The sequence below is a fragment of the Ranitomeya variabilis genome, chromosome 1, assembly GCF_051348905.1.
Source record: "Ranitomeya variabilis isolate aRanVar5 chromosome 1, aRanVar5.hap1, whole genome shotgun sequence".
Lineage (NCBI taxonomy): Eukaryota > Metazoa > Chordata > Amphibia > Anura > Dendrobatidae > Ranitomeya > Ranitomeya variabilis.
In genome coordinates, this window is record NC_135232.1 from 12,325,314 (window position 1) to 12,397,402 (window position 72,089).

At 46.3% G+C, this 72,089-nt stretch overlaps 1 protein-coding gene across 1 annotated transcript; it reads right to left on the reverse strand.

The window, feature by feature from the left end:
- Positions 1-12,799: 12,799 nt before the first annotated feature.
- Positions 12,800-48,981, reverse strand: LOC143793519 (uncharacterized). Its single transcript, XM_077280556.1, has 9 exons — positions 48,785-48,981; positions 26,081-26,227; positions 25,584-25,763; positions 22,831-22,954; positions 18,596-18,693; positions 18,439-18,517; positions 18,254-18,351; positions 18,000-18,114; positions 12,800-15,021 (listed from the first exon to the last, which is right to left on the reverse strand). Exons 2-9 carry the CDS (start codon positions 26,168-26,170, stop codon positions 13,532-13,534), a joined length of 2,274 nt encoding a protein of 757 aa, XP_077136671.1. The 5' UTR covers positions 26,171-26,227; positions 48,785-48,981; the 3' UTR covers positions 12,800-13,531.
- Between the last annotated feature and the right edge of the window lie 23,108 nt (positions 48,982-72,089).

Consider the following 72,089-nt stretch of genomic DNA (forward strand, 5'->3'; position numbering starts at 1 on the left):
GGTTATGGGGTTTGGGCATTGGTCTGGTATACAAAGGGGTTGTGGTGGTTGAACAATAAAGACTTGCCTTGTTTGGTCGATCTTATTTTTGAAGTGTGTGGCAAAGTCATCAGCAGAGATGTGGGAGGTTGGAGAGGGCAGTGGTGGGTGGAGGAGGGAGTTAAAAGTTTTGAAAAACTGTTTGGGGTTGTAGGATAGGGAAGATACGAGGGTTATGAAGTAGGCCTGTTTAGCAGAGGTGAGGGCGGATTTATAGCGAGAGTTGACTGTTTGAATGAAAAAAAATTATCTTCCAACGCCACTCTGCAATCATGGACGCTTGATGGAGCTTTTTAGTGATGTTATTGTGCCAGGGTTGTCTATTGATACATCGCACTCTGCCATGATCGAGAGGTGCGACCGTGTCAATAGCTGATTGGAGAGTGGCATTGTAGAAAGCAGCTGCATTGTCTGTGTCGTGGAGTGAGGATATGGATGCCAGTGGTAGGATAGAGTCAGAGAGTGTGTGGGTGTCAACGTGTGCTTATACACAACTCCCGTGCTGGCTCCATTACCGCGGTGTCAGCACTCGCTCTCCCTGGAGCTCCAGTGCTGTTGTTGTGAGATGTGACTCTGGTGCCCAATCAGCACTGGGGTCACTGTCCCTGGCTCCTGTCAAATTCAACATGAAGAGAAAGTGAGAGACCAGCTGCAGCCCCGCCTTCCTCATCATGTTCGATTTGTCCGAAGGCAGAGTGGCGCCAGTGCTGACTGGGCGCCAGGCTCACTTGTCATAATACCGCACAAAAGCTCTGAGTAGAGCGAGTGCCAACATAGCAGGAACGTGAGGGAAGTATAGGTTTTATTTTATTGGGGCAGAACATTTAGACTAAGAAGGCGTTGTCCTAGTAGTGGACAACCGGTTTCAGTGTTCAGTGCGTCTGGAGGTGAGAACTCTAGAGCTTTATTATGCCAAACTGAGCTGAACTCTATTGTTGTTCCAGAGGGGGTGTGTCACGGGGTCCTTCTCCAATATCACACAATCAACAGAGCTAGAGTATAGTAAACAATTACAAGACCTTTATTTAGGCAAAAATACGAAAGGTCCATATACGATCCACAACACAAAAGATAAAATAGTCCAGAACCCGAATGCAGTTCAGTAATAGGATAAAAGTCCAACAATCCAGCAGAGGATAGCATAGTCCATATACTCTTCCTTCTCTCTGATATGCTGTGTCCACATCATCACTCCACACAGGACTGATCTGTATGTCACCTGTTGTGAATTCCGTTCTCGAACTCCCTACTGTGGTCATGAATGGTACTTCGGCGAGTTCTGTCTGTGGACTCCCTCTGGTGGCTGTGAGTGGAGCTACTAGTGCTTGAGGTTCCTTCTCAGCTGTCCTCGTTTGTTCTAGGCTGGCTTCTCTATTTAACTCCACTCAGATCGTTACTTCAAAAACAGCTGTCGATGTCTTAGTACTGGTTCAGTTCTCTCTTGGATATTGCAGATGACCTGTCTACTCCAGCAGAAGCTAAGTCCTGCTAATTCATTTGCTGTTCATTTTGTACTTGCTATTTTCTAGTCCAGCTTGCTATCATGATATTGCTTTGCTAGCTGGAAGCTCTGGGGGTGCAGAGTGGCACCACCGCACCGTGAGTCGGTGCGGGGGTCTTTTTGCACACTCTGCGTGTTTTTTTTGTAGTTTTTTGTGTTGACCGCAAAGATCCCTTTCCTATCCTCTGACTGTTTAGTTAGTCTGGCCTCCTTTGCTAAAACCTATTTCATTCCTGTGTTTGTGATTTCCTCTTAACTCACAGTCAATACTTGTGGGGGGCTGCCTTTTCCTTTGGGGAATTTCTCGGAGGCAAGGTGAGGCTTTATTTCCTATCTTTAGGGTTAGTTAGATCTTAGGCTGTGAAGAGGCTTCTAGGCAGAGTTAGGCACGCTCCACGGCTAATTCTAGTGTGTGTGATAGGAGTAGGGTTTGCGGTCAGCAGAGTTCCCACTTCCCCAGAGCTTGTCCCGATTCCTATTGACTATCAGGTCATTCCGGGTGCACCTAACCACCAGGTCCATAAGAGTACAGCTGGCCCACAAAGTGTTAATGCATCTCAATAGAGGGATAAGAGAAGTTCTGAGACCATTTTTTTTTCTCTGCAGTGTGTTTTGTCTTTCTTTTCCCCTTAACCTCTGGGTGGTTCAGGACTCAGGTGTAGAAATGGACATTCAAGGTCTGTCTTCTAGTATGGATCAACTCACTGCAAGGGTACAAAGCATTAAAAATTATGTAGTTCAGAATCCGATGTTAGAGCCTAGAATTCCAATTCCTGATTTGTTTTCTGGGGATAGATCTAAGTTTCTGAATTTCAAAAATAATTGTAAACTGTTTCTTGCTTTGAAACCCCGCTCTTCTGGTGACTCCATTCAGCAAGTAAAAATCATTATTTCTTTGTTACGTGGCGACCCTCAAGACTGGGCATTCTCCCTTGCGCCAGGAGATCCCGCATTGCGTAATGTAGATGCGTTTTTTCTGGCGCTGGGATTGCTTTATGATGAACCGAATTCTGTGGATCAGGCAGAGAAAATTTTGCTGGCTTTGTGTCAGGGTCAGGATGAAGTGGAGAAATATTGCCAGAAGTTCAGAAAGTGGTCTGTGCTTACTCAATGGAATGAGTGTGCCCTGGCAGCAATTTTCAGAAAGGGTCTTTCTGAAGCCCTTAAGGATGTTATGGTGGGGTTCCCCACGCCTGTTGGTCTGAATGAATCAATGTCCTTGGCCATACAGATCGATCGGCGCTTACGTGAGCGCAAAACTGTGCACTATTTGGCAGTATCCTCTGAGCAGAGGCCTGAGCCTATGCAATGTGATAGGACTTTGACCAGAGCTGAACGGCAAGAACACAGACATCAGAATGGGCTGTGTTTTTACTGTGGTGACTCAACTCATGCTATCTCTGATTGTCCTAAGCGCACTAAGCGGTTCGCTAGGTCTGTCACCATTGGTACTGTACAGCCTAAATTTCTTTTGTCCGTTACTCTGATTTGCTCTTTGTCGTCCTACTGTGTTATGGCATTTGTGGATTCAGGCGCTGCCCTGAATTTGATGGACTTGGAGTTTGCCAGGCGCTGTGGTTTTTTCTTGGAGCCCTTGCAGTATCCTATTCCATTGAGGGGAATAGTCTAAATGTCTCTTCGGAGTTCAGAAGGTTTCCTTTTTGGGCTTCATTTTTTCCCCTTCTACTATCGAGATGGATCCTGTTAAAGTTCAGGCCATTTATGATTGGACTCGGCCTACATCTGTGAAGAGCCTTCAGAAATTCCTGGGCTTTGCTAATTTTTACCGTCGCTTCATCGCTAATTTTTCTAGTGTTGTTAAACCGTTGACTGATTTGACCAAGAAAGGTGCTGATGTGGTGAATTGGTCCTCTGCGGCCGTTGAGGCCTTTCAGGAGTTGAAACGTCGTTTCTCTTCGGCTCCTGTGTTGTGTCAGCCAGATGTTTCGCTCCCTTTTCAGGTCGAGGTTGATGCTTCTGAGATTGGAGCAGGGGCTGTTTTGTCTCAGAGAAGTTCTGATGGCTCTGTGATGAAGCCATGTGCTTTCTTTTCTAGAAAGTTTTTGCCTGCTGAGCGTAATTATGATGTTGGCAATCGGGAGTTGTTGGCTATGAAGTGGGCATTCGAGGAGTGGCGACATTGGCTTGAAAGAGCCAAGCATCGCGTGGTGGTCTTAACGGATCACAAGAATCTGACTTATCTCGAGTCTTCCAAGCGGTTGAATCCTAGACAGGCTCGATGGTCGCTGTTTTTCTCCCGTTTCGATTTTGTGGTTTCATACCTTCCGGGTTCTAAGAATGTGAAGGCTGATGCCCTTTCAAGGAGTTTTGTGCCTGATTCTCCTGGAGTTCCTGAGCCGGGGGGTAATTCTGTCTGCCATCTCCCCTGATTTGCGGCGGGTGCTGCAGGAGTTCCAGGCTGATAGACCTGACCGTTGTCCAGCGGAGAAACTGTTTGTCCCTGTTAGATGGACTAATAGAGTTATCTCTGAGGTTCATTGTTCAGTGTTGGCTGGTCATCCTGGGATTTTTGGTACCAGAGATTTGGTGGCTAGGTCCTTCTGGTGGCCTTCTTTGTCGCGGGATGTGCGTTCTTTTGTGCAGTCCTGTGGAACTGTGCTCGGGCTAAGCCCTGCTGTTCTCGTGCCAGTGGGTTACTTTTGCCCTTACCGGTCCCGAAAAGGCCCTGGACGCATGTTTCCATTGATTTTATTTCAGATCTCCCTGTCTCTCAAAGGATGTCGGTCATCTGGGTGGTCTGTGATCGCTTCTCTAAAATGGTCCATTTGGTACCCTTGCTGTTGTGAATTTGGTTTCTGGGCTCCCCCGGTGGTCACTGGTGGTACTGAACTTGTGTGCTTCATCGCCTCTGTTCACCTGTTTCCATCAGGATGTGGGAGTTGTCTATTTAGCCTTGCTCCTCAGTCATTTCTATGCCGGCCAACAATGTTACCAGAAGCCTTTCTGTTGCATGTTCCTGCTCCTAGACTACTATCAGCTAAGTTGGACTTGTAGTCCTAAGTTTGTTTTGCATTTTTGTTCCAGTTCTCTGTGATTGTTTATTTCTGAGGCTGGAAGCTCTTGTGAGCTGGAATTGCCACTCTGGTGTCATGAGTTGATATTAGAGTCTTAAAGTAATTCCAGGATGGTGTTTTGAAAGGGTTTTCAGCTGACTGTGAAGTTCCCTTTTCTGTCTTCCTACTATCTAGTAAGCGGACCTCAATTTGCTAAACCTATCTTCATACTTCGTATGTCAATTTCCTCTGAAATCACCGACAATATATGTGGGGGCTACTGTCTGCCTTTTGGGGAAACTTTCTCTAGAGGTAAGCCAGGTCTGTATTTTCCTCTGCTAGGGTCAGTCAGTTCTCCGGCTGGCGCTGGGCGTCTAGGGATAAAACGTAGGCACGCTACCCGGCCACTGTTATTTGTGCGGTAGGTTTAGCTCACAGTCAGCTCGAGTTCCCATCTTCCAAGAGCTAGTCCTTTTTGTATGCTTCCTATGTTCTCTTGCCATTGAGAACCATGACAGTTTGGCCGGCCAAGGGTTAAAATTTTTGGCAGAAGAAAGGAGAGAAAAGAAGTCTGCAGAGAATTTTTTTTTTTTTTTTCCTGAGTTTGCTCATTAGTTGATTCTCTAGCATCTCTGCTTACTGCAGCCTTCGTCTCTCTCTCCTTCTAATCCTTGAATGGTTCTGACTTCACCTGATGAAAATGGATTCTCAGAGTTTAGCTACAGGTCTGAACAATCTCGCTATGAAGGTTCAAAGTTTACAGGATTTTGTAATTCATGCTCCTATATCTGAACCTAGAGTACCTTTGCCTGAATTTTTCTCCGGGGATAGATCTCGCTTCCAGAATTTCAAACATAATTGTAAATTATTTTTGTCTCTGAGATCTCGCTCCGCTGGAGATCCTGCACAGCAGGTCAGGATTGTAATATCCTTGCTCCGGGGCAACCCTCAGGATTGGGCATTTGCTTTGGCACCAGGGGATCCTGCGTTGCTCAATGTGGATGCGTTTTTCCTGGCTTTGGGGTTGCTTTATGAGGAACCTCATTTAGAGATTCAGGCTGAAAAAGCCTTGATGGCCCTGTCTCAAGGGCAAGATGAGGCTGAAATATACTGCCAAAAATTTCGTAAGTGGTCTGTGCTTACTCAGTGGAATGAGTGCGCCCTGGCGGCGAATTTCAGAGAGGGTCTCTCTGATGCCATTAAAGATGTTATGGTGGGGTTCCCTGTGCCTGCAGGTCTGAATGAGTCCATGACAATGGCTATTCAGATTGATCGGCGTTTGCGGGAGCGCAAACCTGTGCACCATTTGGCGGTGTCTACTGAGAAGGCGCCAGAGATTATGCAATGTGATAGTATTCTGTCCAGAAGCGAACGACAGAATTTTAGGCGAAAAAATGGGTTATGCTTCTATTGTGGCGATTCAACTCATGTTATATCAGCATGCTCTAAACGTACTAAGAAGGTTGATAAGTCTGTTTCAATTGGTACTTTACAGTCCAAGTTTATTCTATCTGTGACCCTGATTTGCTCTTTATCGTCTATTACCGCGGACGCCTATGTCGACTCTGGCGCCGCTTTGAGTCTTATGGATTGGTCCTTTGCCAAACGCTGTGGGTTTAATTTAGAGCCTCTGGAAGTTCCTATACCTCTGAATGGTATTGACTCCACGCCATTGGCTAGTAATAAACCACAATACTGGACACAAGTAACTATGCGTAGTAATCCGGATCACCAGGAGATTATTCGCTTCCTTGTGTTGTATAATCTACATGATGTGTTGGTGCTTGGATTGCCATGGCTGCAATCTCATAACCCAGTCCTCGACTGGAAAGCAATGTCTGTGTTAAGCTGGGGATGTCAGGGGACTCATGGGGACGTACCTTTGGTTTCCATTTCGTCATCTATTCCCTCTGAGATTCCGGAATTTTTATCTGATTATCGTGACGTTTTTGAGGAGCCTAAACTTGGTTCACTACCTCCGCACAGAGATTGCGATTGTACAATAGATCTGATTCCGGGCAGTAAGTTTCCAAAGGGTCGTTTATTTAATCTATCTGTGCCTGAACACGCTGCTATGCGGGAATATATTAAGGAGTCCTTGGAAAAGGGACATATTCGTCCTTCGTCATCTCCCTTAGGAGCCGGTTTTTTCTTTGTATCTAAAAAAGATGGCTCTTTGAGGCCGTGTATTGATTATCGGCTTTTGAATAAAATCACGGTTAAATATCAGTATCCTTTGCCACTGCTTACTGATTTGTTTGCTCGAATAAAGGGGGCCAAGTGGTTCTCTAAGATTGATCTTCGTGGGGCGTATAATTTAGTGCGAATTAAGCAGGGGGATGAGTGGAAAACCGCATTTAATACGCCTGAGGGCCATTTTGAGTATTTAGTAATGCCTTTTGGTCTTTCAAATGCCCCTTCAGTCTTTCAGTCTTTTATGCATGACATTTTCCGTGAATATTTGGATAAATTTATGATTGTGTATCTGGATGATATTTTGATTTTTTCGGACGACTGGGACTCTCATGTCCAACAGGTCAGGAGGGTTTTTCAGGTTTTGCGCTCTAATTCCTTGTGTGTAAAGGGTTCTAAGTGCGTTTTTGGGGTTCAAAAGATTTCGTTTTTGGGGTACATTTTTCCCCCTCTTCCATTGAGATGGACCCTGTCAAGGTTCAGGCTATTTGTGATTGGACGCAACCCTCTTCTCTTAAGAGCCTTCAGAAGTTTTTGGGCTTTGCTAATTTTTATCGTCGATTTATAACTGGTTTTTCTGATGTTGCTAAACCGTTGACTGATTTGACTAAGAAGGGTGCTGATGTTGCTGATTGGTCCCCTGCTGCTGTGGAGGCCTTTCGGGAGCTTAAGCGCCGCTTTTCTTCCGCCCCTGTATTGCGTCAGCCTGAAGTTACTCTTCCTTTTCAGGTTGAGGTCGACGCTTCAGAAATCGGAGCTGGGGCGGTTTTGTCGCAGAGAAGTTCCGACTGCTCCGTGATGAGACCTTGCGCGTTCTTTTCTCGTAAATTTTCGCCCGCTGAGCGAAATTATGATATTGGTAATCGGGAGCTCTTGGCTATGAAGTGGGCTTTTGAGGAGTGGCGTCATTGGCTTGAGGGGGCTAGACATCAGGTGGTGGTATTGACTGACCACAAGAATTTGATTTATCTTGAGTCTGCCAGGCGCCTGAATCCTAGACAGGCGCGCTGGTCGTTATTTTTCTCTCGGTTTAATTTTGTGGTTTCTTACCTACCGGGTTCTAAAAATGTGAAGGCGGATGCCCTTTCTAGGAGTTTTGAGCCTGATTCCCCTGGTAATTCTGAACCTACAGGTATCCTTAAGGATGGAGTGATATTATCTGCTGTTTCCCCAGACTTGCGACGGGTCTTGCAGGAGTTTCAGGCGGATAGGCCTGATCGTTGCCCGCCTGGTAGAATGTTTGTTCCTGATGATTGGACCAGTAGTCATATCGGAGGTCCATTCTTCTGCGTTAGCTGGTCATCCTGGAATCTTTGGTACCAGGGATTTGGTGGCTAGGTCCTTCTGGTGGCCTTCCCTGTCGCGAGATGTGCGAGGTTTTGTGCAGTCTTGTGATGTTTGTGCTCGGGCCAAGCCTTGTTGTTCTCGGGCCAGTGGATTGTTGTTATCTTTGCCTATTCCGAAGAGGCCTTGGACTCACATCTCCATGGATTTTATTTCTGATCTCCCTGTTTCTCAGAAGATGTCTGTCATCTGGGTGGTGTGTGACCGTTTCTCTAAGATGGTCCATTTGGTTCCCTTGCCTAAATTGCCTTCCTCATCCGAGCTGGTTCCTCTGTTTTTTCAAAATGTGGTTCGCTTGCATGGTATTCCGGAGAATATCGTGTCTGACAGGGGAACCCAATTCGTGTCTAGATTTTGGCGAGCGTTCTGTGCTAGGATGGGCATTGATTTGTCTTTTTCGTCTGCTTTCCATCCTCGGACTAATGGCCAGACCGAGCGAACTAATCAGACCTTGGAGACCTATTTGAGGTGTTTTGTGTCTGCGGATCAGGATGATTGGGTTGCCTTTTTGCCCTTGGCGGAGTTTGCCCTCAATAATCGGGCTAGTTCTGCCACCTTGGTTTCTCCTTTCTTCTGTAATTCGGGGTTTCATCCTCGTTTCTCTTCCGGTCAGGTGGAGTCTTCGGATTGTCCTGGAGTGGATGCTGTGGTGGAGAGGTTGCATCAGATTTGGGGGCATGTGGTGGACAATTTGAAGTTGTCCCAGGAGAAGACTCAGCATTTTGCCAACCGCCGTCGTTGTGTTGGTCCTCGTCTTTGTGTTGGGGACTTGGTGTGGTTGTCTTCTCGTTTTGTCCCTATGAAGGTTTCTTCTCCTAAGTTTAAGCCTCGGTTCATCGGCCCGTACAAGATATTGGAGATTCTTAACCCTGTGTCCTTTCGTTTGGACCTCCCTGCATCTTTTTCTATTCATAATGTCTTCCATCGGTCATTGTTGCGCAGGTATGAGGTACCGGTTGTGCCTTCCGTTGAGCCTCCTGCTCCGGTGTTGGTTGAGGGTGAGTTGGAGTACGTTGTCGAGAAGATCTTGGACTCCCGTGTTTCCAGACGGAGACTTCAGTATCTGGTCAAATGGAAGGGCTACGGTCAGGAGGATAATTCTTGGGTGACAGCCTCTGATGTTCATGCCTCCGATTTGGTCCGTGCCTTTCATAGGGCTCATCCTGATCGCCCTGGTGGTTCTGGTGAGGGTTCGGTGCCCCCTCCTTGAGGGGGGGATACTGTTGTGAATTTGGTTTCTGGGCTTCCCCGGTGGTCACTGGTGGTACTGAACTTGTGTGCTTCATCGCCTCTGTTCACCTGTTTCCATCAGGATGTGGGAGTTGTCTATTTAGCCTTGCTCCTCAGTCATTTCTATGCCGGCCAACAATGTTACCAGAAGCCTTTCTGTTGCATGTTCCTGCTCCTAGACTACTATCAGCTAAGTTGGACTTGTAGTCCTAAGTTTGTTTTGCATTTTTGTTCCAGTTCTCTGTGATTGTTTATTTCTGAGGCTGGAAGCTCTTGTGAGCTGGAATTGCCACTCTGGTGTCATGAGTTGATATTAGAGTCTTAAAGTAATTCCAGGATGGTGTTTTGAAAGGGTTTTCAGCTGACTGTGAAGTTCCCTTTTCTGTCTTCCTACTATCTAGTAAGCGGACCTCAATTTGCTAAACCTATCTTCATACTTCGTATGTCAATTTCCTCTGAAATCACCGACAATATATGTTGGGGCTACTGTCTGCCTTTTGGGGAAACTTTCTCTAGAGGTAAGCCAGGTCTGTATTTTCCTCTGCTAGGGTCAGTCAGTTCTCCGGCTGGCGCTGGGCGTCTAGGGATAAAACGTAGGCACGCTACCCGGCCACTGTTATTTGTGCGGTAGGTTTAGCTCACAGTCAGCTCAAGTTCCCATCTTCCAAGAGCTAGTCCTTTCTGTATGCTTCCTATGTTCTCTTGCCATTGAGAACCATGACACCTTGCCTAAGTTGCCTTCCTCCTCTGATTTGGTTCCATTATTTTTCCAGCATGTGGTTCGTTTGCATGGCATTCCGGAGAACATCGTGTCGGACAGAGGTTCCCAGTTTGTTTCAAGGTTTTGGCGGTCCTTTTGTGCTAAGATGGGCATTGATTTGTCTTTTTCTTCGGCTTTCCATCCTCAGACAAATGGCCAAACCGAACAAACCAATCAGACTTTGGAAACATATCTGAGATGCTTTGCTTCTGCGGATCAGGATGATTGGGTGACCTTCTTGCCATTGGATGAGTTCGCCCTTAATAATCGGGCCAGTTCGGCTACTTTGGTTTCGCCTTTTTTTTGTAATTCTGGTTTTCATCCTCGTTTTTCTTTAGGGCAGGTTGAGCCTTCGGACTGTCCTGGTGTAGATTCTGTGGTGGACAGGTTGCAGCAAATTTGGACTCACGTAGTGGACAATTTGACATTGTCCCAGGAGAAGGCTCAACGTTTCGCTAACCGCCGTCGCTGTGTTGGTCCCCGACTTCGTGTTGGGGACTTGATTTGGTTGTCGTCTCGTTATGTTCCTATGAAGGTTTCTTCTCCTAAGTTTAAGCCTCGTTTCATTGGTCCTTATAAGATTTCTGAAATTCTTAATCCTGTGTCATTTTGTTTGGCCCTTCCAGCTTCTTTTGCCATCCATGTGTTCCATAGGTCGTTGCTGCGGAGATATGTGGCGCCTATGGTTCCCTCCGTTGATCCTCCTGCTCCGGTGTTGGTCGAGGGGGAGTTGGAGTATGTGGTGGAGAAGATTTTAGATTCTCGTATTTCGAGACGGAAACTTCAGTACCTGGTCAAATGGAAGGGCTATGGTCAGGAGGATAATTCCTGGGTTGTTGCCTCTGATGTCCATGCTGCCGATTTAGTTCGTGCCTCATTTGGCTCGTCCTGATCGGCCTGGGGGCTCTGGTGAGGGTTCGGTGACCCCTCCTCAAGGGGGGGGTACTGTTGTGAATTCCGTTCTCGAACTCCCTCCTGTGGTCATGAATGGTACTTCGGCGAGTTCTGTCTGTGGACTCCCTCTGGTGACTGTGAGTGGAGCTACTAGTGCTTGAGGTTCCTTCTCAGCTGTCCTCGTTTGTTCTAGGCTGGCTTCTCTATTTAACTCCACTCAGATCGTTACTTCATGCCAGCTGTCGATGTCTTAGTACTGGTTCAGTTCTCTCTTGGATCTTGCAGATGACCTGTCTACTCCAGTAGAAGCTAAGTCCTGCTAATTCATTTGCTGTTCATTTTGTACTTGCTATTTTCTAGTCCAGCTTGCTATCATGATATTGCTTTGCTAGCTGGAAGCTCTGGGGGTGCAGAGTGGCACCACCGCACCGTGAGTCGGTGCGGGGGTCTTTTTGCACACTCTGCGTGGTTTTTTTGTAGTTTTTTGTGTTGACCGCAAAGATCCCTTTCCTATCCTCTGACTGTTTAGTTAGTCTGGCCTCCTTTGCTAAAACCTATTTCATTCCTGTGTTTGTGATTTCCTCTTAACTCACAGTCAATATTTGTGGGGGGCTGCCTTTTCCTTTGGGGAATTTCTCTGAGGCAAGGTGAGGCTTTATTTCCTATCTTTAGGGTTAGTTAGCTCTTAGGCTGTGAAGAGGCGTCTAGGCAGAGTTGGGCACGCTCCACGGCTTATTCTAGTGTGTGTAATAGGAGTAGGGTTTGTGGTCAGCAGAGTTCCCACTTCCCCAGAGCTTGTCCCGATTCCTATTGACTATCAGGTCATTCCGGGTGCACCTAACCACCAGGTCCATAACAGTCACCTCCCTGATATTTACAAGTCCCTCTCCTCATTCACAGGTTAGGGGGGTGGGTGGCAGGGGCTCATTGTTTCAACAAGCTAGTTCATTATGTCATTAGCATATTAGCAAACAACATTATTCACTGACCCAGTGGAGAGATAACAGTACAGGACTGTGGGGGCTGATATCAGATGGCAAATAACAGCAATTCATCATTTGGCAAATAACTCATCCTAAAAAGAGAACACCATGATAATCAGTAAAATATAAATATACACAAAATGATACCCACAACATATCCAACCATCACAGGGTGGATACCCGCAACCACATGGACTATGCAATACATTGTGTTTCGTTTTCCTGATATGCCAGAAAGGCCATGTTTCTTTTGATGAACTTTGCACTAGTTTATGCCGTATCTTAAATAAACCAGAAGATTCAAATTAGAAATGTTCCTGTGTCTACTTCTGTGAGCAGCTGAGTGAGCGAGTCTACCAGAAGAGAGTGATTTTCAGGAACACTGTCACCCTCAGAAGAGCCCTACTTTGAAGATGTGTCAAATGCATGTAGCAGTAAAAGGAGATTATATTAGCACATGTGAAAACAGTGCAGGGTACATCAGTGTATAAGGTAGTGGAATACCATGGAAAATAGGAAAACATATAACATTCTTTGAACGTGTAATGCACTGACGTCGTTTTTAAAGGGTTTGTTTCTCTCAGCTCAATTCTGCATTGAGAAGTGGGCAGTGTTGCCCTATTCAACTACACTCAGCACAGCAGAACTACAAATCACAGCAATCACATAGAGGAGCACACATTACTCTGCATGTCGCTCCTGACCAGAATGCTTCAAGAGAATAACATTCAGCTGCGTTTGGTCTGTCTGAACTGACACAATCACAAAGGGATGGCACCACCGCCATGTCATAGTTCCTATTCTAGATCTTTGATATTGCCCTAGACAGCACTGATCGATCATCACTGTAGGGGGCACTGTCAATGGCTTTTATAGTAACAACATTGCAATTAGCTGCTCAGAATTAACTGGTCAATTGTAGCGATCATCGATGGAGGAGCACAGTGTTCTCCTCCCAAACTACCAGAAGATTAGGAAAGACAGTCTGTGGTCAGGTCACTTTATTGTATAAGTATGTGAATTTCCAGAAGACCTTCCCAACCATGTTGTATTAGTACATCATATGTCGAGAAGGATTCAAAAACTTGAAGCACACTTTATATCTGTTTCTTTCAATTAATTATTGCAGTTAACGTCTTAGGTTTTTTTTATACGGTTTAATGAATATTGACATAGAAACATACAAAGTCTCCACAGTTTTCACACTATCACAACTTCTGATTCTCTCGGGTGTTAGTGAAATTCTGAACTCAGTAATAAGAAGCAGGGGTCATGGTGACAATTCAGCTTCACTGAAGAGAAATAAGGTTATTCTGATCCCACCTCTATTCACAATACTTTTCTATGTGGTTCTCGATCACATGACCATAGGTGAACTAAATTTTGTTGAATGTCAGAATCAGGCTACATCAATACACCGTTATTGGCTGCTAATTGTTTGTGAATAACCTGATGTTACAAAATATTTTTTTTTACACTTATAGAATTTCCTATATTCCAAACAATGTATGTAAACGCTTTGAGATATATTAAAATGTTATTTTCCTGTAATAGATTTTCCAAATATAGAACATCAAATTGGTTTCACTCCAGTGTGACTTTTCTGATGCTTAACAAGATCCGATTTGTATGCAAAACACTTTTCACATTCTGAACATGAATATGGCTTCTCTCCTGTGTGACTTCTCTCGTGTGTAAGAAGATTTGATTTATTCATAAAGCATTTTCCACATAGTGAACATGGAAACGGTTTCTCTCCTGTGTGACTTCGATGATGAACCCGAAGGTGGGTTTTTGTAATAAAACATTTCCCACACTGGGAACATAAAAATGGCTTTTCTCCAGTGTGAATTTTCTGATGTCTTGCAAGATCAGATGAATGTGTAAAGCATTTCCCACATTCCGAACATGAAAACGGCTTCTCACCTGTGTGAATTCTCTGATGCTTTACAAGGTCTGATGGATGTGTAAAACATTTCCCACATTCTGAACATGAAAACGGCTTCTCTCCTGTGTGAATTCTCTGATGTTTAACTAAATCCGATTTACCTGTAAAGAATTTTCCACAGTCTGAACATATATACAGATTCTCTCCTGTATGAATTCTCTGATGTCTAACACAATCTGGTTGATAAGTAAAACATTTTCCACATTCGGAACAAGAATACGGTTTCTCCCCTGCATGACTTCTTTCATGTCTAACAAGACCTGATTTTTCTGTAAAACACTTACCACAATGTGAACATGAAAATGGCTTCTCCCCTGTGTGACTTTTTTCGTGTCTAATGAGACCTGATTTTTCTGTAAAACACTTACCACATAGTGAACATGAAAATGGTTTCTCCCCCGTGTGACTTCTTTCATGTCTAACAAGACTTGATTTATCCGTGAATGATTTCCCACATAGTGAACATGAAAATGGCTTCTCTCCAGTGTGACTTTGCTGATGTCTAATAAAATCTATTTTCCAGGTATAAGACTTCCCACATTCTGAACATGAAAACGGCTTCTCACCTGTATGAGTTTTCTGATGTTTATCATAATGTGATTTACGTAGAAAACATTTCCCACATTCTGAACATGAATATGATTTCTCTTTTGCATGATTTCTCTGATGTTTAACAAGACCTGATTTATCTATAAATGACTTGTCACATAGAGAACATGAAAATGGCTTCTCTCCTTTGTGAATCCTTTCATGCACAACAAGAATTGATTTACCTATAAAACTTTTCCCACATTGCAAACAGGAGTATGGTTTCTCCCCTGTGTGAATTCTTCTATGTGTATGAAGACTTGATCTTCTTGTAAAGTATTTTCCACACTGACCACATTGAAACTTGTTGCCCACTTTCTGATCTGGACTTGTGGCAACAATCTGAGATTGGTGAGAAGATTCCTCATGATTAGTGGGTTTATGTGTTACATCTGTACTGTAGAGTCCTAGATTTACATCAGGGGTAATTCGATTTTCTTCTGAGGAGTGCTGCTTCATGTAGTCATCTTCTAGCTTATAATTTAGCAGGAAAATGACGTTTCCCTCAGAATTCCTAATGAGATTTTCTGTTAAAATTAAAAGGAGATTTTGTAGGTGTCTTTAACCAAAGTAGATATAACATTGCTATAAAGCTGGACAAACAATGGTAGTTTTTGATGCAGTCAGAGTTACAATTTTTGACCCGGCATGAAGGAGAAGTACACACCATTCTTTTTTAATACAATCCTAACTTTAAAACTACCCAAAAAACCCTGCATGTGTGATTTTATCCCTATAAAACCTTGTTTAGCATATTACAATGTATCAATGACAAAGGTTAAGATTCTGATCTACATCCAGCAACACCTTCATTACATAAATCTATAAACAATAAAACTCAAGGAATTGAGAAGTGCTTCACGAGACAGACTCAAAGATGTTGAACTTATTGTCATTTTATTTTTCTCTACAATAAAAACAATTGCACAAATCAACATTATTCATGCATGTTTTTAGATTTCATTTCTTTGTTGTTTCTTTCTAATGTGACAAAATTTAGATGGTCCGATTTTTCTCTTAAATACTCTCCTTTTAAAAGCCATAGCGCTATTATTTTTCTATTTGCTTGGCTGAAGATTTATTATTTAGCTTTTATAAAAAAAGGAAGAGAATATGCAAAAAAAATGTAATGCTACCAATGTTTCTTACACTTTTTATTCTTTTACTGCTTACAGTATTGTTAGGTTTTTGGACTATAGTTTTTTTAAAAATGCTTTTTACCTTCACAAAAGAAGTTTTATTTTCAGGATTGTTATAAGTAAATAATCCACTTTCCATTTTTTCTTTATATTTTATTTTCTTTATATATTTATAATTTCACAATTTTTTTCTGTCCTACTAGGGGATTTAAAGGGAAGCCATCATCAGAAAATGATCTATTGTTTAAATACTTTTTTGTGTTACCGTATATACTCGAGTATAAGCCGAGATTTTCAGCCCACTTTTTTGGGCTGAAATTGCCCCTCTCGGCTTATACTCGAGTCATACCGGGGGTCGGCAGGGGAGGGGGAGCGGGGGCTGTCTAAAAATACTCACCTAGTCCAGGCGCGGTCCCTGCAGGTCCCTGGCTTCCCCGGCGCCGGCAGCAGCAGCTTCAGCTTCTTCCTGTACTCAGAGGTCACATGGTCCCGCTGATTACAGTAAATGAAGCCGCATATTCATTACTGTAATCAGCGGTACCATGTGACCGCTGAGTACAGGATGAAGCGCTGCGGCGTCGGGGAAGCAGGATCTACACAGCGGCAGGACCAGGTGAGTATACGGGGAGGGGAGCGCTGCGCTGCGCGATAGTCACCTGCTCCTCGTTCCGGGCGCCGATCTGTCTCCAGCACTGACGCTGAGCTCAGAGGGCGCGGTGACGTAGTTAGTGCGCGCCCTCTGCTGAACGTCAGTGCTGGAAACAGATCGGCGCCGGAACGAGGAGCAGGTGACTATTGAAAGTGTCGGGGGCCTGAGCGACGGAGAGGTGAGTATGTGATTTTTTTTTAATCGCAGCAAATGGGGCAAGTGTCTGTATGGAGCATCTATGGGGCCATAACGTTCCTGCAGCACTATATGGGGCCATAACGTTCCTGGAGCACTATATGGGGCCATAACGTTCCTGCAGCACTATATGGGGCCATAACATTCCTGTAGCACTATATGGGGCCATAACATTCCTGCAGCACTATATGGGGGCCATAACATTCCTGCAGCACTATATGGGGGCCATAACATTCCTGCAGCACTATATGGGGGCCATAACATTCCTGCAGCACTATATGGGGGCCATAACGTTCCTGCAGCACTATATGGGGCCATAACATTGCTGCAGCACTATATGGGGCCATAACATTCCTGCAGCACTATATGGGGCCATAACATTCCTGCAGCACTATATGGGGGCCATAACGTTCCTGCAGCACTATTTGGGGCCATAATGTTCCTGCAGCACTATATGGGGCCATAACATTCCTGCAGCACTATATGGGGCCATAACATTCCTGCAGCACTATATGGGGGCCATAACATTCCTGCAGCACTATATGGGGGCCATAACATTCCTGCAGAACTATATGGGGGCCATAACATTCCTGCAGCACTATATGGGGCCATAACATTCCTGCAGCACTATATGGGGCCATAACGTTTCTGCAGCACTATATGGGGCCATAACGTTTCTGCAGCACTATATGGGGCCATAACGTTTCTGCAGCACTATATAGGGGCATAATGTTTGTGCAGTACTATATAGGGCAAGTGTCTGTATGGGGCCATAATTAACGTTTGTAGGGCACTACGGCATATGGGGCAAGTGTCTGTATGGAGCATCTTATAGGGCCATAACGTTTGTGCAGCACTATAAGGGGCAAATATCTTTATAGAGCATCTTATGGGGCCATAATCAGCATTTGTGCAGCATTATATTGGGCAAATGTGTCTATGGAGCATCTTATGGGGCCTTTATTAGCCTTTATGCAGGATTATATGGAGCATATTTTAATATGGAACATCTTATGGGGCCATAATGAACAGTATGGAGCATTATATGGGGCTCCTGATTCAATATGGATATTCAAAAACACTTAACCTACTGATGTCTCAATTAATTTTACATTTATTGGTATCTATTATTACTTTTGACATTTACCGGTAGCTGCTGCATTTTCCCCCCTAGGCTTATACTCGAGTCAATAAGTTTTCCCAGTTTTTTGTGGCAAAATTAGGGGGGTCGGCTTATACTCGGGTCGGCTTATACTCGAGTATATACGGTAAATGTATTTTTAGCAATTGTTTTTTTCCCGTATCATAATTCTGTAGTGAAAGAAAAAGAAGAAATCTTGCATTTTTCACACTGACCACCGGGGCTTTTAAGACTGTAACTTCCTGTTGCTTCAGCAAACACTACACGTACATTAGCCACAATGGTCGGATCCTGACCCTATCTTTTATATATCTAAGGATAGTGTTATTGTGAAAGGAGTGACACTGTGACATCACCTAAGTAATAGGTCATTTTACATACCTGTGGAAACAACGACTGGAACTTTCTCTCTCTCGACAGTCAGACATGATTGATCTCCCTTACTCCTCTCTTCTTCTTCTTCATCCTCCACTTTAATATTTGTCAGGTCTTCCCCCTGATATATCAGATGTAACATTCAGTACAATACAGGAGACAGGTAGGAAAAAAGAAAAAAAAGGAAGAGATCAAGATAAGAAATCAACAAACTTCCCCCTGCTTTATACAGATGCGGTACAGGGCTCAGCACCGTCTACCTCATGATCCTCCGGGATGTTGTGATTCTCCTCTGGACCATCCTGGGGACACAGAGGACGGGGACATCTCTCTGGTGGATTTCTTTCCACTAGTCCATCTGTATGAGACACACAGTGATGGAATAGGTTGTGTCATGTGGTGATGAGGTGATTACAGAACATGCATGACAGTCTCCCCTCCTTACCCTGCTGATCGGCCCATAAATACATTGTTTCTTCTCCTTCATCGATAATCTCAACCTTAATATCAATCAGATCTTCACCCTAAAAAGAAAAATGTAAGATGAGCTCAGGTCCCATCACTTCATGGTCAGATGTTGTGGGGGTTTCAGTGTCGTCTACCTGATGATCCTCCGGGATGTTGTGATTCTCCTCCGGACAGTCCTGGGGATACAGAGGACGGGGACATCTCTCTGGTGGATTTCTCCTCCTGGATCCATCTGTGGAGACACACAGTGATGGAATAGATGACCTTCCATATATCTATATACCCGACACAGTGATCGGATACTTGACCTGCCGTGTATATATCAGACATGGCTCTAAACACCATTAACTTCTTGTTTCTATGATAGGGTTCTCTCCTCCTGTGTCTGAAAAACCTCCAAGGTGTCACAGAAAGCTGCACATTAATATAACTCAACTTTCTTTTTCCAGTGAGTTATTCCCTTCTTCTAAGAAGGTGCTGTTATGGCAAATATATATATATATATATATATATATATATATATATATATATATATATATATTCAGAACGATGCAAAAACGTCAGGTGTTGAAAAAAATGCAAAGTAAGAAGCTTTCGGGCGGGCGGCACGGTGGCTCAGTGGTTAGCACAGCAGCCTTGCAGCGCTGGGGTCCTGGGTTCAAACCCCACAAAGGACAACATCTGCAAAGAGTTTGTATGTTCTCTCCGTCTTTGCGTGGGTTTCCTCCGGGTTCTCCGGTTTCCTCCCACATTCCAAAGACATACTGATAGGGAATTTAGATTGTGAGCCCCAATGGGGACAGCGACGATAATGTGTGCAAACTGTAAAGCGCTGCGGAATATGTTAGCGCTATATAAAAATAAAGATTATTATTATTATTATTAAGCTTTCAAAGAGAAGTGATCAATTAGTTTTAGCAATTAATAAAATGCAAAGTGAATGAAGAAAAGAGAAATGTAAATCCGACCAATATTTGTTGACCGCCCGTCGCCTTCATTACTTCTCGGTCACTTGTATGGTTGGAGATTTTGTAGGATTACAGTCAAGTGTACAAGTAACCAATTATACCAGACAGATGATTATGATCATCATTTTCATATGAGGGTTGAAGCCCAGTCATTAACTGAAACAGACACAGCTGTGTGGGAGGCTTAATGTTGAATGAAGCACAAACCACTGCTACAAAAGGTGAGGATGTGGAAGACAGTTTCAGGACATACCTCATGACGAAATTGAGCACCGAAAGAAGATGCAAAGTAGTTATACAACATCAGCAAGGTCTCTCCCAGTTAAAGAATTCACAGCAGAGTTTCAAAATGTGTTTCTCAACATATTTTGAAGAAACATCAAAAAATATAAAACGGTAAGAACCGTAGACGCAGTGGTCAGCCAAGGAAACTTAGTGCAGCAGATGAAAGATACATAATGAAGATGACCAGCAGTGCCATCAGCTCAGAACTGGCAGCAACCAGTGGATCCAGCTACTACTGTAGTAGTCTGCCCAGAATTGGTCTTCATGGAAAAATTGTGACCAAAAGAGCAAATCCTTCCACACTGAGGCAAGGCCAAGTTAAACTATGCAAAAGAACATAAGAATCGGTGAGGCGGGGGTTGGGCAAGGCAGAAAAATAACAGATCTCAGGAATGAGGTGTAAAATGTGAAATATTCAGATGTAACACAAGGTCTGGAGAGCAGCACTATAATAATGATATAAGAATGAGGGTCTGCAGGAACAGTGACGCACAGTGGAGGGCTTGTCTGCGGCTCCATCTCAGCACATGGAGTTGTGGATTTGGTCAGGATTAGTGGTGTCCTCAACGCTGAGAAATCCAAGAGATACTTATCCATCATGTGATCCCATCAGAGAGGCGTCTGATCGGCTCCAAATTTATTCTCATCAAAAATAACAGGCAGAAGTCGTGAGACTGCTAACACAGCCTCAGCGAATGCACTCAGGCAAACATTCACGGTGGACTACCAGACATAGTGGTGGTCAGCGTGAGGTAAGATAGTAGAAAACTGTGAGGAAAAAGCATGAAAAGCTAAGTAACAGCATCACTCACCACTGCTACGTAAAAAAGCAGCACTTCGTCATGGTCGGCACATGAGGAGTCAAAGAGGTGAGTAAGCTACAGCTGTTCCAAGTAAACTACTAACAGCCTGAAGAAGAGCAGTTCACGTGAAACAGCTGTCGCTTACTTACCTCTTCATGTCTCCTCTCCTCATGTGACCACCACAATACAATGCTGCCAAATTTATTCTGCAGCCGGGCAATGACCCCCAACATCCAGCCAATGTCATTAAGAATGAAGAGTCCTATCTGTGATCCCGTCTGTCTGGGATCACATGAAGAGACAGAAGGATCTGCACAAGCCTCTTACACACAAGATCTGGAGTCAGGTCTCCAAGATGTTTGGAGCAACCTTGATGCCTTGTTCACCAGATACAGAGGCAACTAGGGAGATCACCAAAAACTGATTATGGAGGCAGTGTCAGTCACCAGAAAATGATGATGGAGGCAACGGACAGTCACCATGTACAGATGATGGAGGTGAAGGGCAGCCACCAGATACTGATGATGGATGCGATGGGCAGTGATCACATAGCGATGATGGAGGCGACGAGCGGTCATTGGATACTGATGACGGAGGCAACAGGGGGTCACCAGATATCGATGATAGAGGTGACGGGCAGTCTCCAGATACTGATGATGGATGCGATGGGCAGTGATCACATAGCGATGATGGAGGCGACGAGCGGTCATTGGATACTGATGACGGAGGCAACAGGCGGTCACCAGATATCGATGATAGAGGTGACGGGCAGTCTCCAGATACTGATGATGGAGGTGACGAGCGGTCACTGGATACTGATGATGGAGGTGACGGGCAGTCTCCAGATACTGATGATGGAGGTGACGAGCGGTCACTGGAAACTGATGACGGAGGCAACAGGCGGTCACCAGATATCAATGATGGAGGTTACGGGCAGTCTCCAGATACTGATGATTGAGGTGACGGGCAGTCTCCAGATACTGATGATGGAGGTGACGAGCGGTCACTGGATACTGATGATGGAGGTGACGGGCGGTCACCAGATACTGATGATGGAGGTGACGGGCGGTGACCAGATACTGATGGGATTTACATTTCTCTTTTGTTCACTCACTTTGCATTTTGTTCCTTGAATGTAAAGGTACCGTTACACTAAACGACTTACCAACGATCACGACCAGCGATACGACCTGGCCGTGATCGTTGGTAAGTCGCTGTGTGGTCGCTGGGGAGCTGTCACACAGACTGCTCTCTCCAGCGACCAACGATCAGGGGAACGACTTCACCATCGTTGAAACTGTCTTCAACGATGCCGAAGTCCCCCTGCAGCACCCGGGTAACCAGGGTAAACATCGGGTTACTAAGCGCAGGGCCGCGCTTAGTAACCCGATATTTACCCTGGTTACCATTGTAAAAGTAAAAAAAAAAAAAAAAACCACTACATACTCACATTCTGATGTCTGTCACGTCCCCCGCCAGCGGCTTCCCTGCACTGAATGTGTCAGCGCCGGCAGTAACAGCGGTGACGTCACCGCTGTGCTCTGTTTTACGGCCGGCACTGACACAGTCAGTGGACGCCGGGGGATGTGACAGGCATCAGAATGTGAGTATGTACTGGTTTTTTTTTTTACTTTTACAATGGTAACCAGGGTAAATATTGGGTTACTAAGCGCGGCCCTGCGCTTAGTAACCCGATATTTACCCTGGTTACAAGTGAACACATCGCTGGATCGGCATCACACACGCCAATCCAGCGATGACAGCAGGTGATCACCGACCAAAAAAAGGTCCTGATCATTCCCATCGACCAAAGATCTCCCAGCAGGGGCCTGATCATTGGTCGCTGTCACACAACGATAATCGTTAGCGGGATCGTTGCTACGTCACCAAAAGCATGACGTTGCAACAATATCGTTAACGATATCGTTATGTGTGACTCAGCCTTTAGGCTTTTCCAGCAGAACAGCTTCATCACAAACACAGATGTCTATAATCACCAGACCGCATACTACTGATAATGCCGCCCGATCTTAGAGAATAGATTTCCACATGATCGTGGTGCTGCGCATAGTCCCACATGGAAAATCTATCTCAGAAATTTCTGTGACTGCTCCACTCATACCAGACCGACAAATGCTAAAGGGACCGTCATACAGCGAATGGAAACATTTCACATGAATGGCAAAATTAGGGCTCGGATTTATTATAAAAGATACATTTTAAGTGTTTCTACATCACATGAAACTGCACATCGGCCTGTGCCCACAGTAATGGGAAACAACACACTACTAACTTATAAGTCACATGTCTCACCTCGTGGTGTAAGAGGCCGGAGCTCCTCCATCATCACGTCCTGGTACTGATCCTGGTGTCCTTCTAGATACTCCCACTCCTCCATGGAGAGATAGACAGCGACGTCCTGACACCTTATAGGAACCTGACAACAGCCACACCGTCATCACCCAGAATCCTCCAGTGCTGTCCTGTATAATGTCCCAGCAGTCACCTCTCCACTCATCACCCAGAATCCTCCAGTGCCGTCCTGTATAATGTCCCAGCAGTCACCTCTCCGGTCATCACCCAGAATCCTCCAGTGCCATCCTGTATAATGTCCCAGCAGTCACCTCTCCGCCCATCACCCAGAATCCTTCAGTGACGTCCTGTATAATGTCCCAGCAGTCACCTCTCCGGTTATCGCCCAGAATCCTCCAGTGAAATCCTGTATAATATCCCAGCAGTCACCTCTCTGCTCATCACCCAGAATCCTTCACTACCGTCCTGTATAATGTCCCAGAAGTCACCTCTCCGCTCATCACCCAGAATCCTCCAGTGCTGTATAATGTCCCAGAAGTCACCTCTCCGCTCATCACCAAGAATCCTCCAATGCCATCCTGTATGATGTCCCAGCAGTCACCTCTCCGCTCATCACCCAGAATCCTCCAGTGCTGTATAATGTCCCAGCAGTCACCTCTCCGCTCATCACCCAGAATCCTTCAGTACCATCCTGTATAATGTCCCAGCAGTCACCTCTCCGGTCATCACCCAGAATCCTCCAGTGCCATCCTGTATTATGTCCCAGCAGTCATCTCTCCGGTCATCACCCAGAATCCTCCAGTGCCGTCCTGCATAATGTCCCAGTAGTCACCTCTCCGCTCATCACCCAGAATCCTCTAGTGCTCTTCTATATAATGTCCCAGCAGTCATCTCTCCGCTCATCACCCAGAATCCTTCACTGCCATCCTGTATAATGTCCCAGCAGTCACCTCTCCGCTCATCACCCAGAATCCTCCAGTCCTGTATAATGTCCCAGCAGTCACCTCTCCGCTCATCACCCAGAATCCTCCAGTCCTGTATAATGTCCCAGCAGTCACCTCTCCGCTCATCACCCAGAATCCTCCAGTCCTGTATAATGTCCCAGCAGTCACCTCTGCGCTCATCACCCAGAATCCTCCAGTCCTGTATAATGTCCCAGCAGTCACCTCTCCGGTCATCGCCAAGAATCCTCCAGTGCCCTCCTATATAATGTCCCAGCAGTCACCTCTCCGCTCATCACCCAGAATCCTCCAGTGCCGTCCTGTATAATGTCCCAGAAGTCACTTCTCTGCTCATCACCCAGAATCCTTCACTGCCGTCCTGTATAATGTCCCAGCAGTCACCTCTCCGCTCATCACCCAGAATCCTCTAGTGCTGTATAATGTTCCAGCAGTCACCTCTCCGCTCATCACCCAGAATCCTCCAGTGCCATCCTGTATAATGTCCCAGCAGTCACCTCTCCACTCATTACCCAGAATCCTCCAGTGCCATCCTGTATAATATCCCAGCAGTCATTTCTCCGCTCATCACCCAGAATCCTCCAGTGCCGTCCTGCATAATGTCCCAGCAGTCACCTCTCCGGTCATCACCCAGAATCCTCCAGTGCCATCCTGCATAATGTCCCAGCAGTCACCTCTCTGGTCATCACCCAGAATCCACCAGTGCCATCCTGTATAATGCCCCAGCAGTCATCTCTCCGCTCATCACCCAGAATCCTTCACTGCCATCCTGTATAATGTCCCAGCAGTCACCTCTCCGCTCATCACCCAGAATCCTCCAGTGCTGTATAATGTCCCAGCAGTCACCTCTCCGCTCATCACCCAGAATCCTCCAGTCCTGTATAATGTCCCAGCAGTCACCTCTCCGCTCATCACCCAGAATCCTCCAGTCCTGTATAATTTCCCAGCAGTCACCTCTCCGCTCATCACCCAGAATCCTCCAGTGCTGTATAATGTCCCAGCAGTCACCTCTCCGCTCATCACCCAGAATCCTCCAGTCCTGTATAATGTCCCAGCAGTCACCTCTCCGCTCATCACCCAGAATCCTCCAGTCCTGTATAATGTCCCAGCAGTCACCTCTGCGCTCATCACCCAGAATCCTCCAGTCCTGTATAATGTCCCAGCAGTCACCTCTCCGGTCATCGCCAAGAATCCTCCAGTGCCCTCCTATATAATGTCCCAGCAGTCACCTCTCCGCTCATCACCCAGAATCCTCCAGTGCCGTCCTGTATAATGTCCCAGAAGTCACTTCTCTGCTCATCACCCAGAATCCTTCACTGCCGTCCTGTATAATGTCCCAGCAGTCACCTCTCCGCTCATCACCCAGAATCCTCTAGTGCTGTATAATGTTCCAGCAGTCACCTCTCCGCTCATCACCCAGAATCCTCCAGTGCCATCCTGTATAATGTCCCAGCAGTCACCTCTCCACTCATTACCCAGAATCCTCCAGTGCCATCCTGTATAATATCCCAGCAGTCATTTCTCCGCTCATCACCCAGAATCCTCCAGTGCCGTCCTGCATAATGTCCCAGCAGTCACCTCTCCGCTCATCACCCAGAATCCTCCAGTCCTGTATAATTTCCCAGCAGTCACCTCTCCGCTCATCACCCAGAATCCTCCAGTGCTGTATAATGTCCCAGCAGTCACCTCTCCGCTCATCACCCAGAATCCTCCAGTCCTGTATAATGTCCCAGCAGTCACCTCTCCGCTCATCACCCAGAATCCTCCAGTGCTGTATAATGTCCCAGCAGTCACCTCTCCGCTCAGCAGCTCAATCATCTTGTTGCTGAGCTCCAGGATCTTCTTGTTCCTCTCATGTAGCAGGGAGTGCGGGGGAGGCTCTGCGATGGGGCCCGGGCTCCGCCCTCCTGACTCCTGGAGATGGATGATGGGAGTCACACCGTCCCCCGGTGTCTTCCTCACTATTGTGTAATCCTGTGTATGGAGAGAGACACTTAGGGAGAAGAATTCCTTCCCGACTCCAGATCTGACAATCAGTAGAAATCCCGGGATCAATAACCGTCTCCAGTAATCTGGGGCCATAACCGGGAATATTATTCCCCTCCGGACAGACATCCCGGCCCCTCTACAGCTCTTTTAGGGAATCCCCATGACAACTCCTCCGGGCAGAGAGCTCCACACAATCACTGCTCTTACAGTAAAGAATCCTTCTCTCTATTCTGGATTTCCTCCTCCCGATGTCGGACTTGTCACAGAACACAATAAAGCTGATAGAAATGTAGAGGAGTTACCTCTCCGCTCAGCAGGGAGATGATCTCCAGGGCGAAGCGGAATAATCTTCTGGTGGTCTCATCCCTGTCCTCGTCCATCCTCGGGGTCATTCAGGAGGAGGAGGGATGAGCACTGGATCAGCTGGAGGGATCTCGTCCTGCCGGCGTCTTCATGATGGAGGAGAAAATGGAAATCACAGGGGATGATATAACGTGAGATCCAGAACCACGGTCACTGAGCAGCGAGAGGATCAGGTTCTCCGAGCCGTCACCACATGGATTATAGGAGGATTCACAATACGGACATTTAGGTCATAGTAAAAGGATAATGAATAATGGACAGATGCAGAACCCCTCCACAGGATAACCCGTAACTACCTGACAGACGTGGGTAGCACCGCTAGGTGGTGAGGCTCGGCTGTGGGGAGACTCCTATAGTGAATGGACAGATGCGCACACATGCAGCAATCTCTCTACTCATTCTCTGCTCGGATGCACCAACTTGCTCACAAGGAGCGCTGAGGACTCTGTTCTCCACATAGGTGCGGGTCTAATAACTATACATATACGGTATTGACAAAGTTTAGGCATTTTTATTTAGTGTGATGAACTCCATTAAAATTGAATAATAAAAACACCGCCAAAATTGTTCCTGCCATTGTGCTTTGCAATGTTCGGAAGATCCATACAAATGAAGGGAGAAGAATGCGCAAACACCTCTTGTTTCTAGGGGCAGGTGACATGGACAGTTCTGGAGATAGAGGAGGGCTCCGGAGACTTAGGTAATATCCTGTGCATATGGCATCAATGTCCTAGATTGGAAAAACCTTATAGAAACTTATGAGTGACCTGAATGTAGTTGACCTCTAGAGAGTTTACTAGTCGCTGGAAGACACTAAGTCACAACAGTTACTCCGCAATCATATTATCCTGCCATACCATCTGCCCATGGTCAGCTAACTTCTCCAGAGAAATTTCTGAATTTCCCATCATAGTTACATAGTTACATAGTTATTAAGGTTGAAGGAAGACTGTAAGTCCATCTAGTTCACCCCATAGCCTAACCTAACATGCCCTAACATGTTGATCCAGGGGAAGGCAAAAAAACCCCATGTGGCAAAGAGTAACTCCACATTGGGGAAAAAAATTCCTTCCCGACCCCACATACGGCAATCAGACTAGTTCCCTGGATCAACGCCCTATCAAGGAATCTCGTGTATATACCCTGTAACATTATACTTTTCCAGAAAGGTATCCAGTCCCCTCTTAAATTTAATTAATGAATCACTCATTACAACATCATACGGCAGAGAGTTCCATAGTCTCACTGCTCTTACAGTAAAGAATCCGCGTCTGTTATTATGCTTATACTATTGAAAAAACCGTGTGCACTACTGCATGAATGGTGCTAAGGTAGGCTCCCACACCTTAAATCAGATAAAGAAAAAACCTAGCACTCAACTTGATGCGTGTGTGAACTTTTATTTGTAGTACCCAATAAACGTTTCGGTCCCACATATGGACCTTCATCAGTTACTACAGGTGAAAAAACCAAAGTAATATAACAAAAATAATATAAACAACAAAAGTATATACATAGATGAAATTCAGATATAGTGCGGCATCAATGAGGTAGCAGGTCAAGTAAATAGGCGAAAGTACATGCTGAAGAGAACCGTGCGATATATAAAGGCATTATCTATCCACTAGGTGAGATATAAGAAGGTGGTAATGTGAGACACGTACCGTACTATGGTGAGGCCTGGGCATAAGAGACAGAAATGTCTCGGGGCACACATACATGCAGCGTCTATAAGTCACATAAGGGGTAAGTTAGGAGCGTGACTAAAGATGCTGTATTGTGAAAAAATACCCGTGTAGAGATACCTTATCAAAGCGCTGAACTGATGAGAATGCTAGGGGTAAAGAAAACATAGGGTGAGCGCCATAATAGAAAGGGCTGTATGGGAGTGGTGTAAGGCAGCGCAAACTAAACATTACCTGGTGGCGGCCAGACGTGATGTGCCGTGGTCAGACGCGGTTTCCGCCGCTGGTCTGATGTGGGGGTGTGAGAGCCGCTACTAAATAGGCCTGGGGAGTGTCCCTTTTGGCGCTTTACACCAATGCAAATTAGCGCTCGTAGTACCGGAAGTGACCTCATGAATGTGTCTGTCAAGCATGTGTGCGGCTGAGAAGCCGGCACACCAGCATGACAGGGGCCGGCGGAAGTGACGTATCTCCGTGTAGCTGTTCCTAGGGAACATGCTGCGGTCAACTAAGTTCCACCCAGTAGAATTGTCTCTCAGTGCTGAAGATAGAAAGAGGGGCGGTGCCTAACGGAGATCCTGTATGTGGTGAAGGAGCTCCGAGGTTTATGCCGGTATTCAGTGCTGGATTCGGCCATATAAGTTGTAGGAATGGTGAAAGAGGAAGAAGAGCTTGATCCAGTGCGGTCATAGAGTGGTAGAAGTGACTTCAGTATAAACGGCTCTAATAATAGAGAAAGAGCACAATTACACACATGGCATATATGACATGTAAATGCAACCACTTAATACTGGAACTTCGCCTGTGTGCAAGGAGAATGACATGGTATAATGGTACATATGTTTAAACAATGAGAGAACAGCATTATATACAATGTAAGACCATGTGAAGTGAACACAGGGGGCAAGGTTACAATGTCAAACATTTATAAGGTTGCCAACCTCATCAAGGGAACCACTAAATGTCCGCTTTGCTGTGGATGAGAAGTTTAAACAAAGATATATAAAAAAAAACAAATGTCACTGATCAAATAGGGGATTCAGATAAATGAAGCCAAGTCGTACTCCCTATTGAGACCCAACGGATGGAGAGTCTCCAAAGTGTGAATCCAGTAGGCCTCTCTACGTTTTAAACGGGCCACACGATCCCCACCCCGTCTCATAGGGGGGATGTGCTCAATTACTTGGAACCGTAATTGTGAGATATTGTGACCCTGAGTATTAAAGTGTGACGGGATGGGTAGTAGAAGATGTTTGCAGCGAACCGTGGACTTATGTTTCGAGATCCGATCGCGTATGGGTTGTGTGGTCTCTCCTACATATAGGAGACCACATGGGCATTTTATCAGGTATATGACCCATGAGGAGGAACAGGTAAAGTAGTCAGGGATGTGAAATATTTTACCAGAGCGAGGGTGATGAAAAGAGGAGCCCTTCAGAACATTATGGCACTGTGAACAGTTGAGGCATGGAAATGTTCCTGTGCGAGGGTTTTGTAGGAAACGTTGTCGTGGGGCTACTTTATTTGATCCTACATCCGCCCTGACTAGTGTATCCTTTAGATTTGGAGGGCGCTTGAAGCAAGGAAGGAATGGATTATGGAATTCTGGAACATTAGGGTGGGCCTTTGCTAGTAGATGCCAGTGCCTACGTATAGACCTGTGTAAGATATAGGCGAATGGGTGGTATGAATGAATGAATGGGATATGATTCTTGGCTCTATTGGGTCGCGGGGGTGAGGGTGAGCTAGCGTCCTGAAGGATGGACGACGGATACCCACGTTGGGTAAACTTAGTGGCCATTTCTTGTAAGCGAACTGGTCGCCGATCTGCATCTGACACAATTTTTGAGACCCGATGAAATTGGGATTTGGGTACCGATTTCTTGGTGGATGTGGGGTGGAAACTCGTAAAGTGCAGCAAACTGTTACGGTCGGTGCTTTTTGTGTAGAGGTCAGTGGAAATGGAGCCATCAGGATGAAGGATGACCATTGTGTCCAGAAAGTTGATTTTATTTGGATCCTGTGACATAGTAAAAGAAATGCCAGGCCAGGCTGTATTGAGCCAATCAAAGAAGGACACGAGGGCTTCCAACGTGCCCCCCCATATGCAAAAGACGTCATCTATGTAACGTTTCCAGAGTAGTACGTTGCTACAGAACATGGGGTGTGGGTATATCTTACTCTCTTCAAAGTCCGCCATGTAGCAATTTGCATAGGGGGGCGCTACGTTGGAGCCCATCGCGGTGCCACGGACCTGTAGATAGAAATCGTCCTGGAACATGAAATGATTGCGGGTGAGAATAATGGTTAACAGCTCAATGCATAGACTGACTTCATCAGATAGCAGACCTGACTGAGTAAGAAGTTTGTGTACCGAATTGATACCCTCAATATGTGGGATTGATGTGTACAAATCTTTCACATCCATGGTCACAAGAATAGATTGTGGAGGAATTCGTCCAAGTTCTTTTAGGATGTTTAGAAAGGAACCTGTGTCCAAAATGTAGGATTTAGATGTTCGTATCAGCGGGGTTAGGATTTTTTCTAGGTAAACTGCCAGTGGGGAGAGGATGGAGTCGGTGGAGGCTACTATCGGTCTCCCTGGTGGTTTCTCCAAATTTTTATGAATCTTAGGAATGGTGTAGAAAACAGGGATCACCGGATGGGGGTTGGTGAGAAACTCGCATGTTTTGCTATCGAGGATCCCGAGATCTGTGTATTTTATAAGGGTTTCAGAAATAGTTTGTCGAATGGTGGCTGTGGGGTCCCGTTGTAATTTTACATAGACGGTAGTGTTATCCAACTGGCATCTAATTTCGTTTAGATAGTCTGTCTTGTTCATGATTACCAGGGCGCCCCCTTTGTCAGCTGGTTTTATGACCAGACTGTTATCGTTTTGTAGGCCGTGAAGGGCCTGACGTTCCGTAGTAGACAGATTAGGGGGATAGGACAATCTACCCTTGCTGATGTCCTCACGTAATGTTCTAAATGAGTGTTGTATGAAACCTATAAAGGTTTCCATGGCGTGTGAGCCATGTGGAGGTCTGAAGTGGCTTTTGGTATGGAGCCCCAAAGAGCGTGAGGAGAGGGTATGGCCTGGGGTTTCTGTTTGAGAATGTATCGGGGCTGGGTCTGGTGAATTAGCGAAGAAAGCCTTCAGTCTAAGGGAACGGAAGAATCGATGAAGATCCATTTCGAGATCAAATGTGTGGCACTGATATGAGGGGCAAAATGATAGACCCTTCTGTAATACCCTATATTCAGCCACCCCCAGGGATCTATCCGAGATATTGATTACCAGCGGGTTAGTACCTGTGATCTCGTTATTCTCGCATGGTCTGAGTCCCTTCCTGTGTCCGTGGCCGCGCTGTCATGAATCCCAATGGCTAGGGATAGCACAGGACAAGCAGAGTACAAATAAATAACGGACGAGCTCTAGGGTGATGGAACCTGGGCTGACCGCTGCCCTACGCCTGACAAACGCAACTAGAGATAGCCAGGGAGCGTGCCTACGTTGGTTCTAGACGCCACGCACCAGCATGAGAGCTAACTAGTACTGCAGAGAAAATAAGACCTCACTTGCCTCCAGAGGAATTAACCCCAAAAGGTATAGTTGCCCCCCACATGTATTGACGGTGAAATGAGAGGAAGGCACACACATAGAGATGATATATATAGGTTCAGCAAATAGAGGCCCTCTGTAAACTAGAAAGCAGAACGATACAAAAGGGGACTGAGCGGTCAGCAAAAAACCCTAATCAAAAAAACCATCCTGAGATTACAAGAACCCATGTGCCAACTCATGGCACATGGGGAGAACCTCAGTCCACTAGAGCTACCAGCTAGCATAGAGACATAATAAGCAAGCTGGACAAAAAACCAAACAACTGAAAATCAGCACTTAGCTTATCCTGAAAGATCTGGGAGCAGGTAGGCAGGAACCAAACAGAGCACATCTGAATACATTGATAGCCGGCAAGGGAATGACAGAAAGGCCAGGTAAAATAGGAAACACCCAGCCTCTGATGGACAGGTGGAAACCAAAGGCCGCAACCCACCAAAGTCACCCAGTACCAGCAGTAACCACCAGAGGGAGCCCACCAACAGAATCCACAACACCGCGCCTCGTTGTCTTCTTCGCGGGTAACGTTGTCGTTGTCCTAAAAAACGAGGAGGAATGGCCGAAGAAGTACCTCGTTCTTGTTCCGAACCCGATGTCGAGTAGTCGAGAGAGGGTCGGGGAGCCTGGCGTGATGAATTTTGTCGAGCGAAGAAGGTGTCCTGCCATCTGTACACCTGTTGCCGTTCGTAGTCCTCCGTATCTCTGTTAAATTTGATGCGTTTTCTTTCCTCCGTCTCCCGTCGGTGCTTCTCAATGTTCTTAGAGATCTGATCTCTGAGGGCTGTGAGTTCTTCCGGGGGACCAGATGAAGATAGCTGTGCCTCGATGGACTTAATGGACTCGGTGCTTGTTGCGATGGCCTTCTGCAGGTGCTCGATTGTCAGGGTGATAATGTCAAAAGAACATTTGTTAAGTATCTGTTCATACTTGATACAATAATCGGAAGAGTCCCGAAAGAGTGTGGGACGAAGTGGTACACGCAGACCCCCTGGTATCCGCTGTGCCCGGAGGTATTCGGTGAGTGTGGCACAGTGGAGTTCGATATTTGTGAAATGACGAAGCTCCCGTTCCAAATCCCTTCCCCTAATTTCTCTCGGTGGGATCTTTAGGAAATCACTATTGAAAGTGGAGCGTGCCAGAATACTCGAGGTCTCTTCTGCATTGTAAGAGAAAGTCGTCATGACCCGTCAGTGTGCACCACGTAAGGGAAACTGAACTATTGAAAAAGCCGTGTGCACTACTGCATGAATGGTGCTAAGGTAGGCTCCCACACCTTAAATCAGATAAAGAAAAAACCTAGCACTCAACTTGATGCGTGTGTGAACTTTTATTTGTAGTACCCAATAAACGTTTCGGTCCCACATATGGACCTTCATCAGTTACTACAGGTGAAAAAACCAAAGTAATATAACAAAAATAATATAAACAACAAAAGTATATACACTGGAAACGTTACATAGATGACGTCTTTTGCATATGGGGGGGCACGTTGGAAGCCCTCGCGTCCTTCTTTGATTGGCTCAATACAGCCTGGCCTGGCATTTCTTTTACTATGTCACAGGATCCCAATAAAATCAACTTTCTGGACACAATGGTGATCCTTCATCCTGATGGCTCCATTTCCACTGACCTCTACACAAAAAGCACCGACCGTAACAGTTTGCTGCACTTTACGAGTTTCCACCCCACATCCACCAAGAAATCGGTACCCAAATCCCAATTTCATCGGGTCTCAAAAATTGTGTCAGATGCAGATCGGCGACCAGTTCGCTTACAAGAAATGGCCACTAAGTTTACCCAACGTGGGTATCCGTCGTCCATCCTTCAGGACGCTAGCTCACCCTCACCCCCGCGACCCAATAGAGCCAAGAATCATATCCCATTCATTCATTCATACCACCCATTCGCCTATATCTTACACAGGTCTATACGTAGGCACTGGCATCTACTAGCAAAGGCCCACCCTAATGTTCCAGAATTCCATAATCCATTCCTTCCTTGCTTCAAGCGCCCTCCAAATCTAAAGGATACACTAGTCAGGGCGGATGTAGGATCAAATAAAGTAGCCCCACGACAACGTTTCCTACAAAACCCTCGCACAGGAACATTTCCATGCCTCAACTGTTCACAGTGCCATAATGTTCTGAAGGGCTCCTCTTTTCATCACCCTCGCTCTGGTAAAATATTTCACATCCCTGACTACTTTACCTGTTCCTCCTCATGGGTCATATACCTGATAAAATGCCCATGTGGTCTCCTATATGTAGGAGAGACCACACAACCCATACGCGATCGGATCTCGAAACATAAGTCCACGGTTCGCTGCAAACATCTTCTACTACCCATCCCGTCACACTTTAATACTCAGGGTCACAATATCTCACAATTACGGTTCCAAGTAATTGAGCACATCCCCCCTATGAGACGGGGTGGGGATCGTGTGGCCCGTTTAAAACGTAGAGAGGCCTACTGGATTCACACTTTGGAGACTCTCCATCCGTTGGGTCTCAATAGGGAGTACGACTTGGCTTCATTTATCTGAATCCCCTATTTGATCAGTGACATTTGTTTTTTTTTATATATCTTTGTTTAAACTTCTCATCCACAGCAAAGCGGACATTTAGTGGTTCCCTTGATGAGGTTGGCAACCTTATAAATGTTTGACATTGTAACCTTGCCCCCTGTGTTCACTTCACATGGTCTTACATTGTATATAATGCTGTTCTCTCATTGTTTAAACATATGTACCATTATACCATGTCATTCTCCTTGCACACAGGCGAAGTTCCAGTATTAAGTGGTTGCATTTACATGTCATATATGCCATGTGTGTAATTGTGCTCTTTCTCTATTATTAGAGCCGTTTATACTGAAGTCACTTCTACCACTCTATGACCGCACTGGATCAAGCTCTTCTTCCTCTTTCACCATTCCTACAACTTATATGGCCGAATCCAGCACTGAATACCGGCATAAACCTCGGAGCTCCTTCACCACATACAGGATCTCCGTTAGGCACCGCCCCTCTTTCTATCTTCAGCACTGAGAGACAATTCTACTGGGTGGAACTTAGTTGACCGCAGCATGTTCCCTAGGAACAGCTACACGGAGATACGTCACTTCCGCCGGCCCCTGTCATGCTGGTGTGCCGGCTTCTCAGCCGCACACATGCTTGACAGACACATTCATGAGGTCACTTCCGGTACTACGAGCGCTAATTTGCATTGGTGTAAAGCGCCAAAAGGGACACTCCCCAGGCCTATTTAGTAGCGGCTCTCACACCCCCACATCAGACCAGCGGCGGAAACCGCGTCTGACCACGGCACATCACGTCTGGCCGCCACCAGGTAATGTTTAGTTTGCGCTGCCTTACACCACTCCCATACAGCCCTTTCTATTATGGCGCTCACCCTATGTTTTCTTTACCCCTAGCATTCTCATCAGTTCAGCGCTTTGATAAGGTATCTCTACACGGGTATTTTTTCACAATACAGCATCTTTAGTCACGCTCCTAACTTACCCCTTATGTGACTTATAGACGCTGCATGTATGTGTGCCCCGAGACATTTCTGTCTCTTATGCCCAGGCCTCACCATAGTACGGTACGTGTCTCACATTACCACCTTCTTATATCTCACCTAGTGGATAGATAATGCCTTTATATATCGCACGGTTCTCTTCAGCATGTACTTTCGCCTATTTACTTGACCTGCTACCTCATTGATGCCGCACTATATCTGAATTTCATCTATGTATATACTTTTGTTGTTTATATTATTTTTGTTATATTACTTTGGTTTTTTCACCTGTAGTAACTGATGAAGGTCCATATGTGGGACCGAAACGTTTATTGGGTACTACAAATAAAAGTTCACACACGCATCAAGTTGAGTGCTAGGTTTTTTCTTTATCTGTTATTATGCTTAAACCTTCTTTCCTCCAGACGTAGAGGATGCCCCCTTGTCCCTGTCTCAGGTCTATAATTAAAAAGATCATCAGAAAGGTCTTTGTACTGTCCCCTCATATATTTATACATTAAAATAAGATCACCCTTAGTCTTCGTTTTTCCAAACTAAATAGCCCCAAGTGTAATAACCTATCTTGGTATTGCAGACCCCCCAGTCCTCTAATAACCTTGGTCGCTCTTCTCTGCACCCGCTCCAGTTCAGCTATGTCTTTCTTATACACCGGAGACCAGAACTGTGCACAGTATTCTAAGTGTGGTCAAACTAGTGACTTGTATAGAGGTAAAATTATGTTCTCATGAGCATCTATGCCTCTTTTAATACATCCCATTATTTTATTTGCCTTTGTAGCAGCTGCCTGACACTGGCCACTGAATATGAGTTTGTCATCCACCCATACACCCAGGTCTTTTTCATTGACGGTTTTGCCCAGAGTTTTAGAATTAAGCACATAGTTATACATCTTATTACTTCTACCCAAGTGCATGACCTTACATTTATCCCCATTAAAGCTCATTTGCCATTTATCAGCCCAAGCTTCTAGTTTACATAAATCATCCTGTAATATAAAATTGTCCTCCCCTGTATTGATTACCCTGCAGAGTTTAGTGTCATCTGCAAATATTGAAATTCTACTCTGAATGCCCCCTACAAGGTCATTAATAAATATGTTAAAAAGAAGAGGGCCCAATACTGACCCCTGTGGTACCCCACTGCTAACCGTGACCCAGTCCGAGTGTGCTCCATTAATAACCACCCTTTGTTTCCTATCCCTGAGCCAGCTCTCAACCCACTTACACATATTTTCCCCTATCCCCATTACTCTCATTTTATGTAACAACCTTTTGTGTGGCACCGTATCAAAAGCTTTGGAAAAGTCCATATATACTACGTCCACTGGGTTCCCTTGGTCCAGTCCGGAACTTACCTCTTCATAGAAGCTGATCAAATTAGTCTGACATGAACGGTCCCTAGTAAACCCGTGCTGATACTGGGTCATAAGGTTATTCCTCTTCAGATACTCCAGTATAGCATCCCTTAGAATGCCCTCCAGGATTTTACCCACAGTAGAGGTTAAGCTTACTGGCCTATAATTACCGAGTTCAGTTTTTGCCCCTTTTTTGAATATTGGCACCACATTTGCTATACGCCAGTCCTGTGGTACAGACCCTGTTATTATGGAGTCTTTAAAGATTAAAAATAATGGTCTATCAATGACTGTACTTAGTTCCTGCAGTACTCGGGGGTGTATCCCATCCGGGCCCGGAGATTTGTCAATTTTAGTTATTTTTAGACGCCGCCGTACTTCCTGCTGGGTTAAGCAGGTGACACTTAATGGGGAATTTTTATCACTAGTCATATTGGCTGCCATGGGATTTTCTTTTGTAAATACTGATGAAAAAAAGTCATTTAGCATATTGGCTTTTTCCTCATCCTCATCCACCATTTCACCCAGACTATTTTTAAGGGGGCCAACACTTTCATTTTTTAGTTTCTTACTATTTATATAGTTAAAGAATATTTTGGGATTATTTTTACTCTCTCTGGCAATGAGTCTCTCTGTCTCAATCTTTGCTGCCTTGATTTGCTTTTTACAGAATTTATTTAATTTTCTGTATTTATTTAATGCCTCCTCACTACCTACTTCCTTTAATTCTCTAAATGCTTTCTTTTTGTCCCTTATTGCGCCCCTTACAGCTCTATTTAGCCATATTGGTTTCCTCCTATTTCTAGTAGGTTTATTCCCATACGGTATATACTGTGCACAGGTCTTATCCAGGATGCTAATAAACGTCTCCCATTTTCTTTGTGTACTTTTATGTCTCAGGATATCGTCCCAGTTAATTGCACCAAGATCATCTCTCATTCGTTGGAAATTTGCCCTCCTGAAGTTTAGTGTCCTTGTCACCCCTCTACTACCCATCTTATTAAAGGTTACATGAAAACTTATTATTTTGTGATCACTATTCCCCAAGTGACCCCCAACCCTTATATTTGATATGCGGTCTGGCCTGTTGGTTAATATTAGGTCTAGCAGTGCCCCCCTCCTTGTTGGGTCCTGAACCAGTTGTCAGAGGTAATTGTCTCTCATAGTTGTCAGACACCGATCACCTTTGCTGGAACTGCAGGTTTCGGTTCCCCAATCTATTTCAAGGTAGTTGAAGTCCCCCATAATGATGACTTCTCCTTGAGTCGCAGCTTCATCTATTTGCTTTACGAGGATATTCTCCATTGCTTCCATTAGTTTTGGAGATTTATAACAAACCCCTATCAGTAATTTATTATGTTTTCCCCCTCCCCTTATCTCCACCCACAGGGACTCCACATTTTCATTAGATTCACCTATATTATCACGCAGGATGGGTTTTAAGGACGATGTTACATACAGACACACCCCACCCCCTCGCTTATCTGTACGGTCATTTCTGAACAGACTATAGCCCTGCAAGTTAACAGCCCAGTCATGGCTCTCATCCAGCCACGTCTCAGATATCCCCACCATGTCATAATTATGCTCCAACAACATTAGTTCTAATTCATCCATTTTGTTGGCGAGGCTTCTGGCATTAGTATACATGCACTTGATGTTACTCTCTGTACCTCTACTCTTTCTTAAATTACTAACTGTTCTAACCCCACCCCCCATGCCACCGCCACCCCCAACTTCCTCATTTGTGCCCAGGTCTCTATCTGCACTATCTTCCCCTCCTATAAAATGAATACCCTCCCCCCCAATCCCTAGTTTAAACACTCCTCCAACCTTCTAACCATTTTCTCCCCCAGCACAGCTGCCCCTTCCCCATTGAGGTGCAGCCCGTCCCTAGCGTAGAACCTGTAGCCAACTGAGAAGTCGGCCCAGTTCTGCAGGAACCCAAACCCCTCCTTCCTACACCAATTCTTGAGCCACTTATTAACCTCCCTAATCTCCCGTTGCCTCTCTGGCGTGGCACGTGGTACAGGCAGTATTTCGGAAAATACCACGTTGGAGGTCCTTGCTTTCAGCTTGCAGCCTAATTCCCTGAAATCATCTTTAAGGACCTTCCACCTACCTCTAACTTTGTCATTTGTGCCAATGTGCACCATGACCGCTGGGTCCTCGCCAGCCCCTCCCAGTAATCTGTCCACCCGATCAGCGATGTGTCGGACTCGAGCGCCAGGTAGGCAGCACACCGTCCGACGATCCCTGTCTTTGTGACAGATTGCCCTATCTGTTCCCCTAATAATTGAGTCCCCCACTACCAGCACCTGTCTGGCCTGCCCTGCTCTCCTTTTTCCCTCCTTACTGGAGCAGTCACTCCTCCGGCTTTCAGAGGACATGCCTGGCTGCAGCAGTGCTACCCCTGTACTGGCACCCCCCTCATCTGCCAACTTAGCAAACTTATTGGGGTGTGCCAGATCAGGACTAGCCTCCCTGGCACTCTTCCCTCTACCCCGCCTTCTATCTGTCACCCAGCTAACTGCCACACTGTCCTGCAGCTCCATCCTACCATCCCCCTCCTCATCTATCCCATTGAGCGTCTGCTCTGTGAGCAGAAGACTCCTCTCCATATTGTCTATGGATCTCAGTGTTGCCAGCTGCACACTTAGATCCAGTATCTGGGGTTCCAAATGCACAATGTGCTCACATCTCGCACAGCAGTATGCACCCTCGACCGGCTGGTCAAGGACTGCATACATGTGGCAAGATGTACACTGGATGGCATTAACAATTGTGGAGCACATTTCCTAATGGGGATTGCAGCACACAGAAACGTTAATTAAAAATAAATACAAAGTATTAATTAAACCAAAAAAAAAAAAAAAAAAAACAGAAGCAATTCCTCCCTTGGAAACTCCCTGATTCCAAAGTCACTGAATCACAAGTCACACTTACCGCCGTTCACACTTACGCTCAGGTCACACTCAGCTCGCTCACACTCGCTGTGCTGAAGATTTATAGATTTTTTTTTTTTTCTCTATCTCCCCTCAACAGCAATCCACCTTGCTGTTCAGATGCACTTCCAAAAAAAAAGGAAAAAATTCCTACAATGCTGAGGACACATGGAAGGACATAAAATGTACCCTTGGGGGAATCATTACAGCGCATAGGTCTTGCCTTAAACAGTTGAGGTCGGAGAAGCCTTTGGGTAGAGGGCAATTATCAAATTTATAGGGCATCAACAATAGAGCCCCTTCTGACACATCGGCAGGGGAAAGGTGAGAGATAAAATCCCAATCATTTTGGATCAGAAAATACAGAGAAAACCTGAAAAAATGCTTTACTGAATAAGGAGGCAAAAGCAAAGCTGGCTCAGTAGAGTCACTCTTGGCCGACATCTTGGGTCATATATTCGGTCTCTCATTTCCTCCGCAAACATGAACATCCATGATTAACAACATCCTAATCAAAATCATGTCTCAAACACATTACAATAATAAAATTCACTAACTATCTAACAGAACCTCTGCATAAGAAATTGGTCTCCTCTTTAACCCCTTCAAGACCTTGCCCTTTTTCGTTTTTGCGCTTCTGTTTTTCGCTCCTCTTCTTCCCAGAGCCATAACTTTATTCTTTTTCCATCAATATGGCCATGTGAGGGCTTGTTTTTTGTGGGACGAGTTATACCTTTGAACGACACCATTAGTTTTACCATATCATGTACTCAAAAATGGGAAAAAAATTCCAACTGCGGTAAAATTGCCAAAAAAAAGTGCAATTCCACAACGTTTTTTTGGATTTTTTTTGTACCATGTTCACCAAATGCTAAAACTAACCTGCCACTATGATTTCCCAAGTTATTACAAGTTCACAGACACCAAACAAGTCTAGATTCTTTTTTATTTAAATGGTGAAAAAAAAAATCCAATGTTTGTTCATAAAGATTTAAAAAATGCGCCATTTTCCGATACCCGTAGCGTCTCCATTTATCGTGATCTCGAGTTGGGTGATGGCTTATTTTTTTGCGTGCTGAGCTGACGGTTTTAAGAATACCATTTTGGTGCAGATACGATCTTTTGTATCTTTTTATGTGTATGTTTGATTTTTTATTATTATTTTATTTTGAATGCGGCTAAAGGGGGGTGATTTAATCCTTTATGTTTTTTTAAAAAACAATTTATTTTTTTTTTTTTTACTTTTGCCATAATTCAATAGCCTCCATGGGAGACTATAACCTGCCATAACCCGATCGGCTCTGGTACATAGAAGCGATGATCAGATCGCCTGTATGTAGCAGAATTGCTGACTTGCTATGAGCGCCGAACAACGGGCGGCGCTCAGAGCAAGCCGGCAGTGACAAGCATAGAGGCCTCCAGGAGACCGCTGGTTGTCATGGCAACCCATCGGTAACCCACAATCACATGACGGGGGTCACTGATGGGCGGATTTCTGGCCCGATGGTTGGAAGCACGCGTTAAATGCCGCTGTCAGAGTTTGACAGTGGCATTTAATGGGTTATTCGACATCTACCCGTGGCTGTTCCGGGCGTGTCGGCTGACATGTGCCAGGAAAGATGTGGGCTCACTGCCAGAACACACATCAAAGGGAGAAAAGTGACATGCGCAATAATGTCACAAAGGGGTTAAAGATGGATTTCATATATGAAGGACTGGATACTATTGTGAAAAACGAGTAAAGGAATCCATCGTTCATAAATTTTGCAAAGTTCTTTTCTGAGGCTTTGGCCCCATATTGAGCAAGGTATCTGAAGAACTTCCTTTCCCAGAGTCAAGCCAACTAAGCTCAAATATTAGTTTTGCCAAAACCTGTCAAAAACCCTTATTTTCCAGCAATGTTAGGCCCATCTCTCTCCCAAGTGCGGATTTAAAATTCCACTTTACAAAGTTTATCTTAGGCCACATATTTCTGTAAAAAGTAATGCCGAGCATAATAGAATTACAATAATGTTTGCTCTTGTCACGATAATGTAAAAAATGTCATATTGTGAGTTTAGTTTCAGAAGGCTGCATGGCTTTTCCAGCAACGCTGCGGGCCATTCCGACCCCACTCTTCTCTCTCTGCCTGGTGCTTGTATGTGTGTAATTCAAAACCCTCACTAAAATCAGTGAAGTTCTGTGGCATAGCTGCAAATATCATTCTCTGTGAAAACTACTCATTTCCTCCTCCCAACCAATACCAGCCAAAACTGGCATAGCCACTTCCAACTGCAGGCATTTCTTTGTTCTATTAATGTGATATATATGGGCACCGATACTGGCTAGAAGTATAAGAATTATATATTCCGGATGTCCATCGATAGCTCTATCACTCACTGAAAGCGCTAGCAGCTAAACGCAACGAGTGCAAATGCGGATTTCTCAGTAAGCGGTTTACGTAATTATTCCGTGTTCACACTTAAAAGAATGCCCCTGACGTGGGGAACATCATGAGCATGGTGTCGTACTTATGCAAGGTTCACACAGCAAGTTATGCATAATAGCTAACATAGCTCTAAGTAAAGGTGAGGTGTCAGCCTCTAAGTGATGTCACCAGAGGGGGAGTGCCTGGGTTTTGGGCTAGAACAGTGTTCCCCAACTCCAGTCCTCAAGAGCCACCAACAGGTCATGTTTTCAAGATTTCCTTAGTAATGCCCAGGTGATAATTGCATCACCTTCACAGGCAATAATTTCATCACATGTGTAATGCTAAGGAAATCCTGAAAACATGACCTGTTGGTGGCTCTTGAGGACTGGAGTTGGGGAACACTGGGCTAGAATAACTTAGTGAGACAGCATTCTTGCAATGTCCTTGTGTCCGGGGTCCTCCTGCTATATAGATGTGATATGCATCTAGATGTGTGTATACTCCTCAGCCTACTGCCAGCCATGATATGAAATGATCTGAATGCTATGTAAGTGTTTTTTCAATTTGAATCCTTCTTTTATTTGTAATTGCATTGTACATATATTTGCTCTGCCCTCAGATGTTATAAAGAAGAGCAAAGTACTGCAGTGCGCAGTGTCGGGCTGCTCTGACCTTTCCCGGCGCCTGCACACTGCAGTACTTTGCTCTGCCCTCAACAGGGAGATAAAGTACATCTGCACCACAGCTGCAGCATGAAGAGAAGAAGAGGACATCATCCTACGAAGATGGGAGGCCCCGGACCGGACTGCAACTCCCATCTGACCAGAACAGAACCGGGACCACCCCTGGGTGAGTAAAATCTAACCTGTTTTTCTTACCTTTCAGGTTACATCGGGGGCTTATCTACAGCATTCCAGAGTACTGTAGATAAGCCCCTGATGCTGGTGGGCTTAGCTTATCCTCCATTTTGGGGGTGACAGGTTCCCTTTAATACTTGGTAAACACTGCCTACCTTTTTATGCAGTAAAATATAAAATTACTAGCTTGTCTCTTCATGCTTTAAAGGAACTGTCGCATCCTCTGAAGTGAATTACGCTACTGATTTGGGTTGGCTCTGGACCCGTTAATCCTTAGGAAATCGGCGCTGGTGGCAGCATACTTTGTTCTGTGCGCTTGGGAATCTCTGTAGCGACCGGCGACGTTGATAATTATTGTTCCCACCTGTGTGGGAGTAGTTATATCGCCCTCGCTGCAGCGTGCCCAATAGCCAGTACATAGTGGGCAGCCTTGCTGGCGACTAATTACCCTAGGTGCAGTATCTGATCTGACCTGAGGGTAAAGGGGGCGCCAGAGAGCTGCAAGTTCCAATCCGGAACTGGGAAGTGGGATATAGATAAATCCCCTTCAGAAGGAACCAGGGGCAACCAAAAACCCCAGTTCATGATAAATTGGTGTGAGTAGTGAGGGATGATAAAGGTATCCTCCACGGGATCCCTGACATATAGGTGGAATTCGTGACATATTGCTGTCAACATGGTGGGATCCGTGACAGCTCTTGATGAATCCTCCAAGTTCTGATATCCAGTGATGTCAAAAAAAGTTTTTGAGAAAGTTAGTTGGGGATTTCTCGAGGAGACAATGAGAAGTATAGGACTGGGCTCCAAACTCCTACCCAGGACCGTAGTCCAATGCAGCTCCCACTACGCCCTGGTATGGAGCAATGGTCTCTGGTTTGACACATTGTCGTCGTGTGGATGCGGAGATTTTTTACTATTGTTGATTCACAGATCCTACATTCCAGGCACCTTTTTGTTACATCACACTTATAGCATATGGACTAACCATTCATACAGATGGTTATAATATCATCGTAACCACATACAGTGTAAGTCAGACCCGTGATCACAGGGATGTAACTACAGTGGGTATGGAAAGTATTCAGACCCCTTTACATTTTTCACTCTTTCATTGCAGCCATTTGGTAAATTCAAAAAAGTTCATTTTTTTTTCCTCATTAACCCCTTCCCGACATGCCCCGTTCTTACGGCGCGTGTCGGGTCCCCTGCTTTGATGTGGGCTCCGGCGGTGAGCCCACATTAAAGTCGCAACATGTCAGCTGTTTTGTACAGCTGACATGTGCGCACAATAGCGGCGGGTGAAATCGTGATTCACCCGCCGCTATTAACCTGTTAAATGCCGCTGTCAAACACTGACAGCGGCATTTAACCGGCGCTTCTGGCCGCGCGGCCGGAAATGAGCGCATCGCCGACCCCTGTCACATGATCGGGGGTCGGCGATGCGTCAGGATGGTAACCATAGAGGTCCTTGAGACCTCTATGGTTACTAATGCCGGCCTGCTGTGAGCGCCCCCCTGTGGTCGGCGCTCACAGCACACCTGCATTTCAGCTACATAGCAGCAATCTGATGACCGCTGCTATGTAGCAGAGCCAATCAGGCTATGTCATCTTCTAGCCTCCCATGGAGGCTATTGAAGAATGGCAAAAGTAAAATATATATATATATATATATATATATATATATATATATATATATATATATATATATATATATATATATATATATATATATATATATATATATATATATATATATATATATATGTTTAAATCACCCCCTTTCGCCCCGTCCAAAATAAAACAATAAAAAAAAAAAAAAAATCAAACCTACACATATTTGGTATCGCAGAGTTCAGAATTGCCCGATCTATAAATAAAAAAAAAAAAGAATTAACCCGATCGCTAAACGGCATAAAAAAATTTGAAACGCCAGAATTACGTTTTTTTGGTCGCTGCGACATTGCATTAAAATGCAATAACAGGCGATCAAAAGAACGTATCGGCACAAAAGTGGTATCATTAAAAATGTCAGCTCGGTACCCAAAAAATAAGCCCTCACCTGACCCCAGATCACAAAAAAATGGAGACGCTACGGGTATCGGAAAATGGCGCATTTTTTTTTTTTAGCAAAGTTTTGATTTTTTTTTCACCACTTAGATAAAAAATAACCTAGACATATTAGGTGTCTATGAACTCGTAATGACCTGGAGAATCATAATAACAGGTCAGTTTTAGCATTTAGTGAACCTAGCAAAAAAGCCAAATAAAAAACAAGTGTGGGATTGCACTTTTTTGCAAGTTCATCGCACTTGGAATTTTTTTCCCATTTTCTACTACAAGACATGGTAAAACCAATGGTGTCGTTCAAAAGTACAACTAGTCCCACAAAAAATAAGCCCTCATATGACCATATTGACGGAAAATTAAAAAAGTTATGGCTTTGGGAAGGAGGGGATCGAAAAACGAAAACGCAAAAACTAAAAAGGGCCGCGGCGGGAAGGGGTTAATGTACACTTTGCACCCCATCTTGACTGAAAACAAAAAATAGAAATGAAGAAATTTTTGCATATTTATTAAAAAAGAAAAACTGAAATATCCCATGGTCATAAATATTCAGACCCTTTGCTTAGACACTTATATTTAAGTCAAAAGCTGTCCATTTTCTTGTGATCCTCCTTGAGATGGTTCTACTCCTTCATTGCAGTCCAGTAGTGATGAGCGAGTATACTCGTTGCTCGGGTGATCTCCGAGTATTTGTTAGTGTTCGGAAATTTAGTTTTTGTTGATTCAGCTGCCTGATTTACAGCTTCTAGCCAGCCTGAGTACATGTGGGGGTTGCCTGGTTGCTAGGGAATCTCACATGTAATCAAGCTGTTTAACCGTCATAAATCATGCAGCTGCGGCTAGGAAAATGAAATCTCCGAGCACTAACAAATACCCGGAGACCACCCGAGCAACGAGTACACTCGCTCATCACTACAGTCCAGCTGTGCATAATTAAACGGATAGGACTTGATTGCAGTAGGGAGATGGGAGAAAGTTCCACAAAGTCAACTATTACTGCAGACCTCCACCAGTCGGGCCTTTGTGGCAGAGTGGCCCAACGGAAGCCTCTCCTCAGTGCAAGACATATGAAAGCCCGCATAGAGTTTACTAAAAAAGGTCTCTCAGTCTATGAGAAATAAGATTCTATGGTCTAATAAGAAGATAGACCTTTTTGGTGATAATTCTAAGCGGTATGTGTGGAGAAAACCAGGAACTGCTTATCACCTGCCCAATACAATCCCAACAGTGAAACATGGTGGTGGCAGCATCATGCTATGGGGTGTTTTTCAGCTGCAGGGACAGGAGAATTGGTTGCCATTGAAGGAAATATGAATGCGGACAAGTACAGAGATATCCTGTATGAAAACCTCTTTCAGAGTGCTCTGGACCTCAGACTTGGCCAAAGGTTCACCTTCCAACAAGACAATGACCCCAAGCACACAGGTAAAATAACAAAGGAGTGTCTTCAGAACAACTCTGTGACCATTCTTGACTGGCCCAGCCGGAGCTCTGACCTAAACCCAATTATGCATCTCTGGAGACCTGAAAATGGCTGTCCACCAACATTCACCATCCAACCTGATGGAACTGGAGAGGATCTGCAAGGAAGAATGGCCGAGGATCCCCAAAACCAGGGGTCCTGTAACTAAGGCTCCGATCACATCTACAAGACGTCACCGACCACAACCGATGGATCCTGTAACTAAGACTCTGATCACATCTACAAGATGTCACCGACCAAAACCGATGGATCCTGTAACTAAGGCTCCAATCACATCTGCAAGACATCACCGACCACGACCGATGGATCCTGTAACTAAGGCTCCGATCACATCTACAAGACGTCACCAACCACGACCGATGGATCCTGTAACAAAGGCTCCGATCACATCTACAAGACGTCACCAACCACAACCGATGGATCCTGTAACTAAGACTCTGATCACATCTACAAGATGTCACCGACCAAAACCGATGGATCCTGTAACTAAGGCTCCAATCACATCTGCAAGACATCACCGACCACGACCGATTGATCCTGTAACTAAGGCTCCGATCACATCTACAAGACGACACCGACCACGACTGATGGATCCTGTAACTAAGGCTCCGATCACATCTACAAGACGTCACCAACCACAACCGATGGATCCTGTAACTAAGACTCTGATCACATCTACAAGATGTCACCGACCAAAACCGATGGATCCTGTAACTAAGGCTCCGATCACATCTACAAGACGTCACCAACCACGACCGATGGATCATGTAACTAAGGCTCCGATCACATCTGCAAGACGTCACCGAACACGACCGATGGATCCTGTAACCAAGGCTCCGATCACATCTACAAGACGTCACTGACCACGACCGATGGATCCTGTAACTAAGGCTCCGATCACATCTACAAGATGTCACCGACCACGACCGATGGATCCTGTAACTAAGGCTCCGATCACATCTACAAGATGTCACCGACCACGACCGATGGATCCTGTAACTAAGGCTCCGATCACATCTACAAGATGTCACCGACCACGACCGATGGATCCTGTAACTAAGGCTCCGATCACATCTACAAGATGTCACCGACCACGACCGATGGATCCTGTAACTAAGGCTCCGATCACATCTACAAGATGTCACCGACCACGACCGATGGATCCTGTAACTAAGGCTCTGATCACATCTACAAGACGTCACCGACCACGACCGATGGATCCTGTAACTAAGGCTCCGATCACATCTACAAGATGTCACCGACCACGACCGATGGATCCTGTAACTAAGGCTCCGATCACATCTACAAGACGTCACCAACCACGACCGATGGATCCTGATACTAAAACTGTAAAAATACAAATTCGGTCCTATAAAAATATATTTCAGTCTATGACTAGTGTTGAGCATTCCGATACCGCAAGTATCGGGTATCGGCCGATACTTGCGGGTATCGGAATTCCGATACCGAGATCCGATACTTTTGTGGTATCGGGATTAATATCAATGTGTAAAATAAAGAATTAAAATAAAAAATAGGGATATACTCACCTCTCCGGCGGCTCCTGGACTTTACCGCCGTAACCGGGAGCCGTTGTACCTAAGAATGCGCGCTTGAAGGGCCTTAGATGAGGTCACTGCGCTCTGATTGGTCCGTAGCGGTCGCGTGACTGCTACGCGACCAATCACAAAGCAATGACGTCACCTAAGGTCTTTCAAGCGCTTGAAATACCTTAGAACACGTCACTGCTTTGTGATTGGTCACGTAGCGGTCACGCGACCGCTACGGACCAATCAGAGCGCAGTGACCTCATCTAAGGCCCTTCAAGCGCGCATTCTTAGGTACAACGGCTCCCTGTTACGGCGGTAAAGTCCAGGCTGCGTCGGAGGGTGAGTATATCCCTATTTTTTATTTTAATTCTTTCTTTTACACATTGATATGGATCCCAGGGCCTGAAGGAGAGTTTCCTCTCCTTCAGACCCTGGGAACCATACAGGATACCGTCCGATACTTGGTGTCCCATTGACTTGTATTGGTATCGGGTATCGGATTAGATCCGACACTTTGCTGGTATCGGCCGATACTTTCCGATACCGATACTTTCAAGTATCGGACGGTATCGCTCAACGCTATCTATGATAGTGCCCTATTTAGGGACATCTATCCTATCTGCCACTGATGCTAAACCGTTAGGTTTGATTAAATTATCCTAATAATGGCTGTGGTCCATGAGTCGGCATGAAGTTATCAGGGTAAGTAGTACATTCACTGAGATATAGGGACTCACAAGCCGTTAAAATAGCTCATAGCCTCTCTAGGGGCTATAGGATAATGTACAATACCTGAAATAGGGGGATTTAATACGTAGTTCTTCATTCCTATAATTGTCTATTAATGACATCTCTGATAACGCCTGGCACAATCGTCAGCAGAGGACGGTCACCGTGGTAACTACACCGCCAGGAGAGGACGGTCACCGTGGTAACTACACCGCCAGCGGGGCCGTGAGATGAGGAGCAGACGCTGCACATCCCCCATACAATGCTGCCCGTCCCCAACACTGAGGAGCCGCAGTCACATGGAGCAGGAGCCTCCACAGGAACAGCTCTGATCTCACCCCACACTCTCCTCTCACAGATTTACCACAAGCACCAAAACTCCACCAAACCCTCCTGTAATCTCACCGGAATAATGGCGGGAAATCTGCTGCTGGCTGACACCAGAGAACACGAGCTGCACACAACCAGGACGGAGCTGCTGCACTGAGAGCTGAAGGACCTGTGGTGACGTCACTGTCATGTGATCAGGGGGTGGAGCTCAGGACGGAAGTGGTGAAGGACCTGTGCTGATGCCACTGTCATGTGACCAGGGGGCAGGGCTCAGGACGGAAGTGGTGAAGGACCTGTGGTGATGTCACCGTCATGTGACCAGGGGGCGGGGCTCAGGAGAGAATGGTGAAGGCCCTGTGGTGATGTCACGGTCATGTGACCAGTAGTCATCAGCCATCATTGTAGCCAGCTGTGTGGTAACAGCCCCTCTGTTCGGAGTCTCAGGGGTAACGTTTCTCCTTATGGACAGTGACACCGAGAGTGTCTCAGTTCGCAGACTCGGTGTTTCGGGCTGTTGGCCCTCGTCAGTGCGAAGCATGAGATCTGATTTGGCGAGGTGAGAGGCTCCGGACTGGGGTCTGTGAACTGAGACCCTGATTTGGCTTTTATCCTAAGTCCTATTACAAGACTCGTTACAGGGTTGATTGTGACTTGTAGGATCGCTACTTCCCACAGGTGGCGCTATAGAGGTAAGTCCTCTTTTTCTATGAAGAGGCAATTTGCATATTACATCTGTTAGGCCGGTTTCACACGTCAGTGGCTCCGGTACGTGAGGTGACAGTTTCCTCACGTACCGGAGACACTGACACACGTAGACCCATAAAAATCAATGCATCTATTCAGATGTCATTGATTTTTTGCGGACCATGTCTCCGTGTGCCAAACACGGAGACATGTCAGTGTTCGTGGGAGCGCACATATTACACGGACCCATTAAAGTCAATGGGTCCGTGTAAAACACGGACCACACACGGACCTTCTCGGTTTGCAGTCCGTGTGGCGTGCAGGAGACAGCGCTACAGTAAGCGCTGTCCCCCTCACATGGTGCTGAAGCCGCGATTCATATGTTCCCTGCAGCAGCGTTTGCTGCAGAGAAAATATGAATAATAGTGTTTAAAATAAAGATCTATGTGTCCGCCGCCCTCCCACCCCCTGTGCGCCCCCCGCTGTTCAGAAAATACTCACCCGCTCCCACGTTGGCTGTCACTGCTTCCTCTCTGCCCCGCTCCTTCTACTGTATGCGGTCACGTGGGGCCGCTCATTTACAATCATGAATAGTCGGCTCCGCCCCTATGGGAGGTGGAGCCACATATTCATGACTGCAAATGATCGGCCCCACGTGACCGCATACAGGAGAAGATGGGGCCAGACCAGGAAGGAGCGACAGCCAACGTGGGAGCGGGTGAGTATTTTCTGAACAGCGGGGGGCGCACAGGGGGTGGGGGGGGCAGCGGACACATAGATCTTTATTTTAAACACTATTATTCATATTTTCTCTGCAGCAAACGCTGCTGCAGGGAACATATGAATCGCGGCTTCAGCACGATGCAGGGTACCACACGCGTGGGTACTACACGCTCCGTGTGGTACCCACTCGCCATACGGGCGGCACACGTGTGCCACACGTATGGCCTACGTGAGTTCCCAGGGACACGGATAACTCCGGTACCGATTTATTCCGGTACCGGAATTATCTGGACGTGTGGGACAGCCCTTAGGACACATTTTCCTCTCTCGGTCTGTGAGGTTTTTCAGCTGGAGAGAAATGTTCGGATTATAAGGCAAGAAATCCCACTTATTAAACCTGACAGGGCACACCTGTGAAGTGAAAACCATTCCCGGTGACTACCACTTGAAGCTCATCAAGAGAATGCCAAGAGTGTGCAAAGCAGTCATCAAAGCAAAAGCTGGCTACTTTGAAGAACCTAGAATATAAGACATAATTTCAGTTGTTTCACACTTTTTTGCTAAGTATATAATTCCACATGTGTTAATTCATAGTTTTGATGCCTTCAGTGTGAATGTACAATATTCATAGTCATGAAAATACAGAAAAATCTTTAAATGAGAAGGTGTGTCCAAACCTTTGGTCTGTACTGTACATCATCATCCATCATCATCATCCAGCATCACCATCCATCATTCATCATCATCTTCATCCATCAGTCATCCATCATCATCCTCATCCATCATCATAATCTTCAAACATCACCATCCTCATACATCATCATCCTCATCCATCATCACCCATCCTCATCCACCGTCATCATCCATCAGTCATCCATCATCAGTCACCCATCATCTTCATCCATCATCATCCTCATCCATCATCTTCATCCATTCTCAAACATCATCATCCTCATCCAGTCACCATCATCATCCTCATTATCTTCCATCATCTTTATCCATCATCATCTTCATCCATCATCATCCATCCGTCATCCATCATGATCTTCCATCATCTTCATCCATCCTCATCTTCATCCATCATCATCCATCAGTCATCCATCATCATCTTCCTCCATCATCATCATCACTTCTCCCCCACCCTGATCACATGATGGTGACAACACTGATCCTTCTGGTCTCGCAGTGCAGCAGACAGAGGGCAGATCCCATTTTTTGTTTCGCTCTCGCTCTTTATTTAAAAAAAAATCATTTTCATTGGAATTTTTCTAAAACATATTAACAATCCCGAGTGTAGAAGATAACGACGGCCGCACACGGACCGGGCCAGGAAGAACCACTCTCCCGAATCTCGCTGGTATTATAATTAAACCTTCATCATCCCTCCGAGCAGGTGAGCGAGCTGACAACACGGCCATTCTACACAGAAACCCAGTGATTCCACCCCCCCTTTCTTTTAGTGTAAGGGTCCCAGGTTGTTTTGGGGTCCTCTAGTATACACCAGGCGGTAGAAGGAAAGAGATCAAACATGTTCTTTTTTTTCCCAGAAGAGCAACAATTCACAATAAATTGCTTCCATGTCATAAGGAATGTGGCTGCTTGTGTTTCTGACATAGGACATCCGGCTGCTCCACCTTCATGAAATGCTTCACTTGTGCCATCAGGTCTGCGGTGGGGGTGGGGGGGATTTGGTTCTAGTCGATATTTAAGAAGCAGTGCTTTGGCTAATATAACCAAGGTACGCAGCAGTTTGGGAGGACGGCCCGTCTACTTGCTAGGATTATCTGCGTTACTCCAGACGCGTAATAAGCGCTGAGATCTCATCTCCCGAGATCTTGGTGCAGAGATCTCCATCTGCGCATGGCCACCCCCAGCAGCCATTTTCCCGGAGTCCACCGCATAGGAAACCATGTCACTGTGGGGGCTCTGGGCTTTCACAAAATGTCAGCAGAGTCCCCCAGAGCACCGGACACTCGCAATGGTGTGCTGCACCACACATCCAAACACCCGCAGCACCAGACACCCACAGCACTAGACACCTGCAGCACCAGACACCCACAGCAGCAGACACCCGCAGAACCGCACCGCACATCCAGACACCCGCAGCACCAGACACCCACAGCACCGGACACCCACAGCAACAGACACCCACAGCACCGGACACCCACAGCACCGGACACCCACAGCACCAGACACCCACAGCACCAGACACCCGCAGAACCGCACCGCACATCCAGAAACCTGCAGCACCAGACACCCACAGCACCGGTTACCTGCAGCACCAGACATCTGAACACTCGCAGCACCGGACACCCACAGCACTGGACATCCGCAGCACCAGACACCCGCAGCACCAGTCACCCACAGCACCAGTCACCCACAGCACCAGTCACCCGCAGCACCAGTCACCCGCAGCACCAGTCACCCACAGCACCGCACATCCAGACAACCGCAGCACCAGACACCCACAGCTCCGGTCACCCACAGCAACGCACATCCGAACACCCGCAGCACCGGACACCCGCAGCACCACACATTCGAACACTCGCAGCACCACATCACACATCCAAACACCCGCAGCACCGGACACCCGCAGCAACAGACACCCGCAGCGCCAGACACCCGCAGTGCCACGCAGCACATCCGAACACCCCCTCCTCCCAGCCTGCAGCCGGTAAGGTTTATCTGCATTGTAAGATGCACCCCGATTTTTCCCCAAAATTTGGTGGAGAAAAGTGCGTCTTATAATCCGAAAAATGCGGCATATTGAAAGCACAGATGGCCCCGGGCATGATTTTATACAGAGTTTCTCTTCACTCTTTGTTTATAATCTGTCTCCTAAACAAGCTCCAACCTGCTCTAATCTTACAAGGAATCTCCACATCGTCCAACCGCTGCTTCCGATATTTAAAGATGATGTCTGGGCGGACCCCCAATAGATTAGACTTCATTACAGAGTACAGGACCAATAATGAGGGGGCACCCATAGGAGATAACATCCAACTCATTCTCGACAACCTCAAGGTTACGTCTTTTAAGTTGGCCATAATGCAGAGGTTGATCTGTTCATATTGAAAGCAGTGCTGGGGAGGTGGTTATACTTCTCCGGACACTCTGTGCCTGTCAGCCATCTCTGACAACATGACAGACATTATCAACCTTCAATTAACATCCATTAGCCTTTTAAAGAATTATTGCAGCATTTCTTCCAGCAGTATAGGTCAGTACAAACCATGATAACCCTGTATAATTATAGCTACATAGGTACTGTAATTCACATCTATCAGTGCTGTCCTATGCATTAGCAGCAATCTTAGACCGAATAAAAATAAAGTGCTTAGTGCATAGTAACTGGTCCAGAATAAACCGCTGGAACACACAATCCAAACATAGCAGAGAAATGCGACATACTTACTAAATATGAGAAGGCGATGTGCCGGTAACAAGCCGTCCCCGCTGCCCCAACGCACGTTTCGTCAAGACTTCCTCAGGAAGCTAATGGATGTGCTGGTTGCATCCTGTCCCTGGATGAGTGCTGTCCAGTAGTTCTTGTTTTAAGAATTTTTGATTCTGTACTTTATCAATAAAGATTTGAATGTAAGGATTATACTCGATTTGTGGTCTTTATGCACCGTGTTTTTTGATGTGAATAAACAGAATGAAGTCATCCGCAAACAAGGCCGCCTGAATTGATTTCTTGGTAAACTGGATCCCAGAAAAAGTATTTGGATCCGATAAAATGCAGACTAAGGGATCCAACGCTAAGTTGAAGAGGAGGGGGACAATGGACAACCCTGAACTGGTTCCCTTTTTGAGGAGAAAGGGAGTGCACAAAAAACCCGGAGAGTAAACCTGAGCCCTTGGAGAAGAGTGTAAGTTGTGAATGTAATTAATGAAGGGGCCTGTTAAAGACATTTTTGCTAAGACCTTGTATAACCAATCCCAATTAATGTTATCAAAGACCTTCTCCGCGTCTAATGAGATGATCGCTGGGGAATCTGTTGTTAGTTGAGGAACGGACGTTATCCAGCACCAAAAGTACTTTTCTGATAAAGTGGCTGAGCGACCTCTTATAAACCCCCCTGTACTGGGGATATGAGGGGAGGTAAAACAGAAGCCAGTCTGTGGGTTATTATATTGGATATGATTCTAATGTCAGGATTAAAGAGCGAGATTGCCCTATATGAGTTGGGGGGATAGAGGGTCCTTATCTGGTTTCAGTAATAATTTAATGTAGGCCACATTCGCAGCAGGAAAAACGGGAGATATTTTATTAAAAATTGATTTGAAAAAAGGGACTCAATACAAGTGGTCCATACAGGCAAGTATTATGTCAAGGTCACCATTAGCTTGGTGTCAGTTTTAAAGACCATGAAGAAGCAAAAATCAGAAGTTAGATGGCTACATGATATGAACGGGGGTAGAACATAAGCGATAATCGGGATTCACATGGTCGGTGCCTAAGACTCACGGTCTCATATTTTGCAGCGGTGATTATCTCATGTTAAAGGAAATGAATATTACCAGAGCAGTCCACCTATTAGCCAGCGAAGAGCTCTGGCTGTAATACCTGTCCCGGACACCAGGTGGCAGCAGAGTCCCAGGCCGAGATCAGCAGGATCATGAAAGCAAAGACTGCAATATGCTCTATATGCAAATCGCTTCTTCAGAGAAAAAGAGGACTTGAGCTCTATAGCGCCACCTGATGGAATATGCTGTGACACATGTAATGGAGAAAGATTCTCCAGGTGCCCCAATGTGGACACAAACAACAGACTCTCCAACTGAGGGATATATTGATCAGATTGCAGTGTCGGAGTCGCCTCCAGGCTTTGGCATCGCACAAGTGTTGGATTCAGAGCACATTGGCAGCCCCACCATTCTTATTTACAGTGCCCAGCTCCCAGATCTTCCCATGGTGATAGCTCCTAAGGGGAGAGGGACAGAGACCGAGCGCCGGTCTTCAGCAAGTCTCCCCCCGCTCCTGGTGAGCAGAGACATATCAGGGCTCTCACTAGCATCGCACTGCCGTGTACAAGGTGGGAGACCCCGTTTATCTGCGCTGCAGGGGCCGCGGCACTCACACCACCACTCTTCTCACCGCCTCCGGTCCACAGTGAAGAAGAGGTAACTGCCTCCGGTGAAGTGGCGACAGGTATCTTTGGCCGTGGAGCCAGACAGGAGCAGAGGTAGGCGTCGGGAAGCGCTCCCGCAAGTCTAAAATGGTGTCTGCTAATGGAGCGGCCCCCAGACGCAGGACGGCGGGGTACTCGGTACCGGGTCTATCGGTTCTGAGGATGTCACCGTGGCCAGACCCGGTCCGTGGCCCTGCTAAGGGGCGCCCAATAAAAGGTGTGAGTGACGGTGTAGGTCGCAGTAAATAACGAGGACACAGGGTTGCAGTCTCTTTACCTCTTTACTGAAGGCTTCGCCATCCGTAATCCAGAGTACTGTTAACAGGGCTGGCTGAGTCCGGCCAGAGTTCCCTTTACAGGTGGAAATTAGTGCCTACCCACTAGCGCCTGGGTGTTGTAGTACTTCCCTGCTGAGCACCACGGGATAGTCCTCACAACTGTCGTGTATGTTTCTGTTCTTTCTCTCCGTCCCCCAGATGATATGGATAGGACGCACCCGTATGACGGGGTAGGCCTGGAGTTATTTTATAGGGACCCTAGAGATGCCCCTCTCCCACAATTTGCCTCCGTTGTCTTCATTAGGTGATTAAGGTGAGGCAGCCCACCTAAAGTTGACTGCCCTGCCGTTGGTTTGAAGTAATGCGTAGAGTCCAATAGTTCCTCGGCGTTCCGTCCACCGGCTACGCGCCTCAGTAGGATGTTGCCGATCTCGGGGCACAACTCCTACTGGTTCTATCGCCTTTGTGCTGTGATCCCTTTTCTCACTTCTCCACAATAAACCTCGCTTCGTGTCCTTTCTTAAGATGCCGCCGCAATGAAGAGCAGGCGCAGCTCCGTAACTACCTGTCCTTTCGCTAGGCCTCTGTCAGGATCACACCCCTGACAGGGAACCCCCTGAATCTTCCCAAGCAACCTCTTCTCTCACTAGGTGTTGCCTGGGCAAAACCCAGTCAGCTTCTCTCTAACTTCCTATCCAACCCCCAGTTTTACCAAAGCGTGAGGAGTGGCCTAATACATAGAACCCTTTGCTCCTCCTGGTGGCCAGAGTGTGAAGTGTAAAGTGTGACTGTGATACCTGGTCAGGTGAACTCCTTAAGTGCAATCAGACGTACCATCACTCCCCTTAGTGGCGGAGCGACAGTACTGCAATGACCAGGACTCTGGGGCGCTGCACTAACAGTCTAAGTTTTGGTCCTCAGTCCGATCCTCCTCACCAAGGGGTCCGGAGACCAAAGGCTCCCTGGGTGGGCAGCAGTCAGCGGAAGCAGTTTGGGAGGTGAAATCCTTTGCATTAAATCTCAAAATCTCCCGTAATTGTGTATTATCCAGGAGCTTTCGCTAGCACGTCCTGCTCCTTCAGCTTCTGGAGGGCGGGCCCATGTGGTGCTCTCTTGTTCTCTCTGTTGTCTGCCACTATGTAGCATACACGATTGTGAGGAGTCCCTGACAAGTCTCCTCACTGCGTAGCCAGCGAGTTATTCAGGACAGCCTTTATTTTTTCCCTTCGTGTCTCCCCTATTTCCTCACACACTGCAGCTTGCGAGCAGCGGGGCCCTCACTGCCCCTGTGACTGCTGCATTAGGTGTTTAGTCGGTGATGTCCTTATTGTCTGACATGTAAAGTGCTACAGAATATGTTGGCGCCATAGAAAGAAAAATTACAATAATTATGCAGCGCCCCAGAGTCCTGGTCGTTGCAGTACTGTGGCTCCGCCACTAAGGGGAGCTATGGTACGTCTGATGGCACTGAAGGAGTTCATCTGACCAGGTATCACAGACACCAATACATTTCACAGCCGGGCCACCGGGGGGAGCTAAGGGTTCTATTCACTAGGCCACTCCCCACCATTGTGGGTAAACTGGGGGTCGGGCAGGAAGTTAGACAGAAGCTGACTGGGTTGGAACCAGGCAACACCTTGTGGCAGAGGGTGTTGCAGGGGGAGATTCGGTAGGGTCCCTGTCAGGGGTGGGATCCTGACAGAGACTTGGCAACTTGAGCGAACGTAACGGGACCGTGCCTGCTCAGTATAGCGGCGGTGCCCAAGGAGGGATTGGAAGCGAGATAGATTGTGCTGAGTGAGAAACGAGATCAAAGCAATAAGGAGAATACCAGTAGGGGTCGTGCTGTAAGACCGAGGCAACATCCTACTGAGGCGCATAACCGGCGGCCGGAACGCCGAGGGAGTATTACAATATTCAGCTTCAAGCAATACTCTAAACCAACGGCAGGACAGTCAGTCAAAGGCGGGCTGTCTCATCTAAATCACCTATGCAGTCTTGGGGGGCAACCTGTGGAGAGGCGCGACTCTAGGGTCCCGGAAGAGCTCCGAGCCTACCCGTCATACGGGTGCCGTCCCAACCGTAACATCAGGGAGGGACGGAGGATTAGCAGAACATCATCTAATCGAGTTGTGAGGGAACTTAAGAAACGGACACAACAGTTGTGGGGACTTTCCGTAAGCACAGCAGGGAAGGACCGCAACACATAGCGCTAGAAGGAAGGCAGATTTCCACCTGTAAAGAGAACTCTGGAGGTGCCATTGGACCGGCCGGACTTGCGCAGCCTGGTTATCCAGACTCAGGACTGAGGACCCAGAGATCTTCAGTAAAGAGGTAAAGAGACTGCAACCTGGTGTCCTCGTTATTTACTGCACCGCACCACTACAGCGTCACCACCATCCCCATCCATCATATAGTTTACTGTACGCCCCTCAGCAGGGTCACGGACCGGGCCTAGCCACCGTGACAACCCCAGAGCAGAGACTCAGAGGCCCGGTACCGGGTACCCCTCGGCCCTGCGGCAGTCGGGGCGCTACAATTACACTGTTCTGCGCATTTTCATAAGTTATCAGGTTCAGTTATGAATGAGCCATAAATGATTTCACCTCCTGAATTCAGATCTGACAATGACAAAGTTTAGTTGCTCTGGTTTCTGAGTTTTCTTTTTCCTGCTACATATAATCAACGTATGAAAGTGTCAGTACTTTGTCAGTACTGTGGGAATATAGCTCAGCAGGGATCTTTGCTTTGGCCCAAGCAGGTGGCTATGGAGTCACAATGGACAATAGCAGGCTGGTGAGGTCCACACAGATATGTGCCAGGCGTATTTATTGTGCACATTTGTCATACAAAACATGAAATAAAATGTCTAAGGCCGTCTGGCCACTAAGTAACAATAAGGTTCTAACTACAAAATAAACCTACACAACAACAAAGAAGTTCATGCACTCTTACTGTGTCAGCTTCCCAGACCAGCAGATGAGAGAGCGAGATCCCAGCAGCTCCTGATTATATCAGCTGAAGCAGTCAGGAGACCAAAACCTGGACTGCATGTGTGGAGGGGAAGCACCAGTCCTTTCCACGCTGATCAATAAAGAAACCAGGACCGGATTACAGTGAAATAAACAGCTTCACAATCAATACTGGGAGACATATGAAATAAAACTGGGAGAAACAGATCTGTTTTCTAGTACTTCTCCCCTTGGCACCTCACACACCTCCTTCCTCTGTTCGAGCCCGTAGGGTCGGACACAATGAGTCGCCAAGCAGCAGTGCGTTCTACACAACGCATCTGCATTCCCGTGTGCTGCGCCTGCCCTGTGCTCAACGGAAAATTTAAAAGGTTGCAATGCTAAGAACCAGGGTGTCACCCTCGCATTGCCCTCTTTTGCCCGGGACATCCACGTTAGGAGTGAATGGTCCGTCACTAGCCTAAACTGGCGACCTAGCAAATAATAGCGTAATGTGTATAGGGCCCATTTTACAGCCAGGGCTTCCCGCTCAACCACAATGTAATTCTTTTCTGCCCTCATAAGCTTTCTGCTTAGATAGCCCACTGGGTGTTCTTCGCCATTCACTTCCTGTGACAACACTGCACCGAGGCCAACACTAGAGGCGTCCATTTGGACAATAAACTCCCTTTAAAGTCAGGGGCAACCAACACTGGTTGGTCACAGAGGACCGTTTTCAAATGTTGAAAGGCCTCCTCTGCTTCTGCGTTCCACTTTATTGTGATAGATTTCGACCCCTTGGTAAGATCTGTGAGAGGGGCCGCGATGGTGGCAAAATGTTTGATGAACCGCCTATAATAAACGACGATCCCTAAAAAAGCTCCAACTTGTTTTTTGGTGACCGGTCATGGCCAATTCCGAATAGCATCCACCTTATTGGTCTGTGGCTTTACGACTCCTCGCCCTATGCTATATCCCAGATAGCGAGCCTCTTCCGATCCCAAGGTACATTTCTTGGGATTGGCAGTCAACCCAGCAGTTTTTACCGAGTCCAAGACGGCTTTTACTTTTGGTAAATGTGTGTCCCAGTCATCACTAAAGACAATGATATCGTCCAAGTATGCGGATGCATACTGGACATGGGGTTTTAGGACAATATCCATTAGACGTTGGACGTTGCAACCCAAATGGCATATCACGGAACAGTCCCTGGGGCTTGACAAAGGCAGTTTTTTCTTTGGCTGAATCCGTGAGGGGAATCTGCCAATAACCTTTTGTTAAGTCAATAGTGGATATGTACCTGGCCGAACCCAATCTCTCTATAAGTTCATCAACCCTTGGCATCGGGTAGGCATCGAATTTCGATACCTCATTTAATTTCCGAAAATCATTACAAAATCGAATAGTCCCATCGGGTTTGGGCACCAACACGATTGGGCTAGCCCAACCACTCCGGGACTCCTCAATGACTCCAAGCTCTAACATTTTCTCAACTTCCTGGGCAATGGCTTGTCTCCGAGCCTCCGGAATTTGATATGGTTTTAGCCGTACCCACGCCTGTGGATCAGTAACAATGTCATCTTTAATTAAGTGAGTACGGCCAGGAAGTTCTGATGAAACCTCTGCATTTTTCTGTATGAATTCCTTGGTCTCTCGTTTTTGACTTTCTAACAGTGTCTCTGCAATACCCACTTCTGGCAGTGTTACCTGGGGGTCATTTACCATAGATGGTGGTGCCCTTCGAGGTCCATCATCAAGGGCAGCTCCTGCCATTAGACTCTCCCTGTCCCGCCAGGCCTTAAGCAAGTTTATGTGGTAGATTTGTTTGGTTTTTCTCTTGTCTGGTTGATGTACCTTATAATTCACTTCACCTATTCTGTCTAACACCTTGTATGGGCCCTGCCACTTCGCAAGAAATTTATTTTCTACAGTAGGTACTAATACTAACACCCTGTCTCCGGGTTGAAAGACTCGTGTTCTAGCCGCTCGGTTGTATACCGTGCTTTGGACATGTTGTGCACGTTCTAAACATTCCTTAACTATTGGCATGACTGCCTCAATTCTATCTTGCATAAGCATTACGTGTTCAATTACACTACGATAAGGAGTCACCTCTTGTTCCCTAGTCTCTTTAGCAATATCTAACAGGCTTCTAGGACATCGCCCATAAACTAACTCAAAAGGCGAAAAGCCTGTGGAGGATTGGGGTACTTCACGTATAGCGAACAGGAGATATGGTAGGAGAGCTGTTATGACCTGGTGGTTAAGGAGCAACACTGATATGACCTGGTGGTTAAAAAGCAACATGGGACGTGTTGTGAACTCCGTTTTCAGGCTCCCTCTTGTGGTCACAGATGGTATTGTGTGACTTTGGTTTTTGGGCTCCCCCTGGTGGTTTGGTTTGTTATCCTGCGGGTCTGGCTGGATCAGCTGCCTCGTTATCCACCAGGGAGGCTCTTATTTAGCTCGGCTTCACTTCCACTTGTCGCCGGCTGTCAATGTATTCTGTGCTATTCTGAGTGCTCTTGATCATCTTGTTTTCTGCCTCTTCAGGATAAGCTAAGTTCTGTTTGAATATTTTTGCTCATCTGCCTGCAATGTTATTTCTGTGTATGATGGGTCTGGTCCAGCTTGCTAATATGTGATTTCTTTTTGCTGGTGAGCTCTGGGGTACGGAGTTGCTTCCCCCGCACCGTTAGTCGGTGCGGGGGCTCGGGCAATCTCTGCGTGGATATTTTGAATAGGGTTTTGTATTGACCGCACAGTCCCCTTCCTGTTTTCTGCTATTTAGTGTTGGCGGGCCTCGTTTGCTAAATCTATTTTCATCTCTGCATTTGTGCTTTCCCCTTGGCTAACCGATAATATTTGTGGGGGGCTTTCTATTTCTTTGGGGTCAATTCCCTGAGGCAAGCGAGGACTTTCTTTCCCTCTAGGATTATTCAGCTTCTCCGGCCGTGACGAGACGTCTAGGAATTTTTTAGGTAACGTTCCACGGCTACTTTTAGTTGGTTGCGGATAGGATCAGGTTGCGGTCAATCTAGCTACCACTTCCCCAGAGCTAGTTGTCCGTTAGTACTTAGCTTGTCAGACCAGCGATCCTTGCCACTGGGATCATAACAGTACAGCCGGCCAGTAAGGTGTTAATTGCATGGCAGAAGCAGGAGAAAAGAAGCTTGGAGATTTTTTTTTTTTTTCAGGGTTTCATCCTCGTTTTTCCTCGGGTCAGGTGGAGCCTTCTGACTGTCCTGGAGTGGATGTTGTGTTGGATAGGTTGCATCAGATTTGGAGTCATGTGGTGGACAATTTGAAGCTGTCACAAGACAAGGCTCAGCGCTTTGCCAACCGCCGTCGCTGTGTGGGCCCCCGACTTCGCGTTGGGGACTTGGTGTGGTTGTCTTCTCGCTTTGTTCCTATGAAGGTCTCCTCTCCTAAGTTTAAGCCTCGGTTTATCGGTCCTTATAAGATTTTGGAAGTCCTTAACCCTGTGTCTTTTCGTTTGGACCTCCCGGCATCGTTTGCTATTCATAATGTGTTCCATCGGTCGCTATTGCGGAGGTATGTGGTGCCTGTGGTTCCTTCGGTTGAGCCTCCTGCCCCTGTGCTGGTTAAGTGAGAATTGGAATACGTGGTGGAGAAGATCTTGGATTCTCGTATTTCTAGACGGAGGCTTCAGTATTTGGTTAAGTGGAAAGGCTATGGTCAGGAGGATAATTCCTGAGTTGTCGCCTCTGATGTTCATGCGGCCGATTTTGTTCGTGCCTTCCATGTGGCTCACCCTGATCGCCCTGGGGGTTTTGTTGAGGGTTCGGTGACCCCTCCTCAAGGGGGGGGGGGTACTGTTGTGAACTCCGTTTTCAGGCTCCCTCTTGTGGTCACAGATGGTATTGTGTGACTTTGGTTTTTGGGCTCCCCCTGGTGGTTTGGTTTGTTATCCTGCGGGTCTGGCTGGATCAGCTGCCTCGTTATCCACCAGGGAGGCTCTTATTTAGCTCGGCTTCACTTCCACTTGTCGCCAGCTGTCAATGTATTCTGTGCTATTCTGAGTGCTCTTGATCATCTTGTTTTCTGCCTCTTCAGGATAAGCTAAGTTCTGTTTGAATATTTTTGCTCATCTGCCTGCAATGTTATTTCTGTGTATGATGGGTCTGGTCCAGCTTGCTAATATGTGATTTCTTTTTGCTGGTGAGCTCTGGGGTACGGAGTTGCTTCCCCCGCACCGTTAGTCGGTGCGGGGGCTCGGGCAATCTCTGCGTGGATATTTTGAATAGGGATTTGTATTGACCACACAGTCCCCTTCCTGTTTTCTGCTATTTAGTGTTGGCGGGCCTCGTTTGCTAAATCTATTTTCATCTCTGCGTTTGTGCTTTCCCCTTGGCTAACCATTAATATTTGTGGGGGGCTTTCTATTTCTTTGGGGTCATTTCCCTGAGGCAAGCAAGGACTTTCTTTCCCTCTAGGATTAGTCAGCTTCTCCGGCCGTGACGTCTAGGAATTTCTTAGGTAACGTTCCACGGCTACTTTTAGTTGGTTGCGGATAGGATCAGGTTGCGGTCAATCTAGCTACCACTTCCCCAGAGCTAGTTGTCCGTTAGTACTTAGCTTGTCAGACCTGCGATCCTTGCCACTGGGATCATAACAGGGACGAGCTCTGAGGAGGTGGTATCTTTACTGACCGCAGTTCCTAATCCTAACATCAACACTAGTAATAGCCGTGGGATGTTCCTGACTCTCCCTAGACACCTCGTCACAGCCTAAGAACTAACTACCCCTAAAGGTGGAAATAGAAAGCTATCTTGCCTCAGAGAAAACCCCAAAAGGAAAGATAGCCCCCCACAAATATTGACTGTGAGTGGAGAGGGAAAAGACGTATACAGAAATGAAATCAGATTTTAGCAAAGGAGGCCAATACTAATCTAGATAGACAGAATAGAAAAGGATACTGTGCGGTCAGTATTAAAAATTAAAAAATCCACGCAGAGTTTACAAAAATGATCTCCACACCGACTCACGGTGTGGAGGGGCAAATCTGCTTCCCCAGAGCTTCCAGCTAGCCTGAATATATCATAATGACAAGCTGGACAAAAAGAAACATAACATGAGCTGAGCAATAAAGTCCACAGCAAATGCACAACAAAAGAACTAGCAAGAACTTATCTTTTGCTGAAATGGACAGGCCATCAGAGAAATCCAAGGAGAGATCTGAATCCAACCCAGAACATTGACAGCTGGCCTGAACTAAAGCCCAGAGCCAGGTTAAATAGCAAATCCAGGAAAGACGCTTAGTGAAGGCAGCTGCTACAGCTAACCTCAAGGAGCAGCAGTTCCACTCGAAACCACCAGAGGGGGCCCAAGGGCAGAACTCACAAAAGTACCATTCACAACCACAGGAGGGAGCCCCAGAACGGAGTTCACAACAGTACCCCCCCTTGAGGAGGGGTCACCGAACCCTCACCAGAGCCCCCAGGCCGATCAGGATGAGCCAAGTGGAAAGCACGGACCAAATCGGCAGCAAGGACATCAGAGGCAACAACCCAAGAATTATCCTCCTGGCCATAACCCTTCCACTTGACCAGATACTGAAGCTTCCGCCTCGAAAAACGAGATTCCAAAATCTTCTCCACCACATATTCCAACTCCCCCTCAACCAACACCGGAGCAGGAGGATCAACGGAGGGAACCATGGGTACCACATATCTCCGCAACAAAGATCTATGGAACACATGAATGGAAAAAGAAGCTGGAAGGGCCAAACGAAAAGACACCGGATTGACAATTTCAGAAATCTTATAAGGACCAATAAAGCGAGGCTTGAACTTAGGGGAAGAAACCTTCATAGCAACATGACGAGAAGACAACCAGACCAAATCCCCAACACGAAGCCGGGGACCAACACACCGACGACTGTTAGCAAAACGTTGAGCCTTTTCCTGAGACAATGTTAAATTGTCCACCACATGAGTCCAAATTTGCTGCAACCTGTCCACCACAGAATCCACACCAGGACAGTCAGAAGGCTCAACCTGCCCCGAAGAAAAACGAGGATGAAAACCAAAGTTACAAAAGAAAGGCGAAACCAAGGTAGCCGAACTAGCCCGATTATTAAGGGCAAACTCGGCCAACGGCAAGAAGGTCACCCAATCATCCTGATCAGCAGACACTAAGCATCTCAAATAGGTTTCCAAGGTCTGATTGGTTCGCTCCGTTTGGCCATTTGTCTGAGGATGAAATGCTGAAGAAAAAGACAAATCAATGCCCATTCTAGCACAAAAAGACCGCCAAAACCTAGAAACAAACTGGGAACCTCTGTCAGACACAATATTCTCCGGCATACCATGCAAACGAACCACATGCTGAAAAAATAATGGAACCAAATCAGAGGAGGAAAGCAACTTAGGCAAAGGTACCAAATGGACCATCTTAGAAAACCGGTCACAAACCACCCAGATGACAGACATCTTCTGAGAAACAGGAAGATCAGAAATAAAATCCATGGAAATATGCGTCCAGGGCCTCTCAGGGATCGGCAAAGGCAAAAGCAACCCACTAGCACGGGAACAGCAAGGCTTGGCCCGAGCACAAGTCCCACAGGACTGCACAAAAGAACGCACATCCCGTGACAAGGAAGGCCACCAAAAGGACCTAGCAACCAAATCTCTGGTACCAAAAATCCCAGGATGACCAGCCAACACCGAATAATGAACCTCAAAAATTACCTTGCTAGTCCATCTATCAGGAACAAACAGTTTCCCCACTGGACAGCGGTCCGGTTTATCAGCCTGAAACTCCTGAAGCACCCGCCGCAAATCAGGGGAGATGGCAGAAAGAATCACCCCCTCCTTGAGAATACCAGCCGGCTCAAGGACTCCCGGAGAATCAGGCATAAAACTCCTAGAAAGGGCATCAGCCTTCACATTCTTAGATCCCGGAATATACGAGACCACAAAATCAAAACGGGAGAAAAACAGAGACCATCGAGCTTGTCTCGGATTCAAACGCTTAGCAGACTCGAGGTAAATCAGATTCTTATGATCAGTCAAGACAACAATGCGATGCTTGGCTCCCTCAAGCCAATGTCGCCACTCCTCAAATGCCCACTTCGTAGCCAACAACTCCCGATTGCCGACATCATAATTACGCTCAGCAGGCGAAAACTTTCTGGAGAAGAAAGCACACGGTTTCATCAAAGAGCCATCAGAACTTCTCTGAGACAAAACGGCCCCTGCCCCAATCTCAGAAGCATCAACCTCAACCTGAAAAGGGAGAGAAACATCTGGCTGACGCAACACAGGGGCAGAAGTAAAACGACGTTTAAGCTCCTGAAAGGCCTCAACAGCCGCAGAGGACCAATTCATCACATCAGTGCCTTTCTTCGTCAAATCGGTCAGAGGCTTAACCACACTGGAAAAATTAGCAATGAAGCGGCGATAAAAATTAGCAAAGCCCAAAAATTTCTGAAGGCTCTTCACAGATGTGGGTTGAGTCCAATCATGAATGGCCTGGACTTTAACAGGGTCCTTTTCAATAGCCGAGGGAGAAAAAATGAAACCCAAAAAAGAAACCTTCTGAACTCCAAAGAGGCACTTAGACCCCTGTTGTGAATTTGCTTTTTGCTCCCTCTAGTGGTTACTAGTTTTTTGACTCTGGTTTTTCTGTCATTCCTTTTATCCGCACCTGGGTCGTTAGTTAGGGGTGTTGCTATATAAGCTCCCTGGACCTTCAGTTCAATGCCTGGCAACGTAGTTATCAGAGCTTGTCTGCTGTGCTCTTGTCTACTGATCCTGGTTCCAGTTATATCAGCTAAGTCTGCCTTTTGCTTTTTGCTATTTGTTTTGGTTTTGTATTTTTTGTCCAGCTTGTTCCTAATCTATATCCTGACCTTTGCTGGAAGCTCTAGGGGGCTGGTGTTCTCCCCCCGGACCGTTAGACGGTTCGGGTGTTCTTGAATTTCCAGTGTGGATTTTGATAGGGTTTTTGTTGACCATATAAGTTACCTTTCTTATTCTGCTATCAGTAAGCGGGCCTCTCTGTGCTGGACCTGGTTCATTTCTGTGTTTGTCATTTCCTCTTGCCTCACCGTCATTATTTGTGGGGGGCTTCTATCCAGCTTTGGGGTCCCCTTCTCTGGAGGCAAGAAAGGTCTTTGTTTTCCTCTACTAGGGGTAGCTAGATTCTCCGGCTGGCGCGTGTCATCTAGAATCAACGTAGGAATGATCCCCGGCTACTTCTAGTGTTGGCGTTAGGAGTAGATATATGGTCAACCCAGTTACCACTGCCCTATGAGCTGGATTTTTGTATTCTGCAGACTTCCACGTTCCTCTGAGACCCTCGCCATTGGGGTCATAACAGTTTGCCAGGCCAGTATTAAATGTTTAATGCATTGCAGAAGAGGGATTATAAGAAAGAAGATTCTGAGTTTTTTTTTTTTTCTTCTTCCCCTTTACCTCAGAGTGGCTATGCTTGCTGCAGACATGAATGTCCAGACCTTGATTACAAGTGTGGACCAGCTGGCTACTCGTGTGCAGGGCATACAAGACTATGTTATCAGAAATCCTAGGTCAGAACCTAAAATACCGATTCCTGAACTGTTTTCCGGAGACAGGTTTAAGTTTAGGAATTTCGTGAATAATTGTAAATTGTTTTTGTCCCTGAGACCCTGTTCATCTGGAGATTCTGCTCAGCAAGTAAAAATTGTTATTTCGTTCTTACGGGGCGACCCTCAGGATTGGGCTTTTTCGCTGGCGCCAGGAGATCCGGCATTGGCTGATCTTGATGCGTTTTTTCTGGCGCTCGGTTTACTTTATGAGGAACCCAATCTTGAGATTCAGGCAGAAAAGGCCTTGCTGGCTATGTCTCAGGGGCAGGACGAGGCTGAAGTGTATTGCCAAAAATTTCGGAAATGGTCCGTGCTGACACATTGGAACGAGTGTGCACTGGCCGCTAATTTTAGAAATGGCCTTTCTGAAGCCATTAAGAATGTTATGGTGGGTTTTCCCATTCCCACAGGTCTGAATGATACTATGGCATTGGCTATTCAAATTGACCGGCGGTTGCGGGAGCGCAAAACCGCAAATTCCCTCATGGTGTTGTCTGAACAGACACCTGATTTAATGCAATGTGATAGAATCCTGGCTAGAAATGAGCGGAAAATTCATAGACGCCGGAATGGCTTGTGCTACTACTGTGGTGATTCTACACATGTTATCTCAGCATGCTCTAAACGTATAGCTAAGGTTGTTAGTCCTGTCACCGTTGGTAATTTGCAACCTAAATTTATTCTGTCTGTAACTTTGATTTGCTCACTGTCATCTTATCCTGTCATGGCGTTTGTAGATTCAGGTGCTGCCCTGAGTCTCATGGATCTCTCATTTGCTAAGCGCTGTGGTTTTACTCTTGAACCATTAGAAAATCCTATTCCTCTTAGGGGTATTGATGCTACACCATTGGCAGCAAATAAACCGCAGTATTGGACACAGGTTACCATGTGCATGACTCCTGAACACCGCGAGGTGATACGTTTCCTGGTTTTACATAAAATGCATGATTTGGTTGTTTTAGGGCTGCCATGGTTACAGACCCATAATCCAGTCCTGGACTGGAAGGCTATGTCAGTCTCAAGTTGGGGCTGTCGTGGTATTCATGGGGATTCCCTGCCTGTGTCTATTGCTTCTTCTACGCCTTCGGAAGTTCCGGAGTATTTGTCTGATTATCAGGATGTCTTCAGTGAGTCTGAGTCCAGTGCACTGCCTCCTCATAGGGACTGTGACTGTGCTATAGATTTGATCCCAGGCAGTAAATTTCCTAAGGGAAGACTGTTTAATCTGTCGGTACCTGAACATACCGCTATGCGTTCATATATCAAGGAGTCTCTGGAGAAAGGACATATTCGTCCGTCTTCTTCCCCTCTTGGTGCAGGATTCTTTTTTGTGGCAAAAAAGGACGGTTCTTTGAGACCTTGTATTGATTATCGGCTTTTAAATAAGATCACTGTCAAATTTCAGTATCCTTTACCGCTGTTGTCTGACTTGTTTGCCCGGATTAAGGGTGCCAAGTGGTTCACCAAGATAGACCTTCGTGGTGCGTACAACCTTGTGCGCATTAAGCAAGGTGATGAATGGAAAACCGCATTCAATACGCCCGAAGGTCATTTTGAGTACTTGGTGATGCCTTTTGGGCTCTCCAATGCGCCTTCAGTTTTTCAGTCCTTTATGCATGACATTTTCCGGAAGTATCTGGATAAATTTTTGATTGTTTATCTGGATGATATTTTGGTTTTTTCTGATAATTGGGATTCGCATGTGGAGCAGGTCAGGTTGGTCTTTAAAATTTTGCGTGAAAATTCTTTGTTTGTCAAGGGCTCAAAGTGTCTCTTTGGTGTACAGAAGGTTCCCTTTTTGGGGTTCATTTTTTCCCCTTCTGCTGTGGAGATGGACCCAGTCAAGGTCCGAGCTATTCTTGATTGGACTCAGCCCTCGTCAGTTAAGAGTCTTCAGAAGTTCTTGGGCTTCGCTAACTTCTACCGTCGTTTTATCGCTAATTTTTCTAGCATTGTGAAACCTTTGACGGATATGACCAAGAAGGGCTCCGATGTAGCTAACTGGGCTCCTGCTGCCGTGGAGGCTTTCCAGGAGTTGAAACGCCGGTTTACTTCGGCGCCTGTTTTGTGCCAGCCTGACGTCTCACTTCCCTTTCAGGTTGAGGTGGATGCTTCGGAGATTGGGGCAGGGGCCGTTTTGTCGCAGAGAGGCCCTGGTTGCTCCGTTATGAAACCTTGTGCCTTTTTCTCTAGGAAGTTTTCGCCTGCCGAGCGAAATTATGATGTGGGCAATCGGGAGTTGTTGGCCATGAAATGGGCATTTGAGGAGTGGCGTCATTGGCTCGAGGGTGCTAAGCATCGTGTGGTGGTCTTGACTGATCACAAAAATCTGATGTATCTCGAGTCTGCTAAACGCCTTAATCCGAGACAGGCCCGCTGGTCATTGTTTTTCTCCCGCTTTGATTTTGTTGTCTCGTATTTACCAGGTTCAAAGAATGTGAAGGCCGATGCTCTTTCTAGGAGCTTTGTGCCTGATGCTCCTGGAGTCGCGGATCCTGTTGGTATTCTTAAAGATGGAGTTATCTTGTCAGCTATTTCTCCGGATCTGCGACGTGTGTTGCAGAGATTTCAGGCTGATAGGCCTGAGTCTTGTCCACCTGACAGACTGTTTGTCCCGGATAAGTGGACCAGCAGAGTCATTTCCGAGGTTCATTCCTCGGTGTTGGCAGGTCACCCGGGAATTTTTGGCACCAGAGATCTGGTGGCCAGGTCCTTTTGGTGGCCTTCCTTGTCAAGGGATGTGCGGTCATTTGTGCAGTCCTGTGGGACTTGTGCTCGAGCTAAGCCTTGCTGTTCTCGTGCCAGCGGTTTGCTCTTACCCTTGCCTGTCCCGAAGAGACCTTGGACACATATCTCCATGGATTTCATTTCTGATCTTCCGCTATCTCAGGGCATGTCCGTTATCTGGGTGATAGGTGATCGCTTCTCTAAGATGGTCCATTTGGTTCCTTTGCCTAAGCTGCCTTCCTCTTCCGATCTGGTTCCTGTGTTTTTTCAGAACGTGGTTCGTTTGCACGGCATCCCTGAGAATATTGTGTCAGACAGAGGATCCCAGTTCGTTTCCAGGTTCTGGCGATCCTTTTGTAGTAGGATGGGCATTGATTTGTCGTTTTCGTCTGCTTTCCATCCTCAGACTAATGGACAGACGGAGCGAACCAATCAGACTTTGGAGGCTTATTTGAGGTGTTTTGTCTCTGCTGATCAGGACGATTGGGTGACATTCTTGCCGTTGGCTGAGTTTGCCCTTAATAATCGGGCTAGTTCCGCCACCTTGGTTTCGCCTTTCTTCTGCAACTCTGGTTTCCATCCTCGCTTTTCTTCGGGTCATGTGGAGCCTTCTGACTGTCCTGGGGTGGATTCTGTGGTGGATAGGTTGCAGCAGATCTGGAATCATGTGGTGGACAACTTGAAGTTGTCACAGGAGAAGGCTCAGCGCTTTGCCAACCGCCGCCGCGGTGTGGGTCCCCGACTACGCGTTGGGGATTTGGTATGGCTTTCTTCCCGCTTTGTTCCTATGAAGGTCTCCTCTCCCAAATTTAAACCTCGTTTTATTGGGCCTTACAAGATATTGGAAATCCTTAATCCTGTATCTTTTCGTCTGGATCTTCCTGTGTCGTTTGCTATTCACAATGTATTTCATAGGTCCTTGTTGCGGCGGTACATTGTGCCTGTAGTTCCTTCTGCTGAGCCTCCTGCTCCGGTGTTGGTTGAGGGCGAGTTGGAGTACGTGGTGGAGAAGATCTTGGATTCTCGCCTCTCCAGGCGGAGGCTTCAGTACCTGGTCAAGTGGAAGGGCTATGGTCAGGAGGATAATTCCTGGGTGGTCGCCTCTGATGTTCATGCGGCCGATTTAGTTCGCGCCTTTCATGCCGCTCATCCTGATCGCCCTGGTGGTCGTGGTGAGGGTTCGGTGACCCCTCACTAAGGGGGGGGTACTGTTGTGAATTTGCTTTTTGCTCCCTCTAGTGGTTACTAGTTTTTTGACTCTGGTTTTTCTGTCATTCCTTTTATCCGCACCTGGGTCGTTAGTTAGGGGTGTTGCTATATAAGCTCCCTGGACCTTCAGTTCAATGCCTGGCAACGTAGTTATCAGAGCTTGTCTGCTGTGCTCTTGTCTACTGATCCTGGTTCCAGTTATATCAGCTAAGTCTGCCTTTTGCTTTTTGCTATTTGTTTTGGTTTTGTATTTTTTGTCCAGCTTGTTCCTAATCTATATCCTGACCTTTGCTGGAAGCTCTAGGGGGCTGGTGTTCTCCCCCCGGACCGTTAGACGGTTCGGGGGTTCTTGAATTTCCAGTGTGGATTTTGATAGGGTTTTTGTTGACCATATAAGTTACCTTTCTTATTCTGCTATCAGTAAGCGGGCCTCTCTGTGCTGGACCTGGTTCATTTCTGTGTTTGTCATTTCCTCTTGCCTCACCGTCATTATTTGTGGGGGGCTTCTATCCAGCTTTGGGGTCCCCTTCTCTGGAGGCAAGAAAGGTCTTTGTTTTCCTCTACTAGGGGTAGCTAGATTCTCCGGCTGGCGCGTGTCATCTAGAATCAACGTAGGAATGATCCCCGGCTACTTCTAGTGTTGGCGTTAGGAGTAGATATATGGTCAACCCAGTTACCACTGCCCTATGAGCTGGATTTTTGTATTCTGCAGACTTCCACGTTCCTCTGAGACCCTCGCCATTGGGGTCATAACAGACCCCTTCACAAACAACGCATTAGCACGAAGGACCTGAAATACCATCCTGACCTGCTTCACATGAGTCTCCCAATCATCGGAAAAAACAAAATATCATCCAAATATACAATCATGAATTTATCCAGATAATTCCGGAAGATATCATGCATAAAGGACTGAAACACAGATGGAGCATTAGAGAGCCCGAATGGCATCACAAGGTATTCAAAATGGCCTTCGGGCGTATTAAATGCTGTTTTCCATTCATCACCCTGTTTAATACGAACAAGATTATACGCCCCTCGAAGGTCGATCTTGGTAAACCAACTAGCCCCCTTAATCCG

Coding starts and splice junctions, on each gene's coding strand:
- LOC143793519 (XM_077280556.1), bottom strand. CDS start 26,170: ATGACCCCGAGGATGGACGAGGACAGGGATGAGACCACCAGAAGATTA. Junction 25,764..26,080: donor TCTCCCTGCTGAGCGGAGAG/GTAACTCCTCTA, acceptor CTCCATACACAG/GATTACACAATAGTGAGGAA. Junction 15,022..17,999: donor TCCAGTCGTTGTTTCCACAG/GTATGTAAAATG, acceptor TAATTTTAACAG/AAAATCTCATTAGGAATTCT.